Source organism: Patagioenas fasciata, chromosome 6 (genome assembly GCF_037038585.1).
Source record: "Patagioenas fasciata isolate bPatFas1 chromosome 6, bPatFas1.hap1, whole genome shotgun sequence".
NCBI classification, from domain to species: domain Eukaryota; kingdom Metazoa; phylum Chordata; class Aves; order Columbiformes; family Columbidae; genus Patagioenas; species Patagioenas fasciata.
In genome coordinates this window covers 45,637,210-45,708,464 of record NC_092525.1, presented here as the reverse complement: position 1 = coordinate 45,708,464, position 71,255 = coordinate 45,637,210, and positions in this window count along the sequence as shown.

The window sequence follows — 71,255 nt, the reverse complement described above, 5'->3', positions numbered from 1 at the left end:
GATGAGAGGAAAGCCATCAGACCATATGGATTAGACCCAAACAAAAGCCCCGGCTACTTGAGACACTTAGACTAAGCCTAAACCAGAAAGATCTCTCCATAAAGATGGTTTTTATACTGTACTTCCACAATCTTCTGTCAGTACAAAAGAACAAGCGGCAGACATACTTAGGCTGAGACATGGTGGTTTGGTGCAGAGACCATGCATATCATGGGAATATTTCAGCATTTCTGCTCTGGTTTTCAGTGTATTACACCAAAACACCCACCTGATGACATCATTTCAGGAGCAAAAGCAGCAATTTGCAGAATTCAGCTTCTTTGGGGAACTGAGCAATTGCTGAGCTGACAGCAAGTCCTGCTGGGTCCCTGTCACCTGCAGAGTGCCCGCATCCTCACCACGGTAGCGGGCATTGTGACAAAGGTTCTACGTCAGCTGGGTGTGGCAGCCGAGCGCCCGCTAGGGGAGGGGGAGCCTGTCAGCCCCGGGCCTGTCACTGCCTGCTGTCCCCCCTGTCACAAGCGAGGCCTCTGAAAAGTTTCCAAAACATGCCCAGACTTGGGTCCAAAGTGGCCAAAAGTCTCCAAGAGACAAGTCGGGAAGAAGGATATGGAAGAGAGGGAGAAAGCCAAGGGAGCAGGCCAAAGGGAGGCAAGAGGAAAAAGTAGTGCCGGGCTGCAGGAATGAAATGGAGGAATTGAAAGACGAAAGCCAGGAAGCAGGAGAGTTTGAGAAAAGGAGAGAGGAAAGAAGAGACATGCAGCCAGACGAGGGCTTAGTGAGAGAGGCTGGGACAGAGAACAGGATGAGAAGGAAATAAGGCAAGGCAAGGCAAGGCAAGGCTAGGCCAAACGAGGTTTCCTTGATTTATATTTTCTACCACATTCATCTTGAGATGAGGAGGAAAGCCATCAGACCTTATGGATTAGGCCCAAACAAAAGCCCCGGCTACTTGAGACACTTAGACTAAGCCTAAACCAGAAAGATCTCTCCATAAAGATGGTTTTTATACTGTACTTCCACAATCAGCTGGCAGTACTAAAGAACAAGCGGAAGATGTACTTAGGCTGAGACATGGTGGTTTGGTGCAGAGACCATGCATATCATGGGAATATTTCAGCATTTCTGCTCTGGTTTTCAGTGTATTACACCTAAACACCCACCTGATGACATCATTTCAAGAGCAAAGCAGCAATTTGCTAAATTCAACTTCTTTGGGGAACTGAGCAATTGCTGAGCTGACAGCAAGTCCTGCTGGGTCCCTGTCACCTGCAGAGTGCCCGCATCCTCACCACGGTAGCGGGCATTGTGACAAAGGCTCTATGTCAGCTGGGTGTGGCAGCCGAGCGCCCGCTAGGGGAGGGGGAGCCTGTCAGCCCCGGGCCTGTCACTGCCTGCTGTCCCCCCTGTCACCAGCGAGGCCTCTGAAAAGTTTCCAAAACATGCCCAGACTTGGGTCCAAAGTGGCCAAAAGTCTCCAAGAGACAAGTCGGGAAGAAGGATATGGAAGAGAGGGAGAAAGCCAAGGGAGCAGGCCAAAGGGAGGCAAGAGAAAAAAGTAGTGCCGGGCTGCAGGACTGAAATGGAGGAATTGAAAGACGAAAGCCAGGAAGCAGGAGAGTTTGAGAAAAGGAGAGAGGAAAGAAGAGACATGCAGCCAGACGAGGGCTTAGTGAGAGAGGCTGGGACAGAGAACAGGATGAGAAGGAAATAAGGCAAGGCAAGGCTAGGCCAAAGGACGTTTCTTTGATTTATATTTTCTACCACATTCATCTTGAGATGAGAGGAAAGCCATCAGACCATATGGATTAGGCCCAAACAAAAGCCCCGGCTACTTGAGACACTTAGACTAAGCCTAAACCAGAAAGATCTCTCCATAAAGATGGTTTTTATACTGTACTTCCACAATCAGCTGGCAGTACAAAAGAACAAGCGGCAGACATACTTAGGCTGAGACATGGTGGTTTGGTGCAGAGACCATGCATATCATGGGAATATTTCAGCATTTCTGCTCTGGTTTTCAGTGTATTACACCAAAACACCCACCTGATGACATCATTTCAAGAGCAAAAGCAGCAATTTGCAGAATTCAGCTTCTTTGGGGAACTGAGCAATTGCTGAGCTGACAGCAAGTCCTGCTGGGTCCCTGTCACCTGCAGAGTGCCCGCATCCTCACCACGGTAGCGGGCATTGTGACAAAGGTTCTACGTCAGCTGGGTGTGGCCGCCAAGCGCCCGCTAGGGGAGGGGGAGCCTGTCAGCCCCGGGCCTGTCACTGCCTGCTGTCCCCCGTGTCACCAGCGAGGCCTCTGAAAAGTTTCCAAAACATCCCCAGACTTGGCTCCAAAGTGGACAAAAGTCTCCAAGAGACAAGTCGGGAAGAAGGATATGGAAGAGAGGGAGAAAGCCAAGGGAGCAGGCCCAAGGGAGGCAAGAGAAAAAAGTAGTGCCGGGCGGCAGGACTGAAATGGAGGAATTGAAAGACGAAAGCCAGGAAGCAGGAGAGTTTGAGAAAAGGAGAGAGGAAAGAAGAGACATGCAGCCAGACGAGGGCTTAGTGAGAGAGGCTGGGACAGAGAACAGGATGAGAAGGAAATAAGGCAATGCAAGGCTAGGCCAAAGGACGTTTCTTTGATTTATATTTTCTACCACATTCATCTTGAGATGAGAGGAAAGCCATCAGACCATATGGATTAGACCCAAACAAAAGCCCCGGCTACTTGAGACACTTAGACTAAGCCTAAACCAGAAAGATCTCTCCATAAAGATGGTTTTTATACTGTACTTCCACAATCTTCTGTCAGTACAAAAGAACAAGCGGCAGACATACTTAGGCTGAGACATGGTGGTTTGGTGCAGAGACCATGCATATCATGGGAATATTTCAGCATTTCTGCTCTGGTTTTCAGTGTATTACACCAAAACACCCACCTGATGACATCATTTCAAGAGCAAAAGCAGCAATTTGCAGAATTCAGCTTCTTTGGGGAACTGAGCAATTGCTGAGCTGACAGCAAGTCCTGCTGGGTCCCTGTCACCTGCAGAGTGCCCGCATCCTCACCACGGTAGCGGGCATTGTGACAAAGGTTCTACGTCAGCTGGGTGTGGCAGCCGAGCGCCCGCTAGGGGAGGGGGAGCCTGTCAGCCCCGGGCCTGTCACTGCCTGCTGTCCCCCCTGTCACAAGCGAGGCCTCTGAAAAGTTTCCAAAACATGCCCAGACTTGGGTCCAAAGTGGCCAAAAGTCTCCAAGAGACAAGTCGGGAAGAAGGATATGGAAGAGAGGGAGAAAGCCAAGGGAGCAGGCCAAAGGGAGGCAAGAGGAAAAAGTAGTGCCGGGCTGCAGGAATGAAATGGAGGAATTGAAAGACGAAAGCCAGGAAGCAGGAGAGTTTGAGAAAAGGAGAGAGGAAAGAAGAGACATGCAGCCAGACGAGGGCTTAGTGAGAGAGGCTGGGACAGAGAACAGGATGAGAAGGAAATAAGGCAAGGCAAGGCAAGGCAAGGCTAGGCCAAACGAGGTTTCCTTGATTTATATTTTCTACCACATTCATCTTGAGATGAGGAGGAAAGCCATCAGACCTTATGGATTAGGCCCAAACAAAAGCCCCGGCTACTTGAGACACTTAGACTAAGCCTAAACCAGAAAGATCTCTCCATAAAGATGGTTTTTATACTGTACTTCCACAATCAGCTGGCAGTACTAAAGAACAAGCGGCAGACATACTGAGGCTGAGACATGGTGGTTTGGTGCAGAGACCATGCATATCATGGGAATATTTCAGCATTTCTGCTCTGGTTTTCAGTGTATTACACCAAAACACCCACCTGATGACATCATTTCAAGAGCAAAGCAGCAATTTGCTAAATTCAACTTCTTTGGGGAACTGAGCAATTGCTGAGCTGACAGCAAGTCCTGCTGGGTCCCTGTCACCTGCAGAGTGCCCGCATCCTCACCACGGTAGCGGGCATTGTGACAAAGGCTCTATGTCAGCTGGGTGTGGCAGCCGAGCGCCCGCTAGGGGAGGGGGAGCCTGTCAGCCCCGGGCCTGTCACTGCCTGCTGTCCCCCCTGTCACCAGCGAGGCCTCTGAAAAGTTTCCAAAACATGCCCAGACTTGGGTCCAAAGTGGCCAAAAGTCTCCAAGAGGCAAGTCGGGAAGAAGGATATGGAAGAGAGGGAGAAAGACAAGGGAGCAGGCCAAAGGGAGGCAAGAGAAAAAAGTAGTGCCGGGCTGCAGGACTGAAATGGAGGAATTGAAAGACGAAAGCCAGGAAGCAGGAGAGTTTGAGAAAAGGAGAGAGGAAAGAAGAGACATGCAGCCAGACGAGGGCTTAGTGAGAGAGGCTGGGACAGAGAACAGGATGAGAAGGAAATAAGGCAAGGCAAGGCTAGGCCAAAGGACGTTTCTTTGATTTATATTTTCTACCACATTCATCTTGAGATGAGAGGAAAGCCATCAGACCATATGGATTAGGCCCAAACAAAAGCCCCGGCTACTTGAGACACTTAGACTAAGCCTAAACCAGAAAGATCTCTCCATAAAGATGGTTTTTATACTGTACTTCCACAATCAGCTGGCAGTACAAAAGAACAAGCGGCAGACATACTTAGGCTGAGACATGGTGGTTTGGTGCAGAGACCATGCATATCATGGGAATATTTCAGCATTTCTGCTCTGGTTTTCAGTGTATTACACAAAAACACCCACCTGATGACATCATTTCAAGAGCAAAAGCAGCAATTTGCAGAATTCAGCTTCTTTGGGGAACTGAGCAATTGCTGAGCTGACAGCAAGTCCTGCTGGGTCCCTGTCACCTGCAGAGTGCCCGCATCCTCACCACGGTAGCGGGCATTGTGACAAAGGTTCTACGTCAGCTGGGTGTGGCCGCCAAGCGCCCGCTAGGAGAGGGGGAGCCTGTCAGCCCCGGGCCTGTCACTGCCTGCTGTCCCCCGTGTCACCAGCGAGGCCTCTGAAAAGTTTCCAAAACATCCCCAGACTTGGGTCCAAAGTGGCCAAAAGTCTCCAAGAGACAAGTCGGGAAGAAGGATATGGAAGAGAGGGAGAAAGCCAAGGGAGCAGGCCCAAGGGAGGCAAGAGAAAAAAGTAGTGCCGGGCGGCAGGACTGAAATGGAGGAATTGAAAGACGAAAGCCAGGAAGCAGGAGAGTTTGAGAAAAGGAGAGAGGAAAGAAGAGACATGCAGCCAGACGAGGGCTTAGTGACAGAGACTGGGACAGAGAACAGGATGAGAAGGAAATAAGGCAATGCAAGGCTAGGCCAAAGGACGTTTCTTTGATTTATATTTTCTACCACATTCATCTTGAGATGAGAGGAAAGCCATCAGACCATATGGATTAGACCCAAACAAAAGCCCCGGCTACTTGAGACACTTAGACTAAGCCTAAACCAGAAAGATCTCTCCATAAAGATGGTTTTTATACTGTACTTCCACAATCTTCTGTCAGTACAAAAGAACAAGCGGCAGACATACTTAGGCTGAGACATGGTGGTTTGGTGCAGAGACCATGCATATCATGGGAATATTTCAGCATTTCTGCTCTGGTTTTCAGTGTATTACACCAAAACACCCACCTGATGACATCATTTCAAGAGCAAAAGCAGCAATTTGCAGAATTCAGCTTCTTTGGGGAACTGAGCAATTGCTGAGCTGACAGCAAGTCCTGCTGGGTCCCTGTCACCTGCAGAGTGCCCGCATCCTCACCACGGTAGCGGGCATTGTGACAAAGGTTCTACGTCAGCTGGGTGTGGCCGCCAAGCGCCCGCTAGGGGAGGGGGAGCCTGTCAGCCCCGGGCCTGTCACTGCCTGCTGTCCCCCGTGTCACCAGCGAGGCCTCTGAAAAGTTTCCAAAACATCCCCAGACTTGGCTCCAAAGTGGACAAAAGTCTCCAAGAGACAAGTCGGGAAGAAGGATATGGAAGAGAGGGAGAAAGCCAAGGGAGCAGGCCCAAGGGAGGCAAGAGAAAAAAGTAGTGCCGGGCGGCAGGACTGAAATGGAGGAATTGAAAGACGAAAGCCAGGAAGCAGGAGAGTTTGAGAAAAGGAGAGAGGAAAGAAGAGACATGCAGCCAGACGAGGGCTTAGTGACAGAGACTGGGACAGAGAACAGGATGAGAAGGAAATAAGGCAATGCAAGGCTAGGCCAAAGGACGTTTCTTTGATTTATATTTTCTACCACATTCATCTTGAGATGAGAGGAAAGCCATCAGACCATATGGATTAGACCCAAACAAAAGCCCCGGCTACTTGAGACACTTAGACTAAGCCTAAACCAGAAAGATCTCTCCATAAAGATGGTTTTTATACTGTACTTCCACAATCTTCTGTCAGTACAAAAGAACAAGCGGCAGACATACTTAGGCTGAGACATGGTGGTTTGGTGCAGAGACCATGCATATCATGGGAATATTTCAGCATTTCTGCTCTGGTTTTCAGTGTATTACACAAAAACACCCACCTGATGACATCATTTCAAGAGCAAAAGCAGCAATTTGCAGAATTCAGCTTCTTTGGGGAACTGAGCAATTGCTGAGCTGACAGCAAGTCCTGCTGGGTCCCTGTCACCTGCAGAGTGCCCGCATCCTCACCACGGTAGCGGGCATTGTGACAAAGGTTCTACGTCAGCTGGGTGTGGCCGCCAAGCGCCCGCTAGGGGAGGGGGAGCCTGTCAGCCCCGGGCCTGTCACTGCCTGCTGTCCCCCGTGTCACCAGCGAGGCCTCTGAAAAGTTTCCAAAACATCCCCAGACTTGGCTCCAAAGTGGCCAAAAGTCTCCAAGAGACAAGTCGGGAAGAAGGATATGGAAGAGAGGGAGAAAGTCAAGGGAGCAGGCCAAAGGGAGGCAAGAGAAAAAAGTAGTGCCGGGCTGCAGGACTGAAATGGAGGAATTGAAAGACGAAAGCCAGGAAGCAGGAGAGTTTGAGAAAAGGAGAGAGGAAAGAAGAGACATGCAGCCAGACGAGGGCTTAGTGAGAGAGGCTGGGACAGAGAACAGGATGAGAAGGAAATAAGGCAAGGCAAGGCAATGCAAGGCTAGGCCAAACGAGGTTTCCTTGATTTATATTTTCTACCACATTCATCTTGAGATGAGGAGGAAAGCCATCAGACCTTATGGATTAGGCCCAAACAAAAGCCCCGGCTACTTGAGACACTTAGACTAAGCCTAAACCAGAAAGATCTCTCCATAAAGATGGTTTTTATACTGTACTTCCACAATCAGCTGGCAGTACTAAAGAACAAGCGGAAGATGTACTTAGGCTGAGACATGGTGGTTTGGTGCAGAGACCATGCATATCATGGGAATATTTCAGCATTTCTGCTCTGGTTTTCAGTGTATTACACCTAAACACCCACCTGATGACATCATTTCAAGAGCAAAGCAGCAATTTGCTAAATTCAACTTCTTTGGGGAACTGAGCAATTGCTGAGCTGACAGCAAGTCCTGCTGGGTCCCTGTCACCTGCAGAGTGCCCGCATCCTCACCACGGTAGCGGGCATTGTGACAAAGGCTCTATGTCAGCTGGGTGTGGCAGCCGAGCGCCCGCTAGGGGAGGGGGAGCCTGTCAGCCCCGGGCCTGTCACTGCCTGCTGTCCCCCCTGTCACCAGCGAGGCCTCTGAAAAGTTTCCAAAACATGCCCAGACTTGGGTCCAAAGTGGCCAAAAGTCTCCAAGAGACAAGTCGGGAAGAAGGATATGGAAGAGAGGGAGAAAGCCAAGGGAGCAGGCCCAAGGGAGGCAAGAGAAAAAAGTAGTGCCGGGCTGCAGGACTGAAATGGAGGAATTGAAAGACGAAAGCCAGGAAGCAGGAGAGTTTGAGAAAAGGAGAGAGGAAAGAAGAGACATGCAGCCAGACGAGGGCTTAGTGAGAGAGGCTGGGACAGAGAACAGGATGAGAAGGAAATAAGGCAAGGCAAGGCTAGGCCAAAGGACGTTTCTTTGATTTATATTTTCTACCACATTCATCTTGAGATGAGAGGAAAGCCATCAGACCATATGGATTAGGCCCAAACAAAAGCCCCGGCTACTTGAGACACTTAGACTAAGCCTAAACCAGAAAGATCTCTCCATAAAGATGGTTTTTATACTGTACTTCCACAATCAGCTGGCAGTACAAAAGAACAAGCGGCAGACATACTTAGGCTGAGACATGGTGGTTTGGTGCAGAGACCATGCATATCATGGGAATATTTCAGCATTTCTGCTCTGGTTTTCAGTGTATTACACCAAAACACCCACCTGATGACATCATTTCAAGAGCAAAAGCAGCAATTTGCAGAATTCAGCTTCTTTGGGGAACTGAGCAATTGCTGAGCTGACAGCAAGTCCTGCTGGGTCCCTGTCACCTGCAGAGTGCCCGCATCCTCACCACGGTAGCGGGCATTGTGACAAAGGTTCTACGTCAGCTGGGTGTGGCAGCCGAGCGCCCGCTAGGGGAGGGGGAGCCTGTCAGCCCCGGGCCTGTCACTGCCTGCTGTCCCCCCTGTCACAAGCGAGGCCTCTGAAAAGTTTCCAAAACATGCCCAGACTTGGGTCCAAAGTGGCCAAAAGTCTCCAAGAGACAAGTCGGGAAGAAGGATATGGAAGAGAGGGAGAAAGCCAAGGGAGCAGGCCAAAGGGAGGCAAGAGGAAAAAGTAGTGCCGGGCTGCAGGAATGAAATGGAGGAATTGAAAGACGAAAGCCAGGAAGCAGGAGAGTTTGAGAAAAGGAGAGAGGAAAGAAGAGACATGCAGCCAGACGAGGGCTTAGTGAGAGAGGCTGGGACAGAGAACAGGATGAGAAGGAAATAAGGCAAGGCAAGGCAAGGCAAGGCTAGGCCAAACGAGGTTTCCTTGATTTATATTTTCTACCACATTCATCTTGAGATGAGGAGGAAAGCCATCAGACCTTATGGATTAGGCCCAAACAAAAGCCCCGGCTACTTGAGACACTTAGACTAAGCCTAAACCAGAAAGATCTCTCCATAAAGATGGTTTTTATACTGTACTTCCACAATCAGCTGGCAGTACTAAAGAACAAGCGGAAGATGTACTTAGGCTGAGACATGGTGGTTTGGTGCAGAGACCATGCATATCATGGGAATATTTCAGCATTTCTGCTCTGGTTTTCAGTGTATTACACCAAAACACCCACCTGATGACATCATTTCAAGAGCAAAGCAGCAATTTGCTAAATTCAACTTCTTTGGGGAACTGAGCAATTGCTGAGCTGACAGCAAGTCCTGCTGGGTCCCTGTCACCTGCAGAGTGCCCGCATCCTCACCACGGTAGCGGGCATTGTGACAAAGGCTCTATGTCAGCTGGGTGTGGCAGCCGAGCGCCCGCTAGGGGAGGGGGAGCCTGTCAGCCCCGGGCCTGTCACTGCCTGCTGTCCCCCCTGTCACCAGCGAGGCCTCTGAAAAGTTTCCAAAACATGCCCAGACTTGGGTCCAAAGTGGCCAAAAGTCTCCAAGAGGCAAGTCGGGAAGAAGGATATGGAAGAGAGGGAGAAAGACAAGGGAGCAGGCCAAAGGGAGGCAAGAGAAAAAAGTAGTGCCGGGCTGCAGGACTGAAATGGAGGAATTGAAAGACGAAAGCCAGGAAGCAGGAGAGTTTGAGAAAAGGAGAGAGGAAAGAAGAGACATGCAGCCAGACGAGGGCTTAGTGAGAGAGGCTGGGACAGAGAACAGGATGAGAAGGAAATAAGGCAAGGCAAGGCTAGGCCAAAGGACGTTTCTTTGATTTATATTTTCTACCACATTCATCTTGAGATGAGAGGAAAGCCATCAGACCATATGGATTAGGCCCAAACAAAAGCCCCGGCTACTTGAGACACTTAGACTAAGCCTAAACCAGAAAGATCTCTCCATAAAGATGGTTTTTATACTGTACTTCCACAATCAGCTGGCAGTACAAAAGAACAAGCGGCAGACATACTTAGGCTGAGACATGGTGGTTTGGTGCAGAGACCATGCATATCATGGGAATATTTCAGCATTTCTGCTCTGGTTTTCAGTGTATTACACCAAAACACCCACCTGATGACATCATTTCAAGAGCAAAAGCAGCAATTTGCAGAATTCAGCTTCTTTGGGGAACTGAGCAATTGCTGAGCTGACAGCAAGTCCTGCTGGGTCCCTGTCACCTGCAGAGTGCCCGCATCCTCACCACGGTAGCGGGCATTGTGACAAAGGTTCTACGTCAGCTGGGTGTGGCCGCCAAGCGCCCGCTAGGAGAGGGGGAGCCTGTCAGCCCCGGGCCTGTCACTGCCTGCTGTCCCCCGTGTCACCAGCGAGGCCTCTGAAAAGTTTCCAAAACATCCCCAGACTTGGGTCCAAAGTGGCCAAAAGTCTCCAAGAGACAAGTCGGGAAGAAGGATATGGAAGAGAGGGAGAAAGCCAAGGGAGCAGGCCCAAGGGAGGCAAGAGAAAAAAGTAGTGCCGGGCGGCAGGACTGAAATGGAGGAATTGAAAGACGAAAGCCAGGAAGCAGGAGAGTTTGAGAAAAGGAGAGAGGAAAGAAGAGACATGCAGCCAGACGAGGGCTTAGTGACAGAGACTGGGACAGAGAACAGGATGAGAAGGAAATAAGGCAATGCAAGGCTAGGCCAAAGGACGTTTCTTTGATTTATATTTTCTACCACATTCATCTTGAGATGAGAGGAAAGCCATCAGACCATATGGATTAGACCCAAACAAAAGCCCCGGCTACTTGAGACACTTAGACTAAGCCTAAACCAGAAAGATCTCTCCATAAAGATGGTTTTTATACTGTACTTCCACAATCTTCTGTCAGTACAAAAGAACAAGCGGCAGACATACTTAGGCTGAGACATGGTGGTTTGGTGCAGAGACCATGCATATCATGGGAATATTTCAGCATTTCTGCTCTGGTTTTCAGTGTATTACACCAAAACACCCACCTGATGACATCATTTCAAGAGCAAAAGCAGCAATTTGCAGAATTCAGCTTCTTTGGGGAACTGAGCAATTGCTGAGCTGACAGCAAGTCCTGCTGGGTCCCTGTCACCTGCAGAGTGCCCGCATCCTCACCACGGTAGCGGGCATTGTAACAAAGGTTCTACGTCAGCTGGGTGTGGCAGCCGAGCGCCCGCTAGGGAAGGGGGAGCCTGTCAGCCCCGGGCCTGTCACTGCCTGCTGTCCCCCCTGTCACAAGCGAGGCCTCTGAAAAGTTTCCAAAACATGCCCAGACTTGGGTCCAAAGTGGCCAAAAGTCTCCAAGAGACAAGTCGGGAAGAAGGATATGGAAGAGAGGGAGAAAGCCAAGGGAGCAGGCCAAAGGGAGGCAAGAGGAAAAAGTAGTGCCGAGCTGCAGGAATGAAATGGAGGAATTGAAAGACGAAAGCCATGAAGCAGGAGAGTTTGAGAAAAGGAGAGAGGAAAGAAGAGACATGCAGCCAGACGAGGGCTTAGTGAGAGAGGCTGGGACAGAGAACAGGATGAGAAGGAAATAAGGCAAGGCAAGGCAAGGCAAGGCTAGGCCAAACGAGGTTTCCTTGATTTATATTTTCTACCACATTCATCTTGAGATGAGGAGGAAAGCCATCAGACCTTATGGATTAGGCCCAAACAAAAGCCCCGGCTACTTGAGACACTTAGACTAAGCCTAAACCAGAAAGATCTCTCCATAAAGATGGTTTTTATACTGTACTTCCACAATCAGCTGGCAGTACTAAAGAACAAGCGGAAGATGTACTTAGGCTGAGACATGGTGGTTTGGTGCAGAGACCATGCATATCATGGGAATATTTCAGCATTTCTGCTCTGGTTTTCAGTGTATTACACAAAAACACCCACCTGATGACATCATTTCAAGAGCAAAAGCAGCAATTTGCAGAATTCAGCTTCTTTGGGGAACTGAGCAATTGCTGAGCTGACAGCAAGTCCTGCTGGGTCCCTGTCACCTGCAGAGTGCCCGCATCCTCACCACGGTAGCGGGCATTGTGACAAAGGTTCTACGTCAGCTGGGTGTGGCAGCCGAGCGCCCGCTAGGGGAGGGGGAGCCTGTCAGCCCCGGGCCTGTCACTGCCTGCTGTCCCCCGTGTCACCAGCGAGGCCTCTGAAAAGTTTCCAAAACATCCCCAGACTTGGGTCCAAAGTGGCCAAAAGTCTCCAAGAGACAAGTCGGGAAGAAGGATATGGAAGAGAGGGAGAAAGCCAAGGGAGCAGGCCCAAGGGAGGCAAGAGAAAAAAGTAGTGCCGGGCGGCAGGACTGAAATGGAGGAATTGAAAGACGAAAGCCAGGAAGCAGGAGAGTTTGAGAAAAGGAGAGAGGAAAGAAGAGACATGCAGCCAGACGAGGGCTTAGTGAGAGAGGCTGGGACAGAGAACAGGATGAGAAGGAAATAAGGCAAGGCAAGGCTAGGCCAAAGGACGTTTCTTTGATTTATATTTTCTACCACATTCATCTTGAGATGAGAGGAAAGCCATCAGACCATATGGATTAGGCCCAAACAAAAGCCCCGGCTACTTGAGACACTTAGACTAAGCCTAAACCAGAAAGATCTCTCCATAAAGATGGTTTTTATACTGTACTTCCACAATCAGCTGGCAGTACAAAAGAACAAGCGGCAGACATACTTAGGCTGAGACATGGTGGTTTGGTGCAGAGACCATGCATATCATGGGAATATTTCAGCATTTCTGCTCTGGTTTTCAGTGTATTACACAAAAACACCCACCTGATGACATCATTTCAAGAGCAAAAGCAGCAATTTGCAGAATTCAGCTTCTTTGGGGAACTGAGCAATTGCTGAGCTGACAGCAAGTCCTGCTGGGTCCCTGTCACCTGCAGAGTGCCCGCATCCTCACCACGGTAGCGGGCATTGTGACAAAGGTTCTACGTCAGCTGGGTGTGGCCGCCAAGCGCCCGCTAGGGGAGGGGGAGCCTGTCAGCCCCGGGCCTGTCACTGCCTGCTGTCCCCCGTGTCACCAGCGAGGCCTCTGAAAAGTTTCCAAAACATCCCCAGACTTGGGTCCAAAGTGGCCAAAAGTCTCCAAGAGACAAGTCGGGAAGAAGGATATGGAAGAGAGGGAGAAAGCCAAGGGAGCAGGCCCAAGGGAGGCAAGAGAAAAAAGTAGTGCCGGGCGGCAGGACTGAAATGGAGGAATTGAAAGACGAAAGCCAGGAAGCAGGAGAGTTTGAGAAAAGGAGAGAGGAAAGAAGAGACATGCAGCCAGACGAGGGCTTAGTGACAGAGACTGGGACAGAGAACAGGATGAGAAGGAAATAAGGCAATGCAAGGCTAGGCCAAAGGACGTTTCTTTGATTTATATTTTCTACCACATTCATCTTGAGATGAGAGGAAAGCCATCAGACCATATGGATTAGACCCAAACAAAAGCCCCGGCTACTTGAGACACTTAGACTAAGCCTAAACCAGAAAGATCTCTCCATAAAGATGGTTTTTATACTGTACTTCCACAATCTTCTGTCAGTACAAAAGAACAAGCGGCAGACATACTTAGGCTGAGACATGGTGGTTTGGTGCAGAGACCATGCATATCATGGGAATATTTCAGCATTTCTGCTCTGGTTTTCAGTGTATTACACCAAAACACCCACCTGATGACATCATTTCAAGAGCAAAAGCAGCAATTTGCAGAATTCAGCTTCTTTGGGGAACTGAGCAATTGCTGAGCTGACAGCAAGTCCTGCTGGGTCCCTGTCACCTGCAGAGTGCCCGCATCCTCACCACGGTAGCGGGCATTGTAACAAAGGTTCTACGTCAGCTGGGTGTGGCAGCCGAGCGCCCGCTAGGGGAGGGGGAGCCTGTCAGCCCCGGGCCTGTCACTGCCTGCTGTCCCCCCTGTCACAAGCGAGGCCTCTGAAAAGTTTCCAAAACATGCCCAGACTTGGGTCCAAAGTGGCCAAAAGTCTCCAAGAGACAAGTCGGGAAGAAGGATATGGAAGAGAGGGAGAAAGCCAAGGGAGCAGGCCCAAGGGAGGCAAGAGAAAAAAGTAGTGCCGGGCGGCAGGACTGAAATGGAGGAATTGAAAGACGAAAGCCAGGAAGCAGGAGAGTTTGAGAAAAGGAGAGAGGAAAGAAGAGACATGCAGCCAGACGAGGGCTTAGTGACAGAGACTGGGACAGAGAACAGGATGAGAAGGAAATAAGGCAATGCAAGGCTAGGCCAAAGGACGTTTCTTTGATTTATATTTTCTACCACATTCATCTTGAGATGAGAGGAAAGCCATCAGACCATATGGATTAGACCCAAACAAAAGCCCCGGCTACTTGAGACACTTAGACTAAGCCTAAACCAGAAAGATCTCTCCATAAAGATGGTTTTTATACTGTACTTCCACAATCAGCTGGCAGTACAAAAGAACAAGCGGCAGACATACTTAGGCTGAGACATGGTGGTTTGGTGCAGAGACCATGCATATCATGGGAATATTTCAGCATTTCTGCTCTGGTTTTCAGTGTATTACACCAAAACACCCACCTGATGACATCATTTCAAGAGCAAAAGCAGCAATTTGCAGAATTCAGCTTCTTTGGGGAACTGAGCAATTGCTGAGCTGACAGCAAGTCCTGCTGGGTCCCTGTCACCTGCAGAGTGCCCGCATCCTCACCACGGTAGCGGGCATTGTGACAAAGGTTCTACGTCAGCTGGGTGTGGCAGCCGAGCGCCCGCTAGGGGAGGGGGAGCCTGTCAGCCCCGGGTCTGTCACTGCCTGCTGTCCCCCCTGTCACAAGCGAGGCCTCTGAAAAGTTTCCAAAACATGCCCAGACTTGGGTCCAAAGTGGCCAAAAGTCTCCAAGAGACAAGTCGGGAAGAAGGATATGGAAGAGAGGGAGAAAGCCAAGGGAGCAGGCCAAAGGGAGGCAAGAGGAAAAAGTAGTGCCGGGCTGCAGGACTGAAATGGAGGAATTGAAAGACGAAAGCCAGGAAGCAGGAGAGTTTGAGAAAAGGAGAGAGGAAAGAAGAGACATGCAGCCAGACGAGGGCTTAGTGAGAGAGGCTGGGACAGAGAACAGGATGAGAAGGAAATAAGGCAAGGCAAGGCAAGGCAAGGCTAGGCCAAACGAGGTTTCCTTGATTTATATTTTCTACCACATTCATCTTGAGATGAGGAGGAAAGCCATCAGACCTTATGGATTAGGCCCAAACAAAAGCCCCGGCTACTTGAGACACTTAGACTAAGCCTAAACCAGAAAGATCTCTCCATAAAGATGGTTTTTATACTGTACTTCCACAATCAGCTGGCAGTACTAAAGAACAAGCGGAAGATGTACTTAGGCTGAGACATGGTGGTTTGGTGCAGAGACCATGCATATCATGGGAATATTTCAGCATTTCTGCTCTGCTTTTCAGTGTATTACACCAAAACACCCACCTGATGACATCATTTCAAGAGCAAAGCAGCAATTTGCAAAATTCAACTTCTTTGGGGAACTGAGCAATTGCTGAGCTGACAGCAAGTCCTGCTGGGTCCCTGTCACCTGCAGAGTGCCCGCATCCTCACCACGGTAGCGGGCATTGTGACAAAGGCTCTATGTCAGCTGGGTGTGGCAGCCGAGCGCCCGCTAGGGGAGGGGGAGCCTGTCAGCCCCGGGCCTGTCACTGCCTGCTGTCCCCCGTGTCACCAGCGAGGCCTCTGAAAAGTTTCCAAAACATGCCCAGACTTGGGTCCAAAGTGGCCAAAAGTCTCCAAGAGACAAGTCGGGAAGAAGGATATGGAAGAGAGGGAGAAAGCCAAGGGAGCAGGCCAAAGGGAGGCAAGAGAAAAAAGTAGTGCCGGGCTGCAGGACTGAAATGGAGGAATTGAAAGACGAAAGCCAGGAAGCAGGAGAGTTTGAGAAAAGGAGAGAGGAAAGAAGAGACATGCAGCCAGACGAGGGCTTAGTGAGAGAGGCTGGGACAGAGAACAGGATGAGAAGGAAATAAGGCAAGGCAAGGCTAGGCCAAAGGACGTTTCTTTGATTTATATTTTCTACCACATTCATCTTGAGATGAGAGGAAAGCCATCAGACCATATGGATTAGGCCCAAACAAAAGCCCCGGCTACTTGAGACACTTAGACTAAGCCTAAACCAGAAAGATCTCTCCATAAAGATGGTTTTTATACTGTACTTCCACAATCAGCTGGCAGTACAAAAGAACAAGCGGCAGACATACTTAGGCTGAGACATGGTGGTTTGGTGCAGAGACCATGTATATCATGGGAATATTTCAGCATTTCTCCTCTGGTTTTCAGTGTATTACACCAAAACACCCACCTGATGACATCATTTCAAGAGCAAAAGCAGCAATTTGCAGAATTCAGCTTCTTTGGGGAACTGAGCAATTGCTGAGCTGACAGCAAGTCCTGCTGGGTCCCTGTCACCTGCAGAGTGCCCGCATCCTCACCACGGTAGCGGGCATTGTGCAAAGGTTCTACGTCAGCTGGGTGTGGCAGCCGAGCACCCGCTAGGGGAGGGGGAGCCTGTCAGCCCTGGGCCTGTCACTGCCTGCTGTCCCCCCTGTCACCAGCGAGGCCTCTGAAAAGTTTCCAAAACATGCCCAGACTTGGGTCCAAAGTGGCCAAAAGTCTCCAAGAGACAAGTCGGGAAGAAGGATATGGAAGAGAGGGAGAAAGCCAAGGGAGCAGGCCCAAGGGAGGCAAGAGAAAAAAGTAGTGCCGGGCTGCAGGACTGAAATGGAGGAATTGAAAGAGGAAAGCCAGGAAGCAGGAGAGTTTGAGAAAAGGAGAGAGGAAAGAAGAGACATGCAGCCAGACGAGGGCTTAGTGAGAGAGGCTGGGACAGAGAACAGGATGAGAAGGAAATAAGTCAAGGCAAGGCTAGGCCAAAGGACGTTTCTTTGATTTATATTTTCTACCACATTCATCTTGAGATGAGAGGAAAGCCATCAGACCATATGGATTAGGCCCAAACAAAAGCCCCGGCTACTTGAGACACTTAGACTAAGCCTAAACCAGAAAGATCTCTCCATAAAGATGGTTTTTATACTGTACTTCCACAATCAGCTGGCAGTACAAAAGAACAGGCGGCAGACATACTTAGGCTGAGACATGGTGGTTTGGTGCAGAGACCATGCATATCATGGGAATATTTCAGCATTTCTGCTCTGGTTTTCAGTGTATTACACCAAAACACCCACCTGATGACATCATTTCAAGAGCAAAAGCAGCAATTTGCAGAATTCAGCTTCTTTGGGGAACTGAGCAATTGCTGAGCTGACAGCAAGTCCTGCTGGGTCCCTGTCACCTGCAGAGTGCCCGCATCCTCACCACGGTAGCGGGCATTGTGACAAAGGTTCTACGTCAGCTGGGTGTGGCCGCCAAGCGCCCGCTAGGGGAGGGGGAGCCTGTCAGCCCCGGGCCTGTCACTGCCTGCTGTCCCCCGTGTCACCAGCGAGGCCTCTGAAAAGTTTCCCAAACATCCCCAGACTTGGGTCCAAAGTGGCCAAAAGTCTCCAAGAGACAAGTCGGGAAGAAGGATATGGAAGAGAGGGAGAAAGCCAAGGGAGCAGGCCCAAGGGAGGCAAGAGGAAAAAGTAGTGCCGGGCGGCAGGACTGAAATGGAGGAATTGAAAGACGAAAGCCAGGAAGCAGGAGAGTTTGAGAAAAGGAGAGAGGAAAGAAGAGACATGCAGCCAGACGAGGTCTTAGTGACAGAGGCTGGGACAGAGAACAGGATGAGAAGGAAATAAGGCAATGCAAGGCTAGGCCAAAGGACGTTTCTTTGATTTATATTTTCTACCACATTCATCTTGAGATGAGAGGAAAGCCATCAGACCATATGGATTAGACCCAAACAAAAGCCCCGGCTACTTGAGACACTTAGACTAAGCCTAAACCAGAAAGATCTCTCCATAAAGATGGTTTTTATACTGTACTTCCACAATCAGCTGGCAGTACAAAAGAACAAGCGGCAGACATACTTAGGCTGAGACATGGTGGTTTGGTGCAGAGACCATGCATATCATGGGAATATTTCAGCATTTCTCCTCTGGTTTTCAGTGTATTACACCAAAACACCCACCTGATGACATCATTTCAAGAGCAAAAGCAGCAATTTGCAGAATTCAGCTTCTTTGGGGAACTGAGCAATTGCTGAGCTGACAGCAAGTCCTGCTGGGTCCCTGTCACCTGCAGAGTGCCCGCATCCTCACCACGGTAGCGGGCATTGTGACAAAGGTTCTACGTCAGCTGGGTGTGGCAGCCGAGCGCCCGCTAGGGGAGGGGGAGCCTGTCAGCCCCGGGCCTGTCACTGCCTGCTGTCCCCCCTGTCACAAGCGAGGCCTCTGAAAAGTTTCAAAACATCCCCAGACTTGGCTCCAAAGTGGTCAAAAGTCTCCAAGAGACAAGTCGGGAAGAAGGATATGGAAGAGAGGGAGAAAGCCAAGGGAGCAGGCCAAAGGGAGGCAAGAGGAAAAAGTAGTGCCGGGCTGCAGGACTGAAATGGAGGAATTGAAAGACGAAAGCCAGGAAGCAGGAGAGTTTGAGAAAAGGAGAGAGGAAAGAAGAGACATGCAGCCAGACGAGGGCTTAGTGAGAGAGGCTGGGACAGAGAACAGGATGAGAAGGAAATAAGGCAAGGCAAGGCAAGGCAAGGCTAGGCCAAACGAGGTTTCCTTGATTTATATTTTCTACCACATTCATCTTGAGATGAGGAGGAAAGCCATCAGACCTTATGGATTAGGCCCAAACAAAAGCCCCGGCTACTTGAGACACTTAGACTAAGCCTAAACCAGAAAGATCTCTCCATAAAGATGGTTTTTATACTGTACTTCCACAATCAGCTGGCAGTACTAAAGAACAAGCAGAAGATGTACTTAGGCTGAGACATGGTGGTTTGGTGCAGAGACCATGCATATCATGGGAATATTTCAGCATTTCTGCTCTGCTTTTCAGTGTATTACACCAAAACACCCACCTGATGACATCATTTCAAGAGCAAAGCAGCAATTTGCAAAATTCAACTTCTTTGGGGAACTGAGCAATTGCTGAGCTGACAGCAAGTCCTGCTGGGTCCCTGTCACCTGCAGAGTGCCCGCATCCTCACCACGGTAGCGGGCATTGTGACAAAGGCTCTATGTCAGCTGGGTGTGGCAGCCGAGCGCCCGCTAGGGGAGGGGGAGCCTGTCAGCCCCGGGCCTGTCACTGCCTGCTGTCCCCCGTGTCACCAGCGAGGCCTCTGAAAAGTTTCCAAAACATGCCCAGACTTGGGTCCAAAGTGGCCAAAAGTCTCCAAGAGACAAGTCGAGAAGAAGGATATGGAAGAGAGGGAGAAAGCCAAGGGAGCAGGCCAAAGGGAGGCAAGAGAAAAAAGTAGTGCCGGGCTGCAGGACTGAAATGGAGGAATTGAAAGACGAAAGCCAGGAAGCAGGAGAGTTTGAGAAAAGGAGAGAGGAAAGAAGAGACATGCAGCCAGACGAGGGGTTAGTGAGAGAGGCTGGGACAGAGAACAGGATGAGAAGGAAATAAGGCAAGGCAAGGCAAGGCAAGGCTAGGCCAAAGGACGTTTCTTTGATTTATATTTTCTACCACATTCATCTTGAGATGAGAGGAAAGCCATCAGACCATATGGATTAGGCCCAAACAAAAGCCCCGGCTACTTGAGACACTTAGACTAAGCCTAAACCAGAAAGATCTCTCCATAAAGATGGTTTTTATACTGTACTTCCACAATCAGCTGGCAGTACAAAAGAACAGGCGGCAGACATACTTAGGCTGAGACATGGTGGTTTGGTGCAGAGACCATGCATATCATGGGAATATTTCAGCATTTCTGCTCTGGTTTTCAGTGTATTACACCAAAACACCCACCTGATGACATCATTTCAAGAGCAAAAGCAGCAATTTGCAGAATTCAGCTTCTTTGGGGAACTGAGCAATTGCTGAGCTGACAGCAAGTCCTGCTGGGTCCCTGTCACCTGCAGAGTGCCCGCATCCTCACCACGGTAGCGGGCATTGTGACAAAGGTTCTACGTCAGCTGGGTGTGGCCGCCAAGCGCCCGCTAGGGGAGGGGAAGCCTGTCAGCCCCGGGCCTGTCACTGCCTGCTGTCCCCCGTGTCACCAGCGAGGCCTCTGAAAAGTTTCCAAAACATCCCCAGACTTGGGTCCAAAGTGGCCAAAAGTCTCCAAGAGACAAGTCGGGAAGAAGGATATGGAAGAGAGGGAGAAAGCCAAGGGAGCAGGCCCAAGGGAGGCAAGAGAAAAAAGTAGTGCCGGGCGGCAGGACTGAAATGGAGGAATTGAAAGACGAAAGCCAGGAAGCAGGAGAGTTTGAGAAAAGGAGAGAGGAAAGAAGAGACATGCAGCCAGACGAGGGCTTAGTGACAGAGGCTGGGACAGAGAACAGGATGAGAAGGAAATAAGGCAATGCAAGGCTAGGCCAAAGGACGTTTCTTTGATTTATATTTTCTACCACATTCATCTTGAGATGAGAGGAAAGCCATCAGACCATATGGATTAGACCCAAACAAAAGCCCCGGCTACTTGAGACACTTAGACTAAGCCTAAACCAGAAAGATCTCTCCATAAAGATGGTTTTTATACTGTACTTCCACAATCAGCTGGCAGTACAAAAGAACAAGCGGCAGACATACTTAGGCTGAGACATGGTGGTTTGGTGCAGAGACCATGCATATCATGGGAATATTTCAGCATTTCTCCTCTGGTTTTCAGTGTATTACACCAAAACACCCACCTGATGACATCATTTCAAGAGCAAAAGCAGCAATTTGCAGAATTCAGCTTCTTTGGGGAACTGAGCAATTGCTGAGCTGACAGCAAGTCCTGCTGGGTCCCTGTCACCTGCAGAGTGCCCGCATCCTCACCACGGTAGCGGGCATTGTGACAAAGGTTCTACGTCAGCTGGGTGTGGCAGCCGAGCGCCCGCTAGGGGAGGGGGAGCCTGTCAGCCCCGGGCCTGTCACTGCCTGCTGTCCCCCCTGTCACAAGCGAGGCCTCTGAAAAGTTTCAAAACATCCCCAGACTTGGCTCCAAAGTGGTCAAAAGTCTCCAAGAGACAAGTCGGGAAGAAGGATATGGAAGAGAGGGAGAAAGCCAAGGGAGCAGGCCAAAGGGAGGCAAGAGGAAAAAGTAGTGCCGGGCTGCAGGACTGAAATGGAGGAATTGAAAGACGAAAGCCAGGAAGCAGGAGAGTTTGAGAAAAGGAGAGAGGAAAGAAGAGACATGCAGCCAGACGAGGGCTTAGTGAGAGAGGCTGGGACAGAGAACAGGATGAGAAGGAAATAAGGCAAGGCAAGGCAAGGCAAGGCTAGGCCAAACGAGGTTTCCTTGATTTATATTTTCTACCACATTCATCTTGAGATGAGGAGGAAAGCCATCAGACCTTATGGATTAGGCCCAAACAAAAGCCCCGGCTACTTGAGACACTTAGACTAAGCCTAAACCAGAAAGATCTCTCCATAAAGATGGTTTTTATACTGTACTTCCACAATCAGCTGGCAGTACTAAAGAACAAGCAGAAGATGTACTTAGGCTGAGACATGGTGGTTTGGTGCAGAGACCATGCATATCATGGGAATATTTCAGCATTTCTGCTCTGCTTTTCAGTGTATTACACCAAAACACCCACCTGATGACATCATTTCAAGAGCAAAGCAGCAATTTGCAAAATTCAACTTCTTTGGGGAACTGAGCAATTGCTGAGCTGACAGCAAGTCCTGCTGGGTCCCTGTCACCTGCAGAGTGCCCGCATCCTCACCACGGTAGCGGGCATTGTGACAAAGGCTCTATGTCAGCTGGGTGTGGCAGCCGAGCGCCCGCTAGGGGAGGGGGAGCCTGTCAGCCCCGGGCCTGTCACTGCCTGCTGTCCCCCGTGTCACCAGCGAGGCCTCTGAAAAGTTTCCAAAACATGCCCAGACTTGGGTCCAAAGTGGCCAAAAGTCTCCAAGAGACAAGTCGAGAAGAAGGATATGGAAGAGAGGGAGAAAGCCAAGGGAGCAGGCCAAAGGGAGGCAAGAGAAAAAAGTAGTGCCGGGCTGCAGGACTGAAATGGAGGAATTGAAAGACGAAAGCCAGGAAGCAGGAGAGTTTGAGAAAAGGAGAGAGGAAAGAAGAGACATGCAGCCAGACGAGGGGTTAGTGAGAGAGGCTGGGACAGAGAACAGGATGAGAAGGAAATAAGGCAAGGCAAGGCAAGGCAAGGCTAGGCCAAAGGACGTTTCTTTGATTTATATTTTCTACCACATTCATCTTGAGATGAGAGGAAAGCCATCAGACCATATGGATTAGGCCCAAACAAAAGCCCCGGCTACTTGAGACACTTAGACTAAGCCTAAACCAGAAAGATCTCTCCATAAAGATGGTTTTTATACTGTACTTCCACAATCAGCTGGCAGTACAAAAGAACAAGCGGCAGACATACTTAGGCTGAGACATGGTTGTTTGGTGCAGAGACCATGCATATCATGGGAATATTTCAGCATTTCTGCTCTGGTTTTCAGTGTATTACACCAAAACACCCACCTGATGACATCATTTCAAGAGCAAAGCAGCAATTTGCAAAATTCAACTTCTTTGGGGAACTGAGCAATTGCTGAGCTGACAGCAAGTCCTGCTGGGTCCCTGTCACCTGCAGAGTGCCCGCATCCTCACCACGGTAGCGGGCATTGTGACAAAGGCTCTATGTCAGCTGGGTGTGGCAGCCGAGCGCCCGCTAGGGGAGGGGGAGCCTGTCAGCCCCGGGCCTGTCACTGCCTGCTGTCCCCCGTGTCACCAGCGAGGCCTCTGAAAAGTTTCCAAAACATGCCCAGACTTGGGTCCAAAGTGGCCAAAAGTCTCCAAGAGACAAGTCGGGAAGAAGGATATGGAAGAGAGGGAGAAAGCCAAGGGAGCAGGCCAAAGGGAGGCAAGAGAAAAAAGTAGTGCCGGGCTGCAGGACTGAAATGGAGGAATTGAAAGACGAAAGCCAGGAAGCAAGAGAGTTTGAGAAAAGGAGAGAGGAAAGAAGAGACATGCAGCCAGACGAGGGGTTAGTGAGAGAGGCTGGGACAGAGAACAGGATGAGAAGGAAATAAGGCAAGGCAAGACTAGGCCAAAGGACGTTTCTTTGATTTATATTTTCTACCACATTCATCTTGAGATGAGAGGAAAGCCATCAGACCATATGGATTAGGCCCAAACAAAAGCCCCGGCTACTTGAGACACTTAGACTAAGCCTAAACCAGAAAGATCTCTCCATAAAGATGTTTTTTATACTGTACTTCCACAATCAGCTGGCAGTACTAAAGAACAAGCAGAAGATGTACTTAGGCTGAGACATGGTGGTTTGGTGCAGAGACCATGCATATCATGGGAATATTTCAGCATTTCTGCTCTGGTTTTCAGTGTATTACACCAAAACACCCACCTGATGACATCATTTCAAGAGCAAAGCAGCAATTTGCAAAATTCAACTTCTTTGGGGAACTGAGCAATTGCTGAGCTGACAGCAAGTCCTGCTGGGTCCCTGTCACCTGCAGAGTGCCCGCATCCTCACCACGGTAGCGGGCATTGTGACAAAGGCTCTATGTCAGCTGGGTGTGGCAGCCGAGCGCCCGCTAGGGGAGGGGGAGCCTGTCAGCCCCGGGCCTGTCACTGCCTGCTGTCCCCCGTGTCACCAGCGATGCCTCTGAAAAGTTTCCAAAACATGCCCAGACTTGGGTCCAAAGTGGCCAAAAGTCTCCAAGAGACAAGTCGGGAAGAAGGATATGGAAGAGAGGGAGAAAGCCAAGGGAGCAGGCCAAAGGGAGGCAAGAGAAAAAAGTAGTGCCGGGCTGCAGGACTGAAATGGAGGAATTGAAAGACGAAAGCCAGGAAGCAGGAGAGTTTGAGAAAAGGAGAGAGGAAAGAAGAGACATGCAGCCAGACGAGGGGTTAGTGAGAGAGGCTGGGACAGAGAACAGGATGAGAAGGAAATAAGGCAAGGCAAGGCAAGGCAAGGCTAGGCCAAAGGACGTTTCTTTGATTTATATTTTCTACCACATTCATCTTGAGATGAGAGGAAAGCCATCAGACCATATGGATTAGGCCCAAACAAAAGCCCCGGCTACTTGAGACACTTAGACTAAGCCTAAACCAGAAAGATCTCTCCATAAAGATGTTTTTTATACTGTACTTCCACAATCAGCTGGCAGTACTAAAGAACAAGCAGAAGATGTACTTAGGCTGAGACATGGTGGTTTGGTGCAGAGACCATGCATATCATGGGAATATTTCAGCATTTCTGCTCTGGTTTTCAGTGTATTACACCAAAACACCCACCTGATGACATCATTTCAAGAGCAAAGCAGCAATTTGCAAAATTCAACTTCTTTGGGGAACTGAGCAATTGCTGAGCTGACAGCAAGTCCTGCTGGGTCCCTGTCACCTGCAGAGTGCCCGCATCCTCACCACGGTAGCGGGCATTGTGACAAAGGCTCTATGTCAGCTGGGTGTGGCAGCCGAGCGCCCGCTAGGGGAGGGGGAGCCTGTCAGCCCCGGGCCTGTCACTGCCTGCTGTCCCCCCTGTCACCAGCGAGGCCTCTGAAAAGTTTCAAAACATCCCCAGACTTGGGTCCAAAGTGGCCAAAAGTCTCCAAGAGACAAGTCGGGAAGAAGGATATGGAAGAGAGGGAGAAAGCCAAGGGAGCAGGCCAAAGGGAGGCAAGAGAAAAAAGTAGTGCCGGGCTGCAGGACTGAAATGGAGGAATTGAAAGACGAAAGCCAGGAAGCAAGAGAGTTTGAGAAAAGGAGAGAGGAAAGAAGAGACATGCAGCCAGACGAGGGGTTAGTGAGAGAGGCTGGGACAGAGAACAGGATGAGAAGGAAATAAGGCAAGGCAAGACTAGGCCAAAGGACGTTTCTTTGATTTATATTTTCTACCACATTCATCTTGAGATGAGAGGAAAGCCATCAGACCATATGGATTAGGCCCAAACAAAAGCCCCGGCTACTTGAGACACTTAGACTAAGCCTAAACCAGAAAGATCTCTCCATAAAGATGTTTTTTATACTGTACTTCCACAATCAGCTGGCAGTACTAAAGAACAAGCAGAAGATGTACTTAGGCTGAGACATGGTGGTTTGGTGCAGAGACCATGCATATCATGGGAATATTTCAGCATTTCTGCTCTGGTTTTCAGTGTATTACACCAAAACACCCACCTGATGACATCATTTCAAGAGCAAAGCAGCAATTTGCAAAATTCAACTTCTTTGGGGAACTGAGCAATTGCTGAGCTGACAGCAAGTCCTGCTGGGTCCCTGTCACCTGCAGAGTGCCCGCATCCTCACCACGGTAGCGGGCATTGTGACAAAGGCTCTATGTCAGCTGGGTGTGGCAGCCGAGCGCCCGCTAGGGGAGGGGGAGCCTGTCAGCCCCGGGCCTGTCACTGCCTGCTGTCCCCCGTGTCACCAGCGATGCCTCTGAAAAGTTTCCAAAACATGCCCAGACTTGGGTCCAAAGTGGCCAAAAGTCTCCAAGAGACAAGTCGGGAAGAAGGATATGGAAGAGAGGGAGAAAGCCAAGGGAGCAGGCCAAAGGGAGGCAAGAGAAAAAAGTAGTGCCGGGCTGCAGGACTGAAATGGAGGAATTGAAAGACGAAAGCCAGGAAGCAGGAGAGTTTGAGAAAAGGAGAGAGGAAAGAAGAGACATGCAGCCAGACGAGGGCTTAGTGAGAGAGGCTGGGACAGAGAACAGGATGAGAAGGAAATAAGGCAAGGCAAGGCTAGGCCAAAGGACGTTTCTTTGATTTATATTTTCTACCACATTCATCTTGAGATGAGAGGAAAGCCATCAGACCATATGGTTTAGGCCCAAACAAAAGCCCCGGCTACTTGAGACACTTAGACTAAGCCTAAACCAGAAAGATCTCTCCATAAAGATGGTTTTTATACTGTACTTCCACAATCAGCTGGCAGTACAAAAGAACAAGCGGCAGACATACTTAGGCTGAGACATGGTGGTTTGGTGCAGAGACCATGCATATCATGGGAATATTTCAGCATTTCTGCTCTGGTTTTCAGTGTATTACACCAAAACACCCACCTGATGACATCATTTCAAGAGCAAAAGCAGCAATTTGCAGAATTCAGCTTCTTTGGGGAACTGAGCAATTGCTGAGCTGACAGCAAGTCCTGCTGGGTCCCTGTCACCTGCAGAGTGCCCGCATCCTCACCACGGTAGCGGGCATTGTGACAAAGGTTCTACGTCAGCTGGGTGTGGCAGCCGAGCGCCCGCTAGGGGAGGGGGAGCCTGTCAGCCCCGGGCCTGTCACTGCCTGCTGTCCCCCGTGTCACCAGCGAGGCCTCTGAAAAGTTTCCAAAACATGCCCAGACTTGGGTCCAAAGTGGCCAAAAGTCTCCAAGAGACAAGTCGGGAAGAAGGATATGGAAGAGAGGGAGAAAGCCAAGGGAGCAGGCCAAAGGGAGGCAAGAGAAAAAAGTAGTGCCGGGCTGCAGGACTGAAATGGAGGAATTGAAAGACGAAAGCCAGGAAGCAAGAGAGTTTGAGAAAAGGAGAGAGGAAAGAAGAGACATGCAGCCAGACGAGGGCTTAGTGAGAGAGGCTGGGACAGAGAACAGGATGAGAAGGAAATAAGGCAAGGCAAGGCTAGGCCAAAGGACGTTTCTTTGATTTATATTTTCTACCACATTCATCTTGAGATGAGAGGAAAGCCATCAGACCATATGGATTAGGCCCAAACAAAAGCCCCGGCTACTTGAGACACTTAGACTAAGCCTAAACCAGAAAGATCTCTCCATAAAGATGGTTTTTATACTGTACTTCCACAATCAGCTGGCAGTACAAAAGAACAAGCGGCAGACATACTTAGGCTGAGACATGGTGGTTTGGTGCAGAGACCATGCATATCATGGGAATATTTCAGCATTTCTGCTCTGGTTTTCAGTGTATTACACCAAAACACCCACCTGATGACATCATTTCAAGAGCAAAAGCAGCAATTTGCAGAATTCAGCTTCTTTGGGGAACTGAGCAATTGCTGAGCTGACAGCAAGTCCTGCTGGGTCCCTGTCACCTGCAGAGTGCCCGCATCCTCACCACGGTAGCGGGCATTGTGACAAAGGTTCTACGTCAGCTGGGTGTGGCAGCCGAGCGCCCGCTAGGGGAGGGGGAGCCTGTCAGCCCCGGGCCTGTCACTGCCTGCTGTCCCCCCTGTCACAAGCGAGGCCTCTGAAAAGTTTCAAAACATCCCCAGACTTGGCTCCAAAGTGGTCAAAAGTCTCCAAGAGACAAGTCGGGAAGAAGGATATGGAAGAGAGGGAGAAAACCAAGGGAGCAGGCCAAAGGGAGGCAAGAGGAAAAAGTAGTGCCGGGCTGCAGGAATGAAATGGAGGAATTGAAAGACGAAAGCCAGGAAGCAGGAGAGTTTGAGAAAAGGAGAGAGGAAAGAAGAGACATGCAGCCAGACGAGGGCTTAGTGAGAGAGGCTGGGACAGAGAACAGGATGAGAAGGAAATAAGGCAAGGCAAGGCAAGGCAAGGCTAGGCCAAAGGACGTTTCTTTGATTTATATTTTCTACCACATTCATCTTGAGATGAGAGGAAAGCCATCAGACCATATGGATTAGGCCCAAACAAAAGCCCCGGCTACTTGAGACACTTAGACTAAGCCTAAACCAGAAAGATCTCTCCATAAAGATGGTTTTTATACTGTACTTCCACAATCAGCTGGCAGTACAAAAGAACAAGCGGCAGACATACTTAGGCTGAGACATGGTGGTTTGGTGCAGAGACCATGCATATCATGGGAATATTTCAGCATTTCTGCTCTGGTTTTCAGTGTATTACACCAAAACACCCACCTGATGACATCATTTCAAGAGCAAAGCAGCAATTTGCAAAATTCAACTTCTTTGGGGAACTGAGCAATTGCTGAGCTGACAGCAAGTCCTGCTGGGTCCCTGTCACCTGCAGAGTGCCCGCATCCTCACCACGGTAGCGGGCATTGTGACAAAGGCTCTATGTCAGCTGGGTGTGGCAGCCGAGCGCCCGCTAGGGGAGGGGGAGCCTGTCAGCCCCGGGCCTGTCACTGCCTGCTGTCCCCCCTGTCACCAGCGAGGCCTCTGAAAAGTTTCCAAAACATGCCCAGACTTGGGTCCAAAGTGGCCAAAAGTCTCCAAGAGACAAGTCGGGAAGAAGGATATGGAAGAGAGGGAGAAAGCCAAGGGAGCAGGCCAAAGGGAGGCAAGAGAAAAAAGTAGTGCCGGGCTGCAGGACTGAAATGGAGGAATTGAAAGACGAAAGCCAGGAAGCAGGAGAGTTTGAGAAAAGGAGAGAGGAAAGAAGAGACATGCAGCCAGACGAGGGCTTAGTGAGAGAGGCTGGGACAGAGAACAGGATGAGAAGGAAATAAGGCAAGGCAAGGCTAGGCCAAAGGACGTTTCTTTGATTTATATTTTCTACCACATTCATCTTGAGATGAGAGGAAAGCCATCAGACCATATGGATTAGGCCCAAACAAAAGCCCCGGCTACTTGAGACACTTAGACTAAGCCTAAACCAGAAAGATCTCTCCATAAAGATGGTTTTTATACTGTACTTCCACAATCAGCTGGCAGTACAAAAGAACAAGCGGCAGACATACTTAGGCTGAGACATGGTGGTTTGGTGCAGAGACCATGCATATCATGGGAATATTTCAGCATTTCTGCTCTGGTTTTCAGTGTATTACACCAAAACACCCACCTGATGACATCATTTCAAGAGCAAAGCAGCAATTTGCAAAATTCAACTTCTTTGGGGAACTGAGCAATTGCTGAGCTGACAGCAAGTCCTGCTGGGTCCCTGTCACCTGCAGAGTGCCCGCATCCTCACCACGGTAGCGGGCATTGTGACAAAGGCTCTATGTCAGCTGGGTGTGGCAGCCGAGCGCCCGCTAGGGGAGGGGGAGCCTGTCAGCCCCGGGCCTGTCACTGCCTGCTGTCCCCCGTGTCACCAGCGAGGCCTCTGAAAAGTTTCCAAAACATGCCCAGACTTGGGTCCAAAGTGGCCAAAAGTCTCCAAGAGACAAGTCGGGAAGAAGGATATGGAAGAGAGGGAGAAAGCCAAGGGAGCAGGCCCAAGGGAGGCAAGAGAAAAAAGTAGTGCCGGGCTGCAGGACTGAAATGGAGGAATTGAAAGACGAAAGCCAGGAAGCAAGAGAGTTTGAGAAAAGGAGAGAGGAAAGAAGAGACATGCAGCCAGACGAGGGCTTAGTGAGAGAGGCTGGGACAGAGAACAGGATGAGAAGGAAATAAGGCAAGGCAAGGCTAGGCCAAAGGACGTTTCTTTGATTTATATTTTCTACCACATTCATCTTGAGATGAGAGGAAAGCCATCAGACCATATGGATTAGGCCCAAACAAAAGCCCCGGCTACTTGAGACACTTAGACTAAGCCTAAACCAGAAAGATCTCTCCATAAAGATGTTTTTTATACTGTACTTCCACAATCAGCTGGCAGTACAAAAGAACAAGCGGCAGACATACTTAGGCTGAGACATGGTGGTTTGGTGCAGAGACCATGCATATCATGGGAATATTTCAGCATTTCTGCTCTGGTTTTCAGTGTATTACACCAAAACACCCACCTGATGACATCATTTCAAGAGCAAAAGCAGCAATTTGCAGAATTCAGCTTCTTTGGGGAACTGAGCAATTGCTGAGCTGACAGCAAGTCCTGCTGGGTCCCTGTCACCTGCAGAGTGCCCGCATCCTCCCCACGGTAGCGGGCATTGTGACAAAGGTTCTACGTCAGCTGGGTGTGGCAGCTGAGCGCCCGCTAGGGGAGGGGGAGCCTGTCAGCCCCGGGCCTGTCACTGCCTGCTGTCCCCCCTGTCACAAGCGAGGCTTCTGAAAAGTTTCAAAACATCCCCAGACTTGGCTCCAAAGTGGTCAAAAGTCTCCAAGAGACAAGTCGGGAAGAAGGATATGGAAGAGAGGGAGAAAGCCAAGGGAGCAGGCCAAAGGGAGGCAAGAGGAAAAAGTAGTGCCGGGCTGCAGGAATGAAATGGAGGAATTGAAAGACGAAAGCCAGGAAGCAGGAGAGTTTGAGAAAAGGAGAGAGGAAAGAAGAGACATGCAGCCAGACGAGGGCTTAGTGAGAGAGGCTGGGACAGAGAACAGGATGAGAAGGAAATAAGGCAAGGCAAGGCAAGGCAAGGCTAGGCCAAACGAGGTTTCCTTGATTTATATTTTCTACCACATTCATCTTGAGATGAGGAGGAAAGCCATCAGACCTTATGGATTAGGCCCAAACAAAAGCCCCGGCTACTTGAGACACTTAGACTAAGCCTAAACCAGAAAGATCTCTCCATAAAGATGGTTTTTATACTGTACTTCCACAATCAGCTGGCAGTACAAAAGAACAAGCGGAAGATGTACTTAGGCTGAGTCATGGTGGTTTGGTGCAGAGACCATGCATATCATGGGAATATTTCAGCATTTCTGCTCTGGTTTTCAGTGTATTACACCAAAACACCCACCTGATGACATCATTTCAAGAGCAAAGCAGCAATTTGCAAAATTCAACTTCTTTGGGGAACTGAGCAATTGCTGAGCTGACAGCAAGTCCTGCTGGGTCCCTGTCACCTGCAGAGTGCCCGCATCCTCACCACGGTAGCGGGCATTGTGACAAAGGTTCTACGTCAGCTGGGTGTGGCCGCCAAGCGCCCGCTAGGGGAGGGGGAGCCTGTCAGCCCCGGGCCTGTCACTGCCTGCTGTCCCCCGTGTCACCAGCGAGGCCTCTGAAAAGTTTCCAAAACATGCCCAGACTTGTGTCCAAAGTGGCCAAAAGTGTCCAAGAGACAAGTCGGGAAGAAGGATATGGAAGAGAGGGAGAAAGCCAAGGGAGCAGGCCAAAGGGAGGCAAGAGAAAAAAGTAGTGCCGGGCTGCAGGACTGAAATGGAGGAATTGAAAGACGAAAGCCAGGAAGCAGGAGAGTTTGAGAAAAGGAGAGAGGAAAGAAGAGACATGCAGCCAGACGAGGGCTTAGTGAGAGAGGCTGGGACAGAGAACAGGATGAGAAGGAAATAAGGCAAGGCAAGGCTAGGCCAAAGGACGTTTCTTTGATTTATATTTTCTACCACATTCATCTTGAGATGAGAGGAAAGCCATCAGACCATATGGATTAGGCCCAAACAAAAGCCCCGGCTACTTGAGACACTTAGACTAAGCCTAAACCAGAAAGATCTCTCCATAAAGATGTTTTTTATACTGTACTTCCACAATCAGCTGGCAGTACAAAAGAACAAGCGGCAGACATACTTAGGCTGAGACATGGTGGTTTGGTGCAGAGACCATGCATATCATGGGAATATTTCAGCATTTCTGCTCTGGTTTTCAGTGTATTACACCAAAACACCCACCTGATGACATCATTTCAAGAGCAAAAGCAGCAATTTGCAGAATTCAGCTTCTTTGGGGAACTGAGCAATTGCTGAGCTGACAGCAAGTCCTGCTGGGTCCCTGTCACCTGCAGAGTGCCTGCATCCTCACCACGGTAGCGGGCATTGTGACAAAGGTTCTACGTCAGCTGGGTGTGGCCGCCAAGCGCCCGCTAGGGGAGGGGGAGCCTGTCAGCCCCGGGCCTGTCACTGCCTGCTGTCCCCCGTGTCACCAGCGAGGCCTCTGAAAAGTTTCCAAAACATGCCCAGACTTGGGTCCAAAGTGGCCAAAAGTCTCCAAGAGACAAGTCGGGAAGAAGGATATGGAAGAGAGGGAGAAAGCCAAGGGAGCAGGCCCAAGGGAGGCAAGAGAAAAAAGTAGTGCCGGGCGGCAGGACTGAAATGGAGGAATTGAAAGACGAAAGCCAGGAAGCAGGAGAGTTTGAGAAAAGGAGAGAGGAAAGAAGAGACATGCAGCCAGACGAGGGCTTAGTGAGAGAGGCTGGGACAGAGAACAGGATGAGAAGGAAATAAGGCAAGGCAAGGCTAGGCCAAAGGACGTTTCTTTGATTTATATTTTCTACCACATTCATCTTGAGATGAGAGGAAAGCCATCAGACCATATGGATTAGGCCCAAACAAAAGCCCCGGCTACTTGAGACACTTAGACTAAGCCTAAACCAGAAAGATCTCTCCATAAAGATGGTTTTTATACTGTACTTCCACAATCAGCTGGCAGTACAAAAGAACAAGCGGCAGACATACTTAGGCTGAGACATGGTGGTTTGGTGCAGAGACCATGCATATCATGGGAATATTTCAGCATTTCTGCTCTGGTTTTCAGTGTATTACACCAAAACACCCACCTGATGACATCATTTCAAGAGCAAAAGCAGCAATTTGCAGAATTCAGCTTCTTTGGGGAACTGAGCAATTGCTGAGCTGACAGCAAGTCCTGCTGGGTCCCTGTCACCTGCAGAGTGCCTGCATCCTCACCACGGTAGCGGGCATTGTGACAAAGGTTCTACGTCAGCTGGGTGTGGCCGCCAAGCGCCCGCTAGGGGAGGGGGAGCCTGTCAGCCCCGGGCCTGTCACTGCCTGCTGTCCCCCGTGTCACCAGCGAGGCCTCTGAAAAGTTTCCAAAACATGCCCAGACTTGGGTCCAAAGTGGCCAAAAGTCTCCAAGAGACAAGTCGGGAAGAAGGATATGGAAGAGAGGGAGAAAGCCAAGGGAGCAGGCCCAAGGGAGGCAAGAGAAAAAAGTAGTGCCGGGCGGCAGGACTGAAATGGAGGAATTGAAAGACGAAAGCCAGGAAGCAGGAGAGTTTGAGAAAAGGAGAGAGGAAAGAAGAGACATGCAGCCAGACGAGGGCTTAGTGAGAGAGGCTGGGACAGAGAACAGGATGAGAAGGAAATAAGGCAAGGCAAGGCTAGGCCAAAGGACGTTTCTTTGATTTATATTTTCTACCACATTCATCTTGAGATGAGAGGAAAGCCATCAGACCATATGGATTAGGCCCAAACAAAAGCCCCGGCTACTTGAGACACTTAGACTAAGCCTAAACCAGAAAGATCTCTCCATAAAGATGGTTTTTATACTGTACTTCCACAATCAGCTGGCAGTACAAAAGAACAAGCGGCAGACATACTTAGGCTGAGACATGGTGGTTTGGTGCAGAGACCATGCATATCATGGGAATATTTCAGCATTTCTCCTCTGGTTTTCAGTGTATTACACCAAAACACCCACCTGATGACATCATTTCAAGAGCAAAAGCAGCAATTTGCAGAATTCAGCTTCTTTGGGGAACTGAGCAATTGCTGAGCTGACAGCAAGTCCTGCTGGGTCCCTGTCACCTGCAGAGTGCCCGCATCCTCACCACGGTAGCGGGCATTGTGACAAAGGTTCTACGTCAGCTGGGTGTGGCAGCCGAGCGCCCGCTAGGGGAGGGGGAGCCTGTCAGCCCCGGGCCTGTCACTGCCTGCTGTCGCTCGTGTCACCAGCGAGGCCTCTGAAAAGTTTCCAAAACATGCCCAGACTTGGGTCCAAAGTGGCCAAAAGTCTCCAAGAGACAAGTCGGGAAGAAGGATATGGAAGAGAGGGAGAAAGCCAAGGGAGCAGGCCCAAGGGAGGCAAGAGAAAAAAGTAGTGCCGGGCTGCAGGACTGAAATGGAGGAATTGAAAGACGAAAGCCAGGAAGCAAGAGAGTTTGAGAAAAGGAGAGAGGAAAGAAGAGACATGCAGCCAGACGAGGGCTTAGTGAGAGAGGCTGGGACAGAGAACAGGATGAGAAGGAAATAAGGCAAGGCAAGGCTAGGCCAAAGGACGTTTCTTTGATTTATATTTTCTACCACATTCATCTTGAGATGAGAGGAAAGCCATCAGACCATATGGATTAGGCCCAAACAAAAGCCCCGGCTACTTGAGACACTTAGACTAAGCCTAAACCAGAAAGATCTCTCCATAAAGATGTTTTTTATACTGTACTTCCACAATCAGCTGGCAGTACAAAAGAACAAGCGGCAGACATACTTAGGCTGAGACATCGTGGTTTGGTGCAGAGACCATGCATATCATGGGAATATTTCAGCATTTCTGCTCTGGTTTTCAGTGTATTACACCAAAACACCCACCTGATGACATCATTTCAAGAGCAAAAGCAGCAATTTGCAGAATTCAGCTTCTTTGGGGAACTGAGCAATTGCTGAGCTGACAGCAAGTCCTGCTGGGTCCCTGTCACCTGCAGAGTGCCCGCATCCTCACCACGGTAGCGGGCATTGTGACAAAGGTTCTACGTCAGCTGGGTGTGGCAGCTGAGCGCCCGCTAGGGGAGGGGGAGCCTGTCAGCCCCGGGCCTGTCACTGCCTGCTGTCCCCCCTGTCACAAGCGAGGCCTCTGAAAAGTTTCAAAACATCCCCAGACTTGGCTCCAAAGTGGTCAAAAGTCTCCAAGAGACAAGTCGGGAAGAAGGATATGGAAGAGAGGGAGAAAGCCAAGGGAGCAGGCCAAAGGGAGGCAAGAGGAAAAAGTAGTGCCGGGCTGCAGGACTGAAATGGAGGAATTGAAAGACGAAAGCCAGGAAGCAGGAGAGTTTGAGAAAAGGAGAGAGGAAAGAAGAGACATGCAGCCAGACGAGGGCTTAGTGAGAGAGGCTGGGACAGAGAACAGGATGAGAAGGAAATAAGGCAAGGCAAGGCAAGGCAAGGCTAGGCCAAACGAGGTTTCCTTGATTTATATTTTCTACCACATTCATCTTGAGATGAGGAGGAAAGCCATCAGACCTTATGGATTAGGCCCAAACAAAAGCCCCGGCTACTTGAGACACTTAGACTAAGCCTAAACCAGAAAGATCTCTCCATAAAGATGGTTTTTATACTGTACTTCCACAATCAGCTGGCAGTACAAAAGAACAAGCGGAAGATGTACTTAGGCTGAGTCATGGTGGTTTGGTGCAGAGACCATGCATATCATGGGAATATTTCAGCATTTCTGCTCTGGTTTTCAGTGTATTACACCAAAAACCAACCTGATGACATCATTTCAAGAGCAAAAGCAGCAATTTGCAAAATTCAACTTCTTTGGGGAACTGAGCAATTGCTGAGCTGACAGCAAGTCCTACTGGGTCCCTGTCACCTGCAGAGTGCCCGAATCCTCACCACGGTAGCGGGCATTGTGACAAAGGCTCTATGTCAGCTGGGTGTGGCAGCCGAGCGCCCGCTAGGGGAGGGGGAGCCTGTCAGCCCCGGGCCTGTCACTGCCTGCTGTCCCCCGTGTCACCAGCGAGGCCTCTGAAAAGTTTCCAAAACATCCCCAGACTTGGCTCCAAAGTGGCCAAAAGTCTCCAAGAGACAAGTCGGGAAGAAGGATATGGAAGAGAGGGAGAAAGCCAAGGGAGCAGGCCAAAGGGAGGCAAGAGAAAAAAGTAGTGCCGGGCTGCAGGACTGAAATGGAGGAATTGAAAGACGAAAGCCAGGAAGCAAGAGAGTTTGAGAAAAGGAGAGAGGAAAGAAGAGACATGCAGCCAGACGAGGGCTTAGTGAGAGAGGCTGGGACAGAGAACAGGATGAGAAGGAAATAAGGCAAGGCAAGGCTAGGCCAAAGGACGTTTCTTTGATTTATATTTTCTACCACATTCATCTTGAGATGAGAGGAAAGCCATCAGACCATATGGATTAGGCCCAAACAAAAGCCCCGGCTACTTGAGACACTTAGACTAAGCCTAAACCAGAAAGATCTCTCCATAAAGATGGTTTTTATACTGTACTTCCACAATCAGCTGGCAGTACAAAAGAACAAGCGGCAGACATACTGAGGCTGAGACATGGTGGTTTGGTGCAGAGACCATGCATATCATGGGAATATTTCAGCATTTCTGCTCTGGTTTTCAGTGTATTACACCAAAACACCCACCTGATGACATCATTTCAAGAGCAAAAGCAGCAGTTTGCAGAATTCAGCTTCTTTGGGGAACTGAGCAATTGCTGAGCTGACAGCAAGTCCTGCTGGGTCCCTGTAACCTGCAGAGTGCCCGCATCCTCCCCACGGTAGCGGGCATTGTGACAAAGGTTCTACGTCAGCTGGGTGTGGCAGCCGAGCGCCCGCTAGGGGAGGGGGAGCCTGTCAGCCCCGGGCCTGTCACTGCCTGCTGTCGCTCGTGTCACCAGCGAGGCCTCTGAAAAGTTTCCAAAACATGCCCAGACTTGGGTCCAAAGTGGCCAAAAGTCTCCAAGAGACATGTCGGGAAGAAGGATATGGAAGAGAGGGAGAAAGCCAAGGGAGCAGGCCCAAGGGAGGCAAGAGAAAAAAGTAGTGCCGGGCTGCAGGACTGAAATGGAGGAATTGAAAGACGAAAGCCAGGAAGCAAGAGAGTTTGAGAAAAGGAGAGAGGAAAGAAGAGACATGCAGCCAGACGAGGGCTTAGTGAGAGAGGCTGGGACAGAGAACAGGATGAGAAGGAAATAAGGCAAGGCAAGGCTAGGCCAAAGGACGTCTCTTTGAATTATATTTTCTACCACATTCATCTTGAGATGAGAGGAAAGCCATCAGACCATATGGATTAGGCCCAAACAAAAGCCCCGGCTACTTGAGACACTTAGACTAAGCCTAAACCAGAAAGATCTCTCCATAAAGATGGTTTTTATACTGTACTTCCACAATCAGCTGGCAGTACAAAAGAACAAGCGGCAGACATACTTAGGCTGAGACATGGTGGTTTGGTGCAGAGACCATGCATATCATGGGAATATTTCAGCATTTCTGCTCTGGTTTTCAGTGTATTACACCAAAACACCCACCTGATGACATCATTTCAAGAGCAAAAGCAGCAATTTGCAGAATTCAGCTTCTTTGGGGAACTGAGCAATTGCTGAGCTGACAGCAAGTCCTGCTGGGTCCCTGTCACCTGCAGAGTGCCCGCATCCTCACCACGGTAGCGGGCATTGTGACAAAGGTTCTACGTCAGCTGGGTGTGGCAGCTGAGCGCCCGCTAGGGGAGGGGGAGCCTGTCAGCCCCGGGCCTGTCACTGCCTGCTGTCCCCCCTGTCACAAGCGAGGCCTCTGAAAAGTTTCAAAACATCCCCAGACTTGGCTCCAAAGTGGTCAAAAGTCTCCAAGAGACAAGTCGGGAAGAAGGATATGGAAGAGAGGGAGAAAGCCAAGGGAGCAGGCCAAAGGGAGGCAAGAGGAAAAAGTAGTGCCGGGCTGCAGGACTGAAATGGAGGAATTGAAAGACGAAAGCCAGGAAGCAGGAGAGTTTGAGAAAAGGAGAGAGGAAAGAAGAGACATGCAGCCAGACGAGGGCTTAGTGAGAGAGGCTGGGACAGAGAACAGGATGAGAAGGAAATAAGGCAAGGCAAGGCTAGGCCAAAGGACGTTTCTTTGATTTATATTTTCTACCACATTCATCTTGAGATGAGAGGAAAGCCATCAGACCATATGGATTAGGCCCAAACAAAAGCCCCGGCTACTTGAGACACTTAGACTAAGCCTAAACCAGAAAGATCTCTCCATAAAGATGGTTTTTATACTGTACTTCCACAATCAGCTGGCAGTACAAAAGAACAAGCGGCAGACATACTTAGGCTGAGACATGGTGGTTTGGTGCAGAGACCATGCATATCATGGGAATATTTCAGCATTTCTGCTCTGGTTTTCAGTGTATTACACCAAAACACCCACCTGATGACATCATTTCAAGAGCAAAAGCAGCAATTTGCAGAATTCAGCTTCTTTGGGGAACTGAGCAATTGCTGAGCTGACAGCAAGTCCTGCTGGGTCCCTGTCACCTGCAGAGTGCCCGCATCCTCACCACGGTAGCGGGCATTGTGACAAAGGTTCTACGTCAGCTGGGTGTGGCAGCCGAGCGCCCGCTAGGGGAGGGGGAGCCTGTCAGCCCCGGGCCTGTCACTGCCTGCTGTCCCCCCTGTCACCAGCGAGGCCTCTGAAAAGTTTCAAAACATCCCCAGACTTGGCTCCAAAGTGGTCAAAAGTCTCCAAGAGACAAGTCGGGAAGAAGGATATGGAAGAGAGGGAGAAAGCCAAGGGAGCAGGCCAAAGGGAGGCAAGAGGAAAAAGTAGTGCCGGGCTGCAGGACTGAAATGGAGGAATTGAAAGACGAAAGCCAGGAAGCAGGAGAGTTTGAGAAAAGGAGAGAGGAAAGAAGAGACATGCAGCCAGACGAGGGCTTAGTGAGAGAGGCTGGGACAGAGAACAGGATGAGAAGGAAATAAGGCAAGGCAAGGCAAGGCAAGGCTAGGCCAAACGAGGTTTCCTTGATTTATATTTTCTACCACATTCATCTTGAGATGAGGAGGAAAGCCATCAGACCTTATGGATTAGGCCCAAACAAAAGCCCCGGCTACTTGAGACACTTAGACTAAGCCTAAACCAGAAAGATCTCTCCATAAAGATGGTTTTTATACTGTACTTCCACAATCAGCTGGCAGTACAAAAGAACAAGCGGCAGACATACTTAGGCTGAGACATGGTGGTTTGGTGCAGAGACCATGCATATCATGGGAATATTTCAGCATTTCTGCTCTGGTTTTCAGTGTATTACACCAAAACACCCACCTGATGACATCATTTCAAGAGCAAAGCAGCAATTTGCAAAATTCAACTTCTTTGGGGAACTGAGCAATTGCTGAGCTGACAGCAAGTCCTGCTGGGTCCCTGTCACCTGCAGAGTGCCCGCATCCTCACCACGGTAGCGGGCATGGTGACAAAGGCTCTATGTCAGCTGGGTGTGGCAGCCGAGCGCCCGCTAGGGGAGGGGGAGCCTGTCAGCCCCGGGCCTGTCACTGCCTGCTGTCCCCCGTGTCACCAGCGAGGCCTCTGAAAAGTTTCCAAAACATGCCCAGACTTGGGTCCAAAGTGGCCAAAAGTCTCCAAGAGACAAGTCGGGAAGAAGGATATGGAAGAGAGGGAGAAAGCCAAGGGAGCAGGCCCAAGGGAGGCAAGAGGAAAAAGTAGTGCCGGGCTGCAGGACTGAAATGGAGGAATTGAAAGACGAAAGCCAGGAAGCAGGAGAGTTTGAGAAAAGGAGAGAGGAAAGAAGAGACATGCAGCCAGACGAGGGCTTAGTGAGAGAGGCTGGGACAGAGAACAGGATGAGAAGGAAATAAGGCAAGGCAAGGCTAGGCCAAAGGACGTTTCTTTGAATTATATTTTCTACCACATTCATCTTGAGATGAGAGGAAAGCCATCAGACCTTATGGATTAGGCCCAAACAAAAGCCCCGGCTACTTGAGACACTTAGACTAAGCCTAAACCAGAAAGATCTCTCCATAAAGATGGTTTTTATACTGTACTTCCACAATCAGCTGGCAGTACAAAAGAACAAGCGGCAGACATACTGAGGCTGAGACATGGTGGTTTGGTGCAGAGACCATGCATATCATGGGAATATTTCAGCATTTCTGCTCTGGTTTTCAGTGTATTACACCAAAACACCCACCTGATGACATCATTTCAAGAGCAAAAGCAGCAATTTGCAGAATTCAGCTTCTTTGGGGAACTGAGCAATTGCTGAGCTGACAGCAAGTCCTGCTGGGTCCCTGTCACCTGCAGAGTGCCCGCATCCTCACCACGGTAGCGGGCATTGTGACAAAGGTTCTACGTCAGCTGGGTGTGGCAGCCGAGCGCCCGCTAGGGGAGGGGGAGCCTGTCAGCCCCGGGCCTGTCACTGCCTGCTGTCCCCCCTGTCACCAGCGAGGCCTCTGAAAAGTTTCAAAACATCCCCAGACTTGGGTCCAAAGTGGTCAAAAGTTTCCAAGAGACAAGTCGGGAAGAAGGATATGGAAGAGAGGGAGAAAGCCAAGGGAGCAGGCCAAAGGGAGGCAAGAGGAAAAAGTAGTGCCGGGCTGCAGGACTGAAATGGAGGAATTGAAAGACGAAAGCCAGGAAGCAGGAGAGTTTGAGAAAAGGAGAGAGGAAAGAAGAGACATGCAGCCAGACGAGGGCTTAGTGAGAGAGGCTGGGACAGAGAACAGGATGAGAAGGAAATAAGGCAAGGCAAGGCAAGGCAAGGCTAGGCCAAACGAGGTTTCCTTGATTTATATTTTCTACCACATTCATCTTGAGATGAGGAGGAAAGCCATCAGACCATATGGATTAGGCCCAAACAAAAGCCCCGGCTACTTGAGACACTTAGACTAAGCCTAAACCAGAAAGATCTCTCCATAAAGATGGTTTTTATACTGTACTTCCACAATCTTCTGTCAGTACAAAAGAACAAGCGGCAGACATACTTAGGCTGAGATATGGTGGTTTGGTGCAGAGACCATGCATATCATGGGAATATTTCAGCATTTCTGCTCTGGTTTTCAGTGTATTACACCAAAACACCCACCTGATGACATCATTTCAAGAGCAAAAGCAGCAATTTGCAGAATTCAGCTTCTTTGGGGAACTGAGCAATTGCTGAGCTGACAGCAAGTCCTGCTGGGTCCCTGTCACCTGCAGAGTGCCCGCATCCTCACCACGGTAGCGGGCATTGTGACAAAGGTTCTACGTCAGCTGGGTGTGGCAGCCGAGCGCCCGCTAGGGGAGGGGGAGCCTGTCAGCCCCGGGCCTGTCACTGCCTGCTGTCCCCCGTGTCACCAGCGAGGCCTCTGAAAAGTTTCCAAAACATGCCCAGACTTGGGTCCAAAGTGGCCAAAAGTCTCCAAGAGACAAGTCGGGAAGAAGGATATGGAAGAGAGGGAGAAAGCCAAGAGAGCAGGCCAAAGGGAGGCAAGAGAAAAAAGTAGTGCCGGGCGGCAGGACTGAAATGGAGGAATTGAAAGACGAAAGCCAGGAAGCAGGAGAGTTTGAGAAAAGGAGAGAGGAAAGAAGAGACATGCAGCCAGACGAGGGCTTAGTGAGAGAGGCTGGGACAGAGAACAGGATGAGAAGGAAATAAGGCAAGGCAAGGCTAGGCCAAAGGACGTTTCTTTGATTTATATTTTCTACCACATTCATCTTGAGATGAGAGGAAAGCCATCAGACCATATGGATTAGGCCCAAACAAAAGCCCCGGCTACTTGAGACACTTAGACTAAGCCTAAACCAGAAAGATCTCTCCATAAAGATGGTTTTTATACTGTACTTCCACAATCAGCTGGCAGTACAAAAGAACAAGCGGCAGACATACTGAGGCTGAGACATGGTGGTTTGGTGCAGAGACCATGCATATCATGGGAATATTTCAGCATTTCTGCTCTGGTTTTCAGTGTATTACACCAAAACACCCACCTGATGACATCATTTCAAGAGCAAAAGCAGCAATTTGCAGAATTCAGCTTCTTTGGGGAACTGAGCAATTGCTGAGCTGACAGCAAGTCCTGCTGGGTCCCTGTCACCTGCAGAGTGCCCGCATCCTCACCACGGTAGCGGGCATTGTGACAAAGGTTCTATGTCAGCTGGGTGTGGCAGCTGAGCGCCCGCTAGGGGAGGGGGAGCCTGTCAGCCCCGGGCCTGTCACTGCCTGCTGTCCCCCCTGTCACCAGCGAGGCCTCTGAAAAGTTTCAAAACATCCCCAGACTTGGCTCCAAAGTGGTCAAAAGTCTCCAAGAGACAAGTCGGGAAGAAGGATATGGAAGAGAGGGAGAAAGCCAAGGGAGCAGGCCAAAGGGAGGCAAGAGGAAAAAGTAGTGCCGGGCTGCAGGAATGAAATGGAGGAATTGAAAGACGAAAGCCAGGAAGCAGGAGAGTTTGAGAAAAGGAGAGAGGAAAGAAGAGACATGCAGCCAGACGAGGGCTTAGTGAGAGAGGCTGGGACAGAGAACAGGATGAGAAGGAAATAAGGCAAGGCAAGGCAAGGCAAGGCTAGGCCAAACGAGGTTTCCTTGATTTATATTTTCTACCACATTCATCTTGAGATGAGGAGGAAAGCCATCAGACCTTATGGATTAGGCCCAAACAAAAGCCCCGGCTACTTGAGACACTTAGACTAAGCCTAAACCAGAAAGATCTCTCCATAAAGATGGTTTTTATACTGTACTTCCACAATCAGCTGGCAGTACAAAAGAACAAGCGGCAGACATACTGAGGCTGAGACATGGTGGTTTGGTGCAGAGACCATGCATATCATGGGAATATTTCAGCATTTCTGCTCTGGTTTTCAGTGTATTACACCAAAACACCCACCTGATGACATCATTTCAAGAGCAAAGCAGGAATTTGCAAAATTCAACTTCTTTGGGGAACTGAGCAATTGCTGAGCTGACAGCAAGTCCTGCTGGGTCCCTGTCACCTGCAGAGTGCCCGCATCCTCACCACGGTAGCGGGCATTGTGACAAAGGCTCTATGTCAGCTGGGTGTGGCAGCCGAGCGCCCGCTAGGGGAGGGGGAGCCTGTCAGCCCCGGGCCTGTCACTGCCTGCTGTCCCCCGTGTCACCAGCGAGGCCTCTGAAAAGTTTCCAAAACATCCCCAGACTTGGGTCCAAAGTGGCCAAAAGTCTCCAAGAGACAAGTCGGGAAGAAGGATATGGAAGAGAGGGAGAAAGCCAAGGGAGCAGGCCAAAGGGAGGCAAGAGAAAAAAGTAGTGCCGGGCTGCAGGACTGAAATGGAGGAATTGAAAGACGAAAGCCAGGAAGCAGGAGAGTTTGAGAAAAGGAGAGAGGAAAGAAGAGACATGCAGCCAGACGAGGGCTTAGTGAGAGAGGCTGGGACAGAGAACAGGATGAGAAGGAAATAAGGCAAGGCAAGGCAAGGCAAGGCTAGGCCAAAGGACGTTTCTTTGATTTATATTTTCTACCACATTCATCTTGAGATGAGAGGAAAGCCATCAGACCATATGGATTAGGCCCAAACAAAAGCCCCGGCTACTTGAGACACTTAGACTAAGCCTAAACCAGAAAGATCTCTCCATAAAGATGGTTTTTATACTGTACTTCCACAATCAGCTGGCAGTACAAAAGAACAAGCGGCAGACATACTGAGGCTGAGACATGGTGGTTTGGTGCAGAGACCATGCATATCATGGGAATATTTCAGCATTTCTGCTCTGGTTTTCAGTGTATTACACCAAAACACCCACCTGATGACATCATTTCAAGAGCAAAAGCAGCAATTTGCAGAATTCAGCTTCTTTGGGGAACTGAGCAATTGCTGAGCTGACAGCAAGTCCTGCTGGGTCCCTGTCACCTGCAGAGTGCCCGCATCCTCACCACGGTAGCGGGCATTGTGACAAAGGTTCTACGTCAGCTGGGTGTGGCAGCTGAGCGCCCGCTAGGGGAGGGGGAGCCTGTCAGCCCCGGGCCTGTCACTGCCTGCTGTCCCCCCTGTCACAAGCGAGGCCTCTGAAAAGTTTCCAAAACATGCCCAGACTTGGGTCCAAAGTGGCCAAAAGTCTCTAAGAGACAAGTCGGGAAGAAGGATATGGAAGAGAGGGAGAAAGCCAAGGGAGCAGGCCCAAGGGAGGCAAGAGAAAAAAGTAGTGCCGGGCGGCAGGACTGAAATGGAGGAATTGAAAGACGAAAGCCAGGAAGCAGGAGAGTTTGAGAAAAGGAGAGAGGAAAGAAGAGACATGCAGCCAGACGAGGGGTTAGTGAGAGAGGCTGGGACAGAGAACAGGATGAGAAGGAAATAAGGCAAGGCAAGGCAAGGCAAGGCTAGGCCAAACGAGGTTTCCTTGATTTATATTTTCTACCACATTCATCTTGAGATGAGGAGGAAAGCCATCAGACCTTATGGATTAGGCCCAAACAAAAGCCCCGGCTACTTGAGACACTTAGACTAAGCCTAAACCAGAAAGATCTCTCCATAAAGATGGTTTTTATACTGTACTTCCACAATCAGCTGGCAGTACAAAAGAACAAGCGGCAGACATACTGAGGCTGAGACATGGTGGTTTGGTGCAGAGACCATGCATATCATGGGAATATTTCAGCATTTCTGCTCTGGTTTTCAGTGTATTACACCAAAACACCCACCTGATGACATCATTTCAAGAGCAAAGCAGCAATTTGCAAAATTCAACTTCTTTGGGGAACTGAGCAATTGCTGAGCTGACAGCAAGTCCTGCTGGGTCCCTGTCACCTGCAGAGTGCCCGCATCCTCACCACGGTAGCGGGCATTGTGACAAAGGCTCTATGTCAGCTGGGTGTGGCAGCCGAGCGCCCGCTAGGGGAGGGGGAGCCTGTCAGCCCCGGGCCTGTCACTGCCTGCTGTCCCCCGTGTCACCAGCGAGGCCTCTGAAAAGTTTCCAAAACATCCCCAGACTTGGGTCCAAAGTGGCCAAAAGTCTCCAAGAGACAAGTCGGGAAGAAGGATATGGAAGAGAGGGAGAAAGCCAAGGGAGCAGGCCAAAGGGAGGCAAGAGAAAAAAGTAGTGCCGGGCTGCAGGACTGAAATGGAGGAATTGAAAGACGAAAGCCAGGAAGCAGGAGAGTTTGAGAAAAGGAGAGAGGAAAGAAGAGACATGCAGCCAGACGAGGGCTTAGTGAGAGAGGCTGGGACAGAGAACAGGATGAGAAGGAAATAAGGCAAGGCAAGGCAAGGCAAGGCTAGGCCAAAGGACGTTTCTTTGATTTATATTTTCTACCACATTCATCTTGAGATGAGAGGAAAGCCATCAGACCATATGGATTAGGCCCAAACAAAAGCCCCGGCTACTTGAGACACTTAGACTAAGCCTAAACCAGAAAGATCTCTCCATAAAGATGGTTTTTATACTGTACTTCCACAATCAGCTGGCAGTACAAAAGAACAAGCGGCAGACATACTGAGGCTGAGACATGGTGGTTTGGTGCAGAGACCATGCATATCATGGGAATATTTCAGCATTTCTGCTCTGGTTTTCAGTGTATTACACCAAAACACCCACCTGATGACATCATTTCAAGAGCAAAAGCAGCAATTTGCAGAATTCAGCTTCTTTGGGGAACTGAGCAATTGCTGAGCTGACAGCAAGTCCTGCTGGGTCCCTGTCACCTGCAGAGTGCCCGCATCCTCACCACGGTAGCGGGCATTGTGACAAAGGTTCTACGTCAGCTGGGTGTGGCAGCTGAGCGCCCGCTAGGGGAGGGGGAGCCTGTCAGCCCCGGGCCTGTCACTGCCTGCTGTCCCCCCTGTCACAAGCGAGGCCTCTGAAAAGTTTCCAAAACATGCCCAGACTTGGGTCCAAAGTGGCCAAAAGTCTCTAAGAGACAAGTCGGGAAGAAGGATATGGAAGAGAGGGAGAAAGCCAAGGGAGCAGGCCCAAGGGAGGCAAGAGAAAAAAGTAGTGCCGGGCGGCAGGACTGAAATGGAGGAATTGAAAGACGAAAGCCAGGAAGCAGGAGAGTTTGAGAAAAGGAGAGAGGAAAGAAGAGACATGCAGCCAGACGAGGGGTTAGTGAGAGAGGCTGGGACAGAGAACAGGATGAGAAGGAAATAAGGCAAGGCAAGGCTAGGCCAAAGGACGTTTCTTTGATTTATATTTTCTACCACATTCATCTTGAGATGAGAGGAAAGCCATCAGACCATATGGATTAGGCCCAAACAAAAGCCCCGGCTACTTGAGACACTTAGACTAAGCCTAAACCAGAAAGATCTCTCCATAAAGATGGTTTTTATACTGTACTTCCACAATCAGCTGGCAGTACAAAAGAACAAGCGGCAGACATACTTAGGCTGAGACATGGTGGTTTGGTGCAGAGACCATGCATATCATGGGAATATTTCAGCATTTCTGCTCTGGTTTTCAGTGTATTACACCAAAACACCCACCTGATGACATCATTTCAAGAGCAAAAGCAGCAATTTGCAGAATTCAGCTTCTTTGGGGAACTGAGCAATTGCTGAGCTGACAGCAAGTCCTGCTGGGTCCCTGTCACCTGCAGAGTGCCCGCATCCTCACCACGGTAGCGGGCATTATGACAAAGGTTCTACGTCAGCTGGGTGTGGCAGCCGAGCGCCCGCTAGGGGAGGAGGAGCCTGTCAGCCCCGGGCCTGTCACTGCCTGCTGTCCCCCGTGTCACCAGCGAGGCCTCTGAAAAGTTTCCAAAACATGCCCAGACTTGGGTCCAAAGTGGCCAAAAGTCTCCAAGAGACAAGTCGGGAAGAAGGATATGGAAGAGAGGGAGAAAGCCAAGGGAGCAGGCCAAAGGGAGGCAAGAGAAAATAGTAGTGCCGGGCTGCAGGACTGAAATGGAGGAATTGAAAGACGAAAGCCAGGAAGCAAGAGAGTTTGAGAAAAGGAGAGAGGAAAGAAGAGACATGCAGCCAGACAAGGGCTTAGTGAGAGAGGCTGGGACAGAGAACAGGATGAGAAGGAAATAAGGCAAGGCAAGGCTAGGCCAAAGGACGTTTCTTTGATTTATATTTTCTACCACATTCATCTTGAGATGAGAGGAAAGCCATCAGACCATATGGATTAGGCCCAAACAAAAGCCCTGGCTACTTGAGACACTTAGACTAAGCCTAAACCAGAAAGATCTCTCCATAAAGATGGTTTTTATACTGTACTTCCACAATCAGCTGGCAGTACAAAAGAACAAGCGGCAGACATACTTAGGCTGAGACATGGTGGTTTGGTGCAGAGACCATGCATATCATGGGAATATTTCAGCATTTCTGCTCTGGTTTTCAGTGTATTACACCAAAACACCCACCTGATGACATCATTTCAAGAGCAAAAGCAGCAATTTGCAGAATTCAGCTTCTTTGGGGAACTGAGCAATTGCTGAGCTGACAGCAAGTCCTGCTGGGTCCCTGTCACCTGCAGAGTGCCCGCATCCTCACCACGGTAGCGGGCATTGTGACAAAGGTTCTACGTCAGCTGGGTGTGGCAGCCGAGCGCCCGCTAGGGGAGGGGGAGCCTGTCAGCCCCGGGCCTGTCACTGCCTGCTGTCCCCCCTGTCACCAGCGAGGCCTCTGAAAAGTTTCAAAACATCCCCAGACTTGGCTCCAAAGTGGTCAAAAGTCTCCAAGAGACAAGTCGGGAAGAAGGATATGGAAGAGAGGGAGAAAGCCAAGGGAGCAGGCCAAAGGGAGGCAAGAGGAAAAAGTAGTGCCGGGCTGCAGGAATGAAATGGAGGAATTGAAAGACGAAAGCCAGGAAGCAGGAGAGTTTGAGAAAAGGAGAGAGGAAAGAAGAGACATGCAGCCAGACGAGGGCTTAGTGAGAGAGGCTGGGACAGAGAACAGGATGAGAAGGAAATAAGGCAAGGCAAGGCAAGGCAAGGCTAGGCCAAACGAGGTTTCCTTGATTTATATTTTCTACCACATTCATCTTGAGATGAGGAGGAAAGCCATCAGACCTTATGGATTAGGCCCAAACAAAAGCCCCGGCTACTTGAGACACTTAGACTAAGCCTAAACCAGAAAGATCTCTCCATAAAGATGGTTTTTATACTGTACTTCCACAATCAGCTGGCAGTACAAAAGAACAAGCGGCAGACATACTTAGGCTGAGACATGGTGGTTTGGTGCAGAGACCATGCATATCATGGGAATATTTCAGCATTTCTGCTCTGGTTTTCAGTGTATTACACCAAAAACCCACCTGATGACATCATTTCAAGAGCAAAGCAGCAATTTGCAAAATTCAACTTCTTTGGGGAACTGAGCAATTGCAGAGCTGACAGCAAGTCCTGCTGGGTCCCTGTCACCTGCAGAGTGCCCGCATCCTCACCACGGTAGCGGGCATTGTGACAAAGGCTCTATGTCAGCTGCGTGTGGCAGCCGAGCGCCCGCTAGGGGAGGGGGAGCCTGTCAGCCCCGGGCCTGTCACTGCCTGCTGTCCCCCGTGTCACCAGCGAGGCCTCTGAAAAGTTTCCAAAACATGCCCAGACTTGGGTCCAAAGTGGCCAAAAGTCTCCAAGAGACAAGTCGGGAAGAAGGATATGGAAGAGAGGGAGAAAGCCAAGGGAGCAGGCCCAAGGGAGGCAAGAGAAAAAAGTAGTGCCGGGCTGCAGGACTGAAATGGAGGAATTGAAAGACGAAAGCCAGGAAGCAGGAGAGTTTGAGAAAAGGAGAGAGGAAAGAAGAGACATGCAGCCAGACGAGGGCTTAGTGAGAGAGGCTGGGACAGAGAACAGGATGAGAAGGAAATAAGGCAAGGCAAGGCTAGGCCAAAGGACGTTTCTTTGAATTATATTTTCTACCACATTCATCTTGAGATGAGAGGAAAGCCATCAGACCTTATGGATTAGGCCCAAACAAAAGCCCCGGCTACTTGAGACACTTAGACTAAGCCTAAACCAGAAAGATCTCTCCATAAAGATGGTTTTTATACTGTACTTCCACAATCAGCTGGCAGTACAAAAGAACAAGCGGCAGACATACTGAGGCTGAGACATGGTGGTTTGGTGCAGAGACCATGCATATCATGGGAATATTTCAGCATTTCTGCTCTGGTTTTCAGTGTATTACACCAAAACACCCACCTGATGACATCATTTCAAGAGCAAAGCAGCAATTTGCAAAATTCAACTTCTTTGGGGAACTGAGCAATTGCTGAGCTGACAGCAAGTCCTGCTGGGTCCCTGTCACCTGCAGAGTGCCCGCATCCTCACCACGGTAGCGGGCATGGTGACAAAGGCTCTATGTCAGCTGGGTGTGGCAGCCGAGCGCCCGCTAGGGGAGGGGGAGCCTGTCAGCCCCGGGCCTGTCACTGCCTGCTGTCCCCCGTGTCACCAGCGAGGCCTCTGAAAAGTTTCCAAAACATGCCCAGACTTGGGTCCAAAGTGGCCAAAAGTCTCCAAGAGACAAGTCGGGAAGAAGGATATGGAAGAGAGGGAGAAAGCCAAGGGAGCAGGCCCAAGGGAGGCAAGAGAAAAAAGTAGTGCCGGGCTGCAGGACTGAAATGGAGGAATTGAAAGACGAAAGCCAGGAAGCAGGAGAGTTTGAGAAAAGGAGAGAGGAAAGAAGAGACATGCAGCCAGACGAGGGCTTAGTGAGAGAGGCTGGGACAGAGAACAGGATGAGAAGGAAATAAGGCAAGGCAAGGCAAGGCAAGGCTAGGCCAAACGAGGTTTCCTTGATTTATATTTTCTACCACATTCATCTTGAGATGAGGAGGAAAGCCATCAGACCATATGGATTAGGCCCAAACAAAAGCCCCGGCTACTTGAGACACTTAGACTAAGCCTAAACCAGAAAGATCTCTCCATAAAGATGGTTTTTATACTGTACTTCCACAATCAGCTGGCAGTACAAAAGAACAAGCGGCAGACATACTTAGGCTGAGACATGGTGGTTTGGTGCAGAGACCATGCATATCATGGGAATATTTCAGCATTTCTGCTCTGGTTTTCAGTGTATTACACCAAAACACCCACCTGATGACATCATTTCAAGAGCAAAAGCAGCAATTTGCAGAATTCAGCTTCTTTGGGGAACTGAGCAATTGCTGAGCTGACAGCAAGTCCTGCTGGGTCCCTGTCACCTGCAGAGTGCCCGCATCCTCACTACGGTAGCGGGCATTGTGACAAAGGTTCTACGTCAGCTGGGTGTGGCAGCCGAGCGCCCGCTAGGGGAGGGGGAGCCTGTCAGCCCCGGGCCTGTCACTGCCTGCTGTCCCCCGTGTCACCAGCGAGGCCTCTGAAAAGTTTCCAAAACATGCCCAGACTTGGGTCCAAAGTGGCCAAAAGTCTCCAAGAGACAAGTCGGGAAGAAGGATATGGAAGAGAGGGAGAAAGCCAAGAGAGCAGGCCAAAGGGAGGCAAGAGAAAAAAGTAGTGCCGGGCGGCAGGACTGAAATGGAGGAATTGAAAGACGAAAGCCAGGAAGCAGGAGAGTTTGAGAAAAGGAGAGAGGAAAGAAGAGACATGCAGCCAGACGAGGGCTTAGTGAGAGAGGCTGGGACAGAGAACAGGATGAGAAGGAAATAAGGCAAGGCAAGGCTAGGCCAAAGGACGTTTCTTTGATTTATATTTTCTACCACATTCATCTTGAGATGAGAGGAAAGCCATCAGACCATATGGATTAGGCCCAAACAAAAGCCCCGGCTACTTGAGACACTTAGACTAAGCCTAAACCAGAAAGATCTCTCCATAAAGATGGTTTTTATACTGTACTTCCACAATCAGCTGGCAGTACAAAAGAACAAGCGGCAGACATACTTAGGCTGAGACATGGTGGTTTGGTGCAGAGACCATGCATATCATGGGAATATTTCAGCATTTCTGCTCTGGTTTTCAGTGTATTACACCAAAACACCCACCTGATGACATCATTTCAAGAGCAAAAGCAGCAATTTGCAGAATTCAGCTTCTTTGGGGAACTGAGCAATTGCTGAGCTGACAGCAAGTCCTGCTGGGTCCCTGTCACCTGCAGAGTGCCCGCATCCTCCCCACGGTAGCGGGCATTGTGGCAAAGGTTCTACGTCAGCTGGGTGTGGCAGCCGAGCGCCCGCTAGGGGAGGGGGAGCCTGTCAGCCCCGGGCCTGTCACTGCCTGCTGTCCCCCCTGTCACCAGCGAGGCCTCTGAAAAGTTTCCAAAACATGCCCAGACTTGGGTCCAAAGTGGCCAAAAGTCTCCAAGAGACAAGTCGGGAAGAAGGATATGGAAGAGAGGGAGAAAGCCAAGGGAGCAGGCCCAAGGGAGGCAAGAGAAAAAAGTAGTGCCGGGCGGCAGGACTGAAATGGAGGAATTGAAAGACGAAAGCCAGGAAGCAGGAGAGTTTGAGAAAAGGAGAGAGGAAAGAAGAGACATGCAGCCAGACGAGGGCTTAGTGAGAGAGGCTGGGACAGAGAACAGGATGAGAAGGAAATAAGGCAAGGCAAGGCTAGGCCAAAGGACGTTTCTTTGATTTATATTTTCTACCACATTCATCTTGAGATGAGAGGAAAGCCATCAGACCATATGGATTAGGCCCAAACAAAAGCCCCGGCTACTTGAGACACTTAGACTAAGCCTAAACCAGAAAGATCTCTCCATAAAGATGGTTTTTATACTGTACTTCCACAATCAGCTGGCAGTACAAAAGAACAAGCGGCAGACATACTTAGGCTGAGACATGGTGGTTTGGTGCAGAGACCATGCATATCATGGGAATATTTCAGCATTTCTGCTCTGGTTTTCAGTGTATTACACCAAAACACCCACCTGATGAGATCATTTCAAGAGCAAAAGCAGCAATTTGCAGAATTCAGCTTCTTTGGGGAACTGAGCAATTGCTGAGCTGACAGCAAGTCCTGCTGGGTCCCTGTCACCTGCAGAGTGCCCGCATCCTCCCCACGGTAGCGGGCATTGTGACAAAGGTTCTACGTCAGCTGGGTGTGGCAGCCGAGCGCCCGCTAGGGGAGGGGGAGCCTGTCAGCCCCGGGCCTGTCACTGCCTGCTGTCCCCCCTGTCACCAGCGAGGCCTCTGAAAAGTTTCCAAAACATGCCCAGACTTGGGTCCAAAGTGGCCAAAAGTCTCCAAGAGACAAGTCGGGAAGAAGGATATGGAAGAGAGGGAGAAAGCCAAGGGAGCAGGCCAAAGGGAGGCAAGAGAAAAAAGTAGTGCCGGGCTGCAGGACTGAAATGGAGGAATTGAAAGAGGAAAGCCAGGAAGCAGGAGAGTTTGAGAAAAGGAGAGAGGAAAGAAGAGACATGCAGCCAGACGAGGGCTTAGTGAGAGAGGCTGGGACAGAGAACAGGATGAGAAGGAAATAAGGCAAGGCAAGGCAAGGCAAGGCTAGGCCAAACGAGGTTTCCTTGATTTATATTTTCTACCACATTCATCTTGAGATGAGGAGGAAAGCCATCAGACCTTATGGATTAGGCCCAAACAAAAGCCCCGGCTACTTGAGACACTTAGACTAAGCCTAAACCAGAAAGATCTCTCCATAAAGATGGTTTTTATACTGTACTTCCACAATCAGCTGGCAGTACAAAAGAACAAGCGGCAGACATACTTAGGCTGAGTCATGGTGGTTTGGTGCAGAGACCATGCATATCATGGGAATATTTCAGCATTTCTGCTCTGGTTTTCAGTGTATTACACCAAAAACCCACCTGATGACATCATTTCAAGAGCAAAGCAGCAATTTGCAAAATTCAACTTCTTTGGGGAACTGAGCAATTGCTGAGCTGACAGCAAGTCCTGCTGGGTCCCTGTCACCTGCAGAGTGCCCGCATCCTCACCACGGTAGCGGGCATTGTGACAAAGGCTCTATGTCAGCTGGGTGTGGCAGCCGAGCGCCCGCTAGGGGAGGGGGAGCCTGTCAGCCCCGGGCCTGTCACTGCCTGCTGTCCCCCGTGTCACCAGCGAGGCCTCTGAAAAGTTTCAAAACATCCCCAGACTTGGCTCCAAAGTGGCCAAAAGTCTCCAAGAGACAAGTCGGGAAGAAGGATATGGAAGAGAGGGAGAAAGCGAAGGGAGCAGGCCCAAGGGAGGCAAGAGAAAAAAGTAGTGCCGGGCGGCAGGACTGAAATGGAGGAATTGAAAGACGAAAGCCAGGAAGCAGGAGAGTTTGAGAAAAGGAGAGAGGAAAGAAGAGACATGCAGCCAGACGAGGGCTTAGTGAGAGAGGCTGGGACAGAGAACAGGATGAGGAGGAAATAAGGCAAGGCAAGGCTAGGCCAAAGGACGTTTCTTTGATTTATATTTTCTACCACATTCATCTTGAGATGAGAGGAAAGCCATCAGACCATATGGATTAGGCCCAAACAAAAGCCCCGGCTACTTGAGACACTTAGACTAAGCCTAAACCAGAAAGATCTCTCCATAAAGATGTTTTTTATACTGTACTTCCACAATCAGCTGGCAGTACAAAAGAACAAGCGGCAGACATACTTAGGCTGAGTCATGGTGGTTTGGTGCAGAGACCATGCATATCATGGGAATATTTCAGCATTTCTGCTCTGGTTTTCAGTGTATTACACCAAAAACCCACCTGATGACATCATTTCAAGAGCAAAGCAGCAATTTGCAAAATTCAACTTCTTTGGGGAACTGAGCAATTGCAGAGCTGACAGCAAGTCCTGCTGGGTCCCTGTCACCTGCAGAGTGCCCGCATCCTCACCACGGTAGCGGGCATTGTGACAAAGGCTCTATGTCAGCTGCGTGTGGCAGCCGAGCGCCCGCTAGGGGAGGAGGAGCCTGTCAGCCCCGGGCCTGTCACTGCCTGCTGTCCCCCGTGTCACCAGCGAGGCCTCTGAAAAGTTTCCAAAACATGCCCAGACTTGGGTCCAAAGTGGCCAAAAGTCTCCAAGAGACAAGTCGGGAAGAAGGATATGGAAGAGAGGGAGAAAGCCAAGGGAGCAGGCCCAAGGGAGGCAAGAGGAAAAAGTAGTGCCGGGCTGCAGGACTGAAATGGAGGAATTGAAAGACGAAAGCCAGGAAGCAGGAGAGTTTGAGAAAAGGAGAGAGGAAAGAAGAGACATGCAGCCAGACGAGGGCTTAGTGAGAGAGGCTGGGACAGAGAACAGGATGAGAAGGAAATAAGGCAAGGCAAGGCTAGGCCAAAGGACGTCTCTTTGAATTATATTTTCTACCACATTCATCTTGAGATGAGAGGAAAGCCATCAGACCATATGGATTAGGCCCAAACAAAAGCCCCGGCTACTTGAGACACTTAGACTAAGCCTAAACCAGAAAGATCTCTCCATAAAGATGGTTTTTATACTGTACTTCCACAATCAGCTGGCAGTACAAAAGAACAAGCGGCAGACATACTTAGGCTGAGACATGGTGGTTTGGTGCAGAGACCATGCATATCATGGGAATATTTCAGCATTTCTGCTCTGGTTTTCAGTGTATTACACCAAAACACCCACCTGATGACATCATTTCAAGAGCAAAAGCAGCAATTTGCAGAATTCAGCTTCTTTGGGGAACTGAGCAATTGCTGAGCTGACAGCAAGTCCTGCTGGGTCCCTGTCACCTGCAGAATGCCCGCATCTTCCCCACGGTAGGGGGCATTATGACAAAGGTTCTACGTCAGCTGGGTGTGGCAGCCGAGCGCCCGCTAGGGGAGGAGGAGCCTGTCAGCCCCGGGCCTGTCACTGCCTGCTGTCCCCCCTGTCACCAGCGAGGCCTCTGAAAAGTTTCCAAAACATGCCCAGACTTGGGTCCAAAGTGGCCAAAAGTCTCCAAGAGACAAGTCGGGAAGAAGGATATGGAAGAGAGGGAGAAAGCCAAGGGAGCAGGCCCAAGGGAGGCAAGAGGAAAAAGTAGTGCCGGGCTGCAGGAATGAAATGGAGGAATTGAAAGACGAAAGCCAGGAAGCAGGAGAGTTTGAGAAAAGGAGAGAGGAAAGAAGAGACATGCAGCCAGACGAGGGCTTAGTGAGAGAGGCTGGGACAGAGAACAGGATGAGAAGGAAATAAGGCAAGGCAAGGCAAGGCAAGGCTAGGCCAAAGGAGTTTTCCTTGATTTATATTTTCTACCACATTCATCTTGAGATGAGAGGAAAGCCATCAGACCATATGGATTAGGCCCAAACAAAAGCCCCGGCTACTTGAGACACTTAGACTAAGCCTAAACCAGAAAGATCTCTCCATAAAGATGGTTTTTATACTGTACTTCCACAATCAGCTGGCAGTACAAAAGAACAAGCGGCAGACATACTTAGGCTGAGACATGGTGGTTTGGTGCAGAGACCATGCATATCATGGGAATATTTCAGCATTTCTGCTCTGGTTTTCAGTGTATTACACCAAAACACCCACCTGATGACATCATTTCAAGAGCAAAAGCAGCAATTTGCAGAATTCAGCTTCTTTGGGGAACTGAGCAATTGCTGAGCTGACAGCAAGTCCTGCTGGGTCCCTGTCACCTGCAGAGTGCCCGCATCCTCACCACGGTAGCGGGCATTGTGACAAAGGTTCTACGTCAGCTGGGTGTGGCAGCTGAGCGCCCGCTAGGGGAGGGGGAGCCTGTCAGCCCCGGGCCTGTCACTGCCTGCTGTCCCCCCTGTCACAAGCGAGGCCTCTGAAAAGTTTCAAAACATCCCCAGACTTGGCTCCAAAGTGGTCAAAAGTCTCCAAGAGACAAGTCGGGAAGAAGGATATGGAAGAGAGGGAGAAAGCCAAGGGAGCAGGCCAAAGGGAGGCAAGAGGAAAAAGTAGTGCCGGGCTGCAGGAATGAAATGGAGGAATTGAAAGACGAAAGCCAGGAAGCAGGAGAGTTTGAGAAAAGGAGAGAGGAAAGAAGAGACATGCAGCCAGACGAGGGCTTAGTGAGAGAGGCTGGGACAGAGAACAGGATGAGAAGGAAATAAGGCAAGGCAAGGCTAGGCCAAAGGACGTTTCTTTGATTTATATTTTCTACCACATTCATCTTGAGATGAGAGGAAAGCCATCAGACCATATGGATTAGGCCCAAACAAAAGCCCCGGCTACTTGAGACACTTAGACTAAGCCTAAACCAGAAAGATCTCTCCATAAAGATGGTTTTTATACTGTACTTCCACAATCAGCTGGCAGTACAAAAGAACAAGCGGCAGACATACTTAGGCTGAGACATGGTGGTTTGGTGCAGAGACCATGCATATCATGGGAATATTTCAGCATTTCTGCTCTGGTTTTCAGTGTATTACACCAAAACACCCACCTGATGACATCATTTCAAGAGCAAAAGCAGCAATTTGCAGAATTCAGCTTCTTTGGGGAAAAGAGCAATTGCTGAGCTGACAGCAAGTCCTGCTGGGTCCCTGTCACCTGCAGAGTGCCCGCATCCTCACCACGGTAGCGGGCATTGTGACAAAGGTTCTACGTCAGCTGGGTGTGGCAGCTGAGCGCCCGCTAGGGGAGGGGGAGCCTGTCAGCCCCGGGCCTGTCACTGCCTGCTGTCCCCCCTGTCACAAGCGAGGCCTCTGAAAAGTTTCAAAACATCCCCAGACTTGGCTCCAAAGTGGTCAAAAGTCTCCAAGAGACAAGTCGGGAAGAAGGATATGGAAGAGAGGGAGAAAGCCAAGGGAGCAGGCCAAAGGGAGGCAAGAGGAAAAAGTGGTGCCGGGCTGCAGGAATGAAATGGAGGAATTGAAAGACGAAAGCCAGGAAGCAGGAGAGTTTGAGAAAAGGAGAGAGGAAAGAAGAGACATGCAGCCAGACGAGGGCTTAGTGAGAGAGGCTGGGACAGAGAACAGGATGAGAAGGAAATAAGGCAAGGCAAGGCAAGGCAAGGCTAGGCCAAACGAGGTTTCCTTGATTTATATTTTCTACCACATTCATCTTGAGATGAGGAGGAAAGCCATCAGACCTTATGGATTAGGCCCAAACAAAAGCCCCGGCTACTTGAGACACTTAGACTAAGCCTAAACCAGAAAGATCTCTCCATAAAGATGGTTTTTATACTGTACTTCCACAATCAGCTGGCAGTACAAAAGAACAAGCGGCAGACATACTTAGGCTGAGTCATGGTGGTTTGGTGCAGAGACCATGCATATCATGGGAATATTTCAGCATTTCTGCTCTGGTTTTCAGTGTATTACACCAAAAACCCACCTGATGACATCATTTCAAGAGCAAAGCAGCAATTTGCAAAATTCAACTTCTTTGGGGAACTGAGCAATTGCTGAGCTGACAGCAAGTCCTGCTGGGTCCCTGTCACCTGCAGAGTGCCCGCATCCTCACCACGGTAGCGGGCATTGTGACAAAGGCTCTATGTCAGCTGGGTGTGGCAGCCGAGCGCCCGCTAGGGGAGGGGGAGCCTGTCAGCCCCGGGCCTGTCACTGCCTGCTGTCCCCCGTGTCACCAGCGAGGCCTCTGAAAAGTTTCCAAAACATCCCCAGACTTGGGTCCAAAGTGGCCAAAAGTCTCCAAGAGACAAGTCGGGAAGAAGGATATGGAAGAGAGGGAGAAAGCCAAGGGAGCAGGCCAAAGGGAGGCAAGAGAAAAAAGTAGTGCCGGGCTGCAGGACTGAAATGGAGGAATTGAAAGACGAAAGCCAGGAAGCAGGAGAGTTTGAGAAAAGGAGAGAGGAAAGAAGAGACATGCAGCCAGACGAGGGCTTAGTGAGAGAGGCTGGGACAGAGAACAGGATGAGAAGGAAATAAGGCAAGGCAAGGCTAGGCCAAAGGACGTCTCTTTGAATTATATTTTCTACCACATTCATCTTGAGATGAGAGGAAAGCCATCAGACCATATGGATTAGGCCCAAACAAAAGCCCCGGCTACTTGAGACACTTAGACTAAGCCTAAACCAGAAAGATCTCTCCATAAAGATGGTTTTTATACTGTACTTCCACAATCAGCTGGCAGTACAAAAGAACAAGCGGCAGACATACTTAGGCTGAGACATGGTGGTTTGGTGCAGAGACCATGCATATCATGGGAATATTTCAGCATTTCTGCTCTGGTTTTCAGTGTATTACACCAAAACACCCACCTGATGACATCATTTCAAGAGCAAAAGCAGCAATTTGCAGAATTCAGCTTCTTTGGGGAACTGAGCAATTGCTGAGCTGACAGCAAGTCCTGCTGGGTCCCTGTCACCTGCAGAGTGCCCGCATCCTCACCACGGTAGCGGGCATTGTGACAAAGGTTCTACGTCAGCTGGGTGTGGCAGCCAAGCGCCCGCTAGGGGAGGGGGAGCCTGTCAGCCCCAGGCCTGTCACTGCCTGCTGTCCCCCCTGTCACCAGCGAGGCCTCTGAAAAGTTTCCAAAACATGCCCAGACTTGGGTCCAAAGTGGCCAAAAGTCTCTAAGAGACAAGTCGGGAAGAAGGATATGGAAGAGAGGGATAAAGCCAAGGGAGCAGGCCCAAGGGAGGCAAGAGAAAAAAGTAGTGCCGGGCGGCAGGACTGAAATGGAGGAATTGAAAGACGAAAGCCAGGAAGCAGGAGAGTTTGAGAAAAGGAGAGAGGAAAGAAGAGACATGCAGCCAGACGAGGGGTTAGTGAGAGAGGCTGGGACAGAGAACAGGATGAGAAGGAAATAAGGCAAGGCAAGGCTAGGCCAAAGGACGTTTCTTTGATTTATATTTTCTACCACATTCATCTTGAGATGAGAGGAAAGCCATCAGACCATATGGATTAGGCCCAAACAAAAGCCCCGGCTACTTGAGACACTTAGACTAAGCCTAAACCAGAAAGATCTCTCCATAAAGATGGTTTTTATACTGTACTTCCACAATCAGCTGGCAGTACAAAAGAACAAGCGGCAGACATACTTAGGCTGAGACATGGTGGTTTGGTGCAGAGTCCATGCATATCATGGGAATATTTCAGCATTTCTGCTCTGGTTTTCAGTGTATTACACCAAAACACCCACCTGATGACATCATTTCAAGAGCAAAAGCAGCAATTTGCAGAATTCAGCTTCTTTGGGGAACTGAGCAATTGCTGAGCTGACAGCAAGTCCTGCTGGGTCCCTGTCACCTGCAGAGTGCCCGCATCCTCACCACGGTAGCGGGCATTGTGACAAAGGTTCTACGTCAGCTGGGTGTGGCAGCCGAGCGCCCGCTAGGGGAGGGGGAGCCTGTCAGCCCCGGGCCTGTCACTGCCTGCTGTCCCCCCTGTCACCAGCGAGGCCTCTGAAAAGTTTCCAAAACATGCCCAGACTTGGGTCCAAAGTGGCCAAAAGTCTCCAAGAGACAAGTCGGGAAGAAGGATATGGAAGAGAGGGATAAAGCCAAGGGAGCAGGCCCAAGGGAGGCAAGAGAAAAAAGTAGTGCCGGGCGGCAGGACTGAAATGGAGGAATTGAAAGACGAAAGCCAGGAAGCAGGAGAGTTTGAGAAAAGGAGAGAGGAAAGAAGAGACATGCAGCCAGACGAGGGCTTAGTGAGAGAGGCTGGGACAGAGAACAGGATGAGAAGGAAATAAGGCAAGGCAAGGCAAGGCAAGGCTAGGCCAAAGGAGGTTTCTTTGATTTATATTTTCTACCACATTCATCTTGAGATGATAGGCAAGCCATCAGACCATATGGATTAGGCCCAAACAAAAGCCCCGGCTACTTGAGACACTTAGACTAAGCCTAAACCAGAAAGATCTCTCCATAAAGATGGTTTTTATACTGTACTTCCACAATCTTCTGTCAGTACAAAAGAACAAGCGGCAGACATACTTAGGCTGAGACATGGTGGTTTGGTGCAGAGTCCATGCATATCATGGGAATATTTCAGCATTTCTGCTCTGGTTTTCAGTGTATTACACCAAAACACCCACCTGATGACATCATTTCAAGAGCAAAAGCAGCAATTTGCAGAATTCAGCTTCTTTGGGGAACTGAGCAATTGCTGAGCTGACAGCAAGTCCTGCTGGGTCCCTGTCACCTGCAGAGTGCCCGCATCCTCACCACGGTAGCGGGCATTGTGACAAAGGTTCTACGTCAGCTGGGTGTGGCAGCCGAGCGCCCGCTAGGGGAGGGGGAGCCTGTCAGCCCCGGGCCTGTCACTGCCTGCTGTCCCCCCTGTCACCAGCGAGGCCTCTGAAAAGTTTCCAAAACATCCCCAGACTTGGGTCCAAAGTGGCCAAAAGTCTCCAAGAGACAAGTCGGGAAGAAGGATATGGAAGAGAGGGAGAAAGCCAAGGGAGCAGGCCAAAGGGAGGCAAGAGGAAAAAGTAGTGCCGGGCTGCAGGACTGAAATGGAGGAATTGAAAGACGAAAGCCAGGAAGCAGGAGAGTTTGAGAAAAGGAGAGAGGAAAGAAGAGACATGCAGCCAGACGAGGGCTTAGTGAGAGAGGCTGGGACAGAGAACAGGATGAGAAGGAAATAAGGCAAGGCAAGGCTAGGCCAAAGGACGTTTCTTTGATTTATATTTTCTACCACATTCATCTTGAGATGAGAGGAAAGCCATCAGACCATATGGATTAGGCCCAAACAAAAGCCCCGGCTACTTGAGACACTTAGACTAAGCCTAAACCAGAAAGATCTCTCCATAAAGATGGTTTTTATACTGTACTTCCACAATCAGCTGGCAGTACAAAAGAACAAGCGGCAGACATACTTAGGCTGAGACATGGTGGTTTGGTGCAGAGACCATGCATATCATGGGAATATTTCAGCATTTCTGCTCTGGTTTTCAGTGTATTACACCAAAACACCCACCTGATGACATCATTTCAAGAGCAAAAGCAGCAATTTGCAGAATTCAGCTTCTTTGGGGAACTGAGCAATTGCTGAGCTGACAGCAAGTCCTGCTGGGTCCCTGTCACCTGCAGAGTGCCCGCATCCTCCCCACGGTAGCGGGCATTGTGACAAAGGTTCTACGTCAGCTGGGTGTGGCAGCCGAGCGCCCGCTAGGGGAGGGGGAGCCTGTCAGCCCCGGGCCTGTCACTGCCTGCTGTCCCCCCTGTCACCAGCGAGGCCTCTGAAAAGTTTCCAAAACATGCCCAGACTTGGGTCCAAAGTGGCCAAAAGTCTCCAAGAGACAAGTCGGGAAGAAGGATATGGAAGAGAGGGAGAAAGCCAAGGGAGCAGGCCCAAGGGAGGCAAGAGGAAAAAGTAGTGCCGGGCTGCAGGACTGAAATGGAGGAATTGAAAGACGAAAGCCAGGAAGCAGGAGAGTTTGAGAAAAGGAGAGAGGAAAGAAGAGACATGCAGCCAGACGAGGGCTTAGTGAGAGAGGCTGGGACAGAGAACAGGATGAGAAGGAAATAAGGCAGGGCAAGGCAAGGCAAGGCTAGGCCAAAGGACGTTTCTTTGATTTATATTTTCTACCACATTCATCTTGAGATGAGGAGGAAAGCCATCAGACCATATGGATTAGGCCCAAACAAAAGCCCCGGCTACTTGAGACACTTAGACTAAGCCTAAACCAGAAAGATCTCTCCATAAAGATGGTTTTTATACTGTACTTCCACAATCAGCTGGCAGTACAAAAGAACAAGCGGCAGACATACTTATGCTGAGACATGGTGGTTTGGTGCAGAGACCATGCATATCATGGGAATATTTCAGCATTTCTGCTCTGGTTTTCAGTGTATTACACCAAAACACCCACCTGATGACATCATTTCAAGAGCAAAAGCAGCAATTTGCAGAATTCAGCTTCTTTGGGGAACTGAGCAATTGCTGAGCTGACAGCAAGTCCTGCTGGGTCCCTGTCACCTGCAGAGTGCCCGCATCCTCACCACGGTAGCGGGCATTGTGACAAAGGTTCTACATCAGCTGGGTGTGGCAGCCGAGCGCCCGCTAGGGGAGGGGGAGCCTGTCAGCCCCGGGCCTGTCACTGCCTGCTGTCCCCCGTGTCACCAGCGAGGCCTCTGAAAAGTTTCCAAAACATGCCCAGACTTGGGTCCAAAGTGGCCAAAAGTCTCCAAGAGACAAGTCGGGAAGAAGGATATGGAAGAGAGGGAGAAAGCCAAGGGAGCAGGCCCAAGGGAGGCAAGAGAAAAAAGTAGTGCCGGGCTGCAGGACTGAAATGGAGGAATTGAAAGACGAAAGCCAGGAAGCAGGAGAGTTTGAGAAAAGGAGAGAGGAAAGAAGAGACATGCAGCCAGACGAGGGCTTAGTGAGAGAGGCTGGGACAGAGAACAGGATGAGAAGGAAATAAGGCAAGGCAAGGCAAGGCAAGGCTAGGCCAAAGGACGTTTCTTTGATTTATATTTTCTACCACATTCATCTTGAGATGAGAGGAAAGCCATCAGACCATATGGATTAGGCCCAAACAAAAGCCCCGGCTACTTGAGACACTTAGACTAAGCCTAAACCAGAAAGATCTCTCCATAAAGATGTTTTTTATACTGTACTTCCACAATCAGCTGGCAGTACAAAAGAACAAGCGGCAGACATACTTAGGCTGAGACATGGTGGTTTGGTGCAGAGACCATGCATATCATGGGAATATTTCAGCATTTCTGCTCTGGTTTTCAGTGTATTACACCAAAACACCCACCTGATGACATCATTTCAAGAGCAAAAGCAGCAATTTGCAGAATTCAGCTTCTTTGGGGAACTGAGCAATTGCTGAGCTGACAGCAAGTCCTGCTGGGTCCCTGTCACCTGCAGAGTGCCCGCATCCTCACCACGGTAGCGGGCATTGTGACAAAGGTTCTACGTCAGCTGGGTGTGGCAGCCGAGCGCCCGCTAGGGGAGGGGAAGCCTGTCAGCCCCGGGCCTGTCACTGCCTGCTGTCCCCCCTGTCACCAGCGAGGCCTCTGAAAAGTTTCCAAAACATGCCCAGACTTGGGTCCAAAGTGGCCAAAAGTCTCCAAGAGACAAGTCGGGAAGAAGGATATGGAAGAGAGGGAGAAAGCCAAGGGAGCAGGCCAAAGGGAGGCAAGAGGAAAAAGTAGTGCCGGGCTGCAGGACTGAAATGGAGGAATTGAAAGACGAAAGCCAGGAAGCAGGAGAGTTTGAGAAAAGGAGAGAGGAAAGAAGAGACATGCAGCCAGACGAGGGCTTAGTGAGAGAGGCTGGGACAGAGAACAGGATGAGAAGGAAATAAGGCAAGGCAAGGCAAGGCAAGGCTAGGCCAAAGGACGTTTCTTTGATTTATATTTTCTACCACATTCATCTTGAGATGAGAGGAAAGCCATCAGACCATATGGATTAGGCCCAAACAAAAGCCCCGGCTACTTGAGACACTTAGACTAAGCCTAAACCAGAAAGATCTCTCCATAAAGATGTTTTTTATACTGTACTTCCACAATCAGCTGGCAGTACAAAAGAACAAGCGGCAGACATACTTAGGCTGAGACATGGTGGTTTGGTGCAGAGACCATGCATATCATGGGAATATTTCAGCATTTCTGCTCTGGTTTTCAGTGTATTACACCAAAACACCCACCTGATGACATCATTTCAAGAGCAAAAGCATCAATTTGCAGAATTCAGCTTCTTTGGGGAACTGAGCAATTGCTGAGCTGACAGCAAGTCCTGCTGGGTCCCTGTCACCTGCAGAGTGCCCGCATCCTCACCACGGTAGCGGGCATTGTGACAAAGGTTCTACGTCAGCTGGGTGTGGCAGCCGAGCGCCCGCTAGGGGAGGGGAAGCCTGTCAGCCCCGGGCCTGTCACTGCCTGCTGTCCCCCCTGTCACCAGCGAGGCCTCTGAAAAGTTTCCAAAACATGCCCAGACTTGGGTCCAAAGTGGCCAAAAGTCTCCAAGAGACAAGTCGGGAAGAAGGATATGGAAGAGAGGGAGAAAGCCAAGGGAGCAGGCCAAAGGGAGGCAAGAGGAAAAAGTAGTGCCGGGCTGCAGGACTGAAATGGAGGAATTGAAAGACGAAAGCCAGGAAGCAGGAGAGTTTGAGAAAAGGAGAGAGGAAAGAAGAGACATGCAGCCAGACGAGGGCTTAGTGAGAGAGGCTGGGACAGAGAACAGGATGAGAAGGAAATAAGGCAAGGCAAGGCAAGGCAAGGCTAGGCCAAAGGAGTTTTCCTTGATTTATATTTTCTACCACATTCATCTTGAGATGAGAGGAAAGCCATCAGACCATATGGATTAGGCCCAAACAAAAGCCCCGGCTACTTGAGACACTTAGACTAAGCCTAAACCAGAAAGATCTCTCCATAAAGATGTTTTTTATACTGTACTTCCACAATCAGCTGGCAGTACAAAAGAACAAGCGGCAGACATACTTAGGCTGAGACATGGTGGTTTGGTGCAGAGACCATGCATATCATGGGAATATTTCAGCATTTCTGCTCTGGTTTTCAGTGTATTACACCAAAACACCCACCTGATGACATCATTTCAAGAGCAAAAGCAGCAATTTGCAGAATTCAGCTTCTTTGGGGAACTGAGCAATTGCTGAGCTGACAGCAAGTCCTGCTGGGTCCCTGTCACCTGCAGAGTGCCCGCATCCTCACCACGGTAGCGGGCATTGTGACAAAGGTTCTACGTCAGCTGGGTGTGGCAGCCGAGCGCCCGCTAGGGGAGGGGAAGCCTGTCAGCCCCGGGCCTGTCACTGCCTGCTGTCCCCCCTGTCACCAGCGAGGCCTCTGAAAAGTTTCCAAAACATGCCCAGACTTGGGTCCAAAGTGGCCAAAAGTCTCCAAGAGACAAGTCGGGAAGAAGGATATGGAAGAGAGGGAGAAAGCCAAGGGAGCAGGCCCAAGGGAGGCAAGAGAAAAAAGTAGTGCCGGGCTGCAGGACTGAAATGGAGGAATTGAAAGACGAAAGCCAGGAAGCAGGAGAGTTTGAGAAAAGGAGAGAGGAAAGAAGAGACATGCAGCCAGACGAGGGCTTAGTGAGAGAGGCTGGGACAGAGAACAGGATGAGAAGGAAATAAGGCAAGGCAAGGCAAGGCAAGGCTAGGCCAAAGGAGTTTTCCTTGATTTATATTTTCTACCACATTCATCTTGAGATGAGAGGAAAGCCATCAGACCATATGGATTAGGCCCAAACAAAAGCCCCGGCTACTTGAGACACTTAGACTAAGCCTAAACCAGAAAGATCTCTCCATAAAGATGGTTTTTATACTGTACTTCCACAATCAGCTGGCAGTACAAAAGAACAAGCGGCAGACATACTTAGGCTGAGACATGGTGGTTTGGTGCAGAGACCATGCATATCATGGGAATATTTCAGCATTTCTGCTCTGGTTTTCAGTGTATTACACCAAAACACCCACCTGATGACATCATTTCAAGAGCAAAAGCAGCAATTTGCAGAATTCAGCTTCTTTGGGGAACTGAGCAATTGCTGAGCTGACAGCAAGTCCTGCTGGGTCCCTGTCACCTGCAGAGTGCCCGCATCCTCACCACGGTAGCGGGCATTGTGACAAAGGTTCTACGTCAGCTGGGTGTGGCAGCCGAGCGCCCGCTAGGGGAGGGGGAGCCTGTCAGCCCCGGGCCTGTCACTGCCTGCTGTCCCCCGTGTCACCAGCGAGGCCTCTGAAAAGTTTCCAAAACATGCCCAGACTTGGGTCCAAAGTGGCCAAAAGTCTCCAAGAGACAAGTCGGGAAGAAGGATATGGAAGAGAGGGAGAAAGCCAAGGGAGCAGGCCAAAGGGAGGCAAGAGAAAAAAGTAGTGCCGGGCTGCAGGACTGAAATGGAGGAATTGAAAGACGAAAGCCAGGAAGCAGGAGAGTTTGAGAAAAGGAGAGAGGAAAGAAGAGACATGCAGCCAGACGAGGGCTTAGTGAGAGAGGCTGGGACAGAGAACAGGATGAGAAGGAAATAAGGCAAGGCAAGGCAAGGCAAGGCTAGGCCAAAGGACGTTTCTTTGATTTATATTTTCTACCACATTCATCTTGAGATGAGAGGAAAGCCATCAGACCATATGGATTAGGCCCAAACAAAAGCCCCGGCTACTTGAGACACTTAGACTAAGCCTAAACCAGAAAGATCTCTCCATAAAGATGTTTTTTATACTGTACTTCCACAATCAGCTGGCAGTACAAAAGAACAAGCGGCAGACATACTTAGGCTGAGACATGGTGGTTTGGTGCAGAGACCATGCATATCATGGGAATATTTCAGCATTTCTGCTCTGGTTTTCAGTGTATTACACCAAAACACCCACCTGATGACATCATTTCAAGAGCAAAAGCAGCAATTTGCAGAATTCAGCTTCTTTGGGGAACTGAGCAATTGCTGAGCTGACAGCAAGTCCTGCTGGGTCCCTGTCACCTGCAGAGTGCCCGCATCCTCACCACGGTAGCGGGCATTGTGACAAAGGTTCTACGTCAGCTGGGTGTGGCAGCCGAGCGCCCGCTAGGGGAGGGGAAGCCTGTCAGCCCCGGGCCTGTCACTGCCTGCTGTCCCCCCTGTCACCAGCGAGGCCTCTGAAAAGTTTCCAAAACATGCCCAGACTTGGGTCCAAAGTGGCCAAAAGTCTCCAAGAGACAAGTCGGGAAGAAGGATATGGAAGAGAGGGAGAAAGCCAAGGGAGCAGGCCCAAGGGAGGCAAGAGAAAAAAGTAGTGCCGGGCTGCAGGACTGAAATGGAGGAATTGAAAGACGAAAGCCAGGAAGCAGGAGAGTTTGAGAAAAGGAGAGAGGAAAGAAGAGACATGCAGCCAGACGAGGGCTTAGTGAGAGAGGCTGGGACAGAGAACAGGATGAGAAGGAAATAAGGCAAGGCAAGGCAAGGCAAGGCTAGGCCAAAGGAGTTTTCCTTGATTTATATTTTCTACCACATTCATCTTGAGATGAGAGGAAAGCCATCAGACCATATGGATTAGGCCCAAACAAAAGCCCCGGCTACTTGAGACACTTAGACTAAGCCTAAACCAGAAAGATCTCTCCATAAAGATGGTTTTTATACTGTACTTCCACAATCAGCTGGCAGTACAAAAGAACAAGCGGCAGACATACTTAGGCTGAGACATGGTGGTTTGGTGCAGAGACCATGCATATCATGGGAATATTTCAGCATTTCTGCTCTGGTTTTCAGTGTATTACACCAAAACACCCACCTGATGACATCATTTCAAGAGCAAAAGCAGCAATTTGCAGAATTCAGCTTCTTTGGGGAACTGAGCAATTGCTGAGCTGACAGCAAGTCCTGCTGGGTCCCTGTCACCTGCAGAGTGCCCGCATCCTCACCACGGTAGCGGGCATTGTGACAAAGGTTCTACGTCAGCTGGGTGTGGCAGCCGAGCGCCCGCTAGGGGAGGGGGAGCCTGTCAGCCCCGGGCCTGTCACTGCCTGCTGTCCCCCGTGTCACCAGCGAGGCCTCTGAAAAGTTTCCAAAACATCCCCAGACTTGGGTCCAAAGTGGCCAAAAGTCTCCAAGAGACAAGTCGGGAAGAAGGATATGGAAGAGAGGGAGAAAGCCAAGGGAGCAGGCCAAAGGGAGGCAAGAGAAAAAAGTAGTGCCGGGCTGCAGGACTGAAATGGAGGAATTGAAAGACGAAAGCCAGGAAGCAGGAGAGTTTGAGAAAAGGAGAGAGGAAAGAAGAGACATGCAGCCAGACGAGGGCTTAGTGAGAGAGGCTGGGACAGAGAACAGGATGAGAAGGAAATAAGGCAAGGCAAGGCAAGGCAAGGCTAGGCCAAAGGACGTTTCTTTGATTTATATTTTCTACCACATTCATCTTGAGATGAGAGGAAAGCCATCAGACCATATGGATTAGGCCCAAACAAAAGCCCCGGCTACTTGAGACACTTAGACTAAGCCTAAACCAGAAAGATCTCTCCATAAAGATGGTTTTTATACTGTACTTCCACAATCAGCTGGCAGTACAAAAGAACAAGCGGCAGACATACTTAGGCTGAGACATGGTGGTTTGGTGCAGAGACCATGCATATCATGGGAATATTTCAGCATTTCTGCTCTGGTTTTCAGTGTATTACACCAAAACACCCACCTGATGACATCATTTCAAGAGCAAAAGCAGCAATTTGCAGAATTCAGCTTCTTTGGGGAACTGAGCAATTGCTGAGCTGACAGCAAGTCCTGCTGGGTCCCTGTCACCTGCAGAGTGCCCGCATCCTCCCCACGGTAGCGGGCATTGTGACAAAGGTTCTACGTCAGCTGGGTGTGGCAGCCGAGCGCCCGCTAGGGGAGGGGAAGCCTGTCAGCCCCGGGCCTGTCACTGCCTGCTGTCCCCCCTGTCACCAGCGAGGCCTCTGAAAAGTTTCCAAAACATGCCCAGACTTGGGTCCAAAGTGGCCAAAAGTCTCCAAGAGACAAGTCGGGAAGAAGGATATGGAAGAGAGGGAGAAAGCCAAGGGAGCAGGCCAAAGGGAGGCAAGAGGAAAAAGTAGTGCCGGGCTGCAGGACTGAAATGGAGGAATTGAAAGACGAAAGCCAGGAAGCAGGAGAGTTTGAGAAAAGGAGAGAGGAAAGAAGAGACATGCAGCCAGACGAGGGCTTAGTGAGAGAGGCTGGGACAGAGAACAGGATGAGAAGGAAATAAGGCAAGGCAAGGCTAGGCCAAAGGACGTTTCTTTGATTTATATTTTCTACCACATTCATCTTGAGATGAGAGGAAAGCCATCAGACCATATGGATTAGGCCCAAACAAAAGCCCCGGCTACTTGAGACACTTAGACTAAGCCTAAACCAGAAAGATCTCTCCATAACGATGGTTTTTATACTGTACTTCCACAATCAGGTGGCAGTACAAAAGAACAAGCGGCAGACATACTTAGGCTGAGACATGGTGGTTTGGTGCAGAGACCATGCATATCATGGGAATATTTCAGCATTTCTGCTCTGGTTTTCAGTGTATTACACCAAAACACCCACCTGATGACATCATTTCAAGAGCAAAAGCAGCAATTTGCAGAATTCAGCTTCTTTGGGGAACTGAGCAATTGCTGAGCTGACAGCAAGTCCTGCTGGGTCCCTGTCACCTGCAGAGTGCCCGCATCCTCCCCACGGTAGCGGGCATTGTGACAAAGGTTCTACGTCAGCTGGGTGTGGCAGCCGAGCGCCCGCTAGGGGAGGGGAAGCCTGTCAGCCCCGGGCCTGTCACTGCCTGCTGTCCCCCCTGTCACCAGCGAGGCCTCTGAAAAGTTTCCAAAACATACCCAGACTTGGGTCCAAAGTGGTCAAAAGTCTCCAAGAGACAAGTCGGGAAGAAGGATATGGAAGAGAGGGAGAAAGCCAAGGGAGCAGGCCAAAGGGAGGCAAGAGGAAAAAGTAGTGCCGGGCTGCAGGAATGAAATGGAGGAATTGAAAGACGAAAGCCAGGAAGCAGGAGAGTTTGAGAAAAGGAGAGAGGAAAGAAGAGACATGCAGCCAGACGAGGGCTTAGTGAGAGAGGCTGGGACAGAGAACAGGATGAGAAGGAAATAAGGCAAGGCAAGGCAAGGCAAGGCTAGGCCAAACGAGGTTTCCTTGATTTATATTTTCTACCACATTCATCTTGAGATGAGGAGGAAAGCCATCAGACCTTATGGATTAGGCCCAAACAAAAGCCCCGGCTACTTGAGACACTTAGACTAAGCCTAAACCAGAAAGATCTCTCCATAAAGATGGTTTTTATACTGTACTTCCACAATCAGCTGGCAGTACAAAAGAACAAGCGGCAGACATACTTAGGCTGAGTCATGGTGGTTTGGTGCAGAGACCATGCATATCATAAGAATAGTTCAGCATTTCTGCTCTGGTTTTCAGTGTATTACACCAAAAACCCACCTGATGACATCATTTCAAGAGCAAAGCAGCAATTTGCAAAATTCAACTTCTTTGGGGAACTGAGCAATTACTGAGCTGACAGCAAGTCCTGCTGGGTCCCTGTCACCTGCAGAGTGCCCGCATCCTCACCACGGTAGCGGTCATTGTGACAAAGGTTCTACGTCAGCTGGGTGTGGCAGCCGAGCGCCCGCTAGGGGAGGGGGAGCCTGTCAGCCCCGGGCCTGTCACTGCCTGCTGTCCCCCCTGTCACCAGCGAGGCCTCTGAAAAGTTTCCAAAACATCCCCAGACTTGGGTCCAAAGTGGCCAAAAGTCTCCAAGAGACAAGTCGGGAAGAAGGATATGGAAGAGAGGGAGAAAGCCAAGGGAGCAGGCCCAAGGGAGGCAAGAGAAAAAAGTTGTGCTGGGCTGCAGGACTGAAATGGAGGAATTGAAAAACGAAAGCCAGGAAGCAGGAGAGTTTGAGAAAAGGAGAGAGGAAAGAAGAGACATGCAGCCAGACGAGGGCTTAGTGAGAGAGGCTGGGACAGAGAACAGGATGAGAAGGAAATAAGGCAAGGCAAGGCAAGGCAAGGCTAGGCCAAAGGAGTTTTCCTTGATTTATATTTTCTACCACATTCATCTTGAGATGAGAGGAAAGCCATCAGACCATATGGATTAGGCCCAAACAAAAGCCCCGGCTACTTGAGACACTTAGACTAAGCCTAAACCAGAAAGATCTCTCCATAAAGATGGTTTTTATACTGTACTTCCACAATCAGCTGGCAGTACAAAAGAACAAGCGGCAGACATAGTTAGGCTGAGACATGGTGGTTTGGTGCAGAGACCATGCATATCATGGGAATATTTCAGCATTTCTGCTCTGGTTTTCAGTGTATTACACCAAAACACCCACCTGATGACATCATTTCAAGAGCAAAAGCAGCAATTTGCAGAATTCAGCTTCTTTGGGGAACTGAGCAATTGCTGAGCTGACAGCAAGTCCTGCTGGGTCCCTGTCACCTGCAGAGTGCCCGCATCCTCACCACGGTAGCGGGCATTGTGACAAAGGTTCTACGTCAGCTGGGTGTGGCAGCCGAGCGCCCGCTAGGGGAGGGGGAGCCTGTCAGCCCCGGGCCTGTCACTGCCTGCTGTCCCCCGTGTCACCAGCGAGGCCTCTGAAAAGTTTCCAAAACATCCCCAGACTTGGGTCCAAAGTGGCCAAAAGTCTCCAAGAGACAAGTCGGGAAGAAGGATATGGAAGAGAGGGAGAAAGCCAAGGGAGCAGGCCAAAGGGAGGCAAGAGAAAAAAGTAGTGCCGGGCTGCAGGACTGAAATGGAGGAATTGAAAGACGAAAGCCAGGAAGCAGGAGAGTTTGAGAAAAGGAGAGAGGAAAGAAGAGACATGCAGCCAGACGAGGGCTTAGTGAGAGAGGCTGGGACAGAGAACAGGATGAGAAGGAAATAAGGCAAGGCAAGGCAAGGCAAGGCTAGGCCAAAGGACATTTCTTTGATTTATATTTTCTACCACATTCATCTTGAGATGAGAGGAAAGCCATCAGACCATATGGATTAGGCCCAAACAAAAGCCCCGGCTACTTGAGACACTTAGACTAAGCCTAAACCAGAAAGATCTCTCCATAAAGATGGTTTTTATACTGTACTTCCACAATCAGCTGGCAGTACAAAAGAACAAGCGGCAGACATACTTAGGCTGAGACATGGTGGTTTGGTGCAGAGACCATGCATATCATGGGAATATTTCAGCATTTCTGCTCTGGTTTTCAGTGTATTACACCAAAACACCCACCTGATGACATCATTTCAAGAGCAAAAGCAGCAATTTGCAGAATTCAGCTTCTTTGGGGAACTGAGCAATTGCTGAGCTGACAGCAAGTCCTGCTGGGTCCCTGTCACCTGCAGAGTGCCCGCATCCTCCCCACGGTAGCGGGCATTGTGACAAAGGTTCTACGTCAGCTGGGTGTGGCAGCCGAGCGCCCGCTAGGGGAGGGGAAGCCTGTCAGCCCCGGGCCTGTCACTGCCTGCTGTCCCCCCTGTCACCAGCGAGGCCTCTGAAAAGTTTCCAAAACATGCCCAGACTTGGGTCCAAAGTGGCCAAAAGTCTCCAAGAGACAAGTCGGGAAGAAGGATATGGAAGAGAGGGAGAAAGCCAAGGGAGCAGGCCAAAGGGAGGCAAGAGGAAAAAGTAGTGCCGGGCTGCAGGACTGAAATGGAGGAATTGAAAGACGAAAGCCAGGAAGCAGGAGAGTTTGAGAAAAGGAGAGAGGAAAGAAGAGACATGCAGCCAGACGAGGGGTTAGTGAGAGAGGCTGGGACAGAGAACAGGATGAGAAGGAAATAAGGCAAGGCAAGGCAAGGCAAGGCTAGGCCAAAGGACGTTTCTTTGATTTATATTTTCTACCACATTCATCTTGAGATGAGAGGAAAGCCATCAGACCATATGGATTAGGCCCAAACAAAAGCCCCGGCTACTTGAGACACTTAGACTAAGCCTAAACCAGAAAGATCTCTCCATAAAGATGGTTTTTATACTGTACTTCCACAATCAGCTGGCAGTACAAAAGAACAAGCGGCAGACATACTTAGGCTGAGAC